General features: G+C 41.7%; 3 protein-coding genes and 2 long non-coding RNA genes across 7 annotated transcripts in view; 1 reads left to right on the forward strand and 4 right to left on the reverse strand.

Annotated features, from left to right (window-relative positions):
- gle1 (GLE1 RNA export mediator) overlaps positions 1-1,679 on the forward strand; it is a 14,537-nt gene extending 12,858 nt beyond the window's left edge. Inside the window, exons 13-15 of the mRNA XM_052068406.1 lie at positions 856-938; positions 1,024-1,087; positions 1,368-1,679. Of these exons, the coding sequence (XP_051924366.1) occupies positions 856-938; positions 1,024-1,087; positions 1,368-1,436 (216 nt within the window). The 3' untranslated portion in view covers positions 1,437-1,679. The remainder of the gene's footprint in view (positions 1-855; positions 939-1,023; positions 1,088-1,367) is intronic.
- A 4,690-nt stretch (positions 1,680-6,369) lies between these two features.
- zgc:162952 (PKc_LIMK_like_unk domain-containing protein) lies at positions 6,370-34,059 on the reverse strand. Of its 3 annotated transcripts, XM_052068319.1 has the most exons (10): positions 33,786-34,044; positions 32,749-32,817; positions 22,848-23,038; positions 21,332-21,453; positions 18,689-18,737; positions 17,013-17,162; positions 11,145-11,318; positions 10,798-10,881; positions 10,483-10,569; positions 6,370-7,959 (listed from the first exon to the last, which is right to left on the reverse strand). In XM_052068319.1, the coding sequence occupies exons 2-10, from the start codon at positions 32,777-32,779 to the stop codon at positions 7,855-7,857; spliced, it is 993 nt and encodes a 330-aa protein (XP_051924279.1). In that variant the 5' UTR covers positions 32,780-32,817; positions 33,786-34,044; the 3' UTR covers positions 6,370-7,854. The 3 variants fall into 3 exon arrangements, with proteins under 3 accessions (XP_051924279.1, XP_051924281.1, XP_051924280.1); XM_052068321.1 differs by lacking the exon at positions 11,145-11,318 and having other exon boundaries at positions 33,786-34,059; XM_052068320.1 differs by lacking the exon at positions 32,749-32,817 and having other exon boundaries at positions 33,786-34,039.
- Positions 34,060-41,389: 7,330 nt separating this feature from the next.
- b3galt8 (beta-1,3-galactosyltransferase 8) lies at positions 41,390-44,368 on the reverse strand. The gene has a single exon (XM_052068323.1). It carries the CDS (start codon positions 44,317-44,319, stop codon positions 43,333-43,335), a length of 987 nt encoding a protein of 328 aa, XP_051924283.1. The 5' UTR covers positions 44,320-44,368; the 3' UTR covers positions 41,390-43,332.
- Positions 44,369-61,087: 16,719 nt separating this feature from the next.
- LOC127602348 (uncharacterized) lies at positions 61,088-62,253 on the reverse strand. The gene is made up of 3 exons (XR_007962770.1): positions 62,054-62,253; positions 61,607-61,678; positions 61,088-61,227 (listed from the first exon to the last, which is right to left on the reverse strand). It is a non-coding gene; the product is annotated as an uncharacterized LOC127602348 (long non-coding RNA).
- A 1,936-nt stretch (positions 62,254-64,189) lies between these two features.
- LOC127602344 (uncharacterized) lies at positions 64,190-68,431 on the reverse strand. The gene is made up of 6 exons (XR_007962767.1): positions 68,351-68,431; positions 67,904-67,975; positions 67,448-67,525; positions 66,548-66,619; positions 66,064-66,169; positions 64,190-64,266 (listed from the first exon to the last, which is right to left on the reverse strand). It is a non-coding gene; the product is annotated as an uncharacterized LOC127602344 (long non-coding RNA).
- Positions 68,432-72,089: the final 3,658 nt, after the last annotated feature.

Consider the following 72,089-nt stretch of genomic DNA (forward strand, 5'->3'; position numbering starts at 1 on the left):
ATATAAATATTTAATCACATCCACATATTACATACAGAGCACACAACAAATTGATGAATAACTACTTTTAAAATCAGAAGTCAAGAACAATGAGTGTTATTGTGGATTACATGACAATTTGAAATTTTGGTTCAGACTTTAGCAAGCATCATGGAACTTGACATGCTTAATTTGCTTTGACGAGCCACATAAAATGATGTGGCGGGCCAGATCTGGCCCCCGGGCCTTGACTTTGACACCTGTGCTCTAAATCGTCCCGGAATGTGATTATGAGTGTGAATGGTTTGTGCTTGTGCCCTGCGATTGGCTGGCAACAAGTTCGGGACATCCCGAAGAATTCTCTGCTGTAGAAATTGCTGGTAGGCTTGCTAAGTGTGAGAACCTGTAGTGTGCGTGCATCAAACTGCACGCGCTTTGAGCTCAGGTCGTTCTACTAGTTTACCACTAGATGGAAACAAAGTCTACAGGTTGTACCTTATAGTAGAGTTGCCATCGCAACTTCTGGTCTCATTCCAAGTGGTCTCATCCCAGCATAAGAATAAAGTATTCAAAGTGTAGGGACGTCTGGGCATGAGGCTATAATCGTAGTTTGGAGTCGTTTAGTTTTAGTTGATGAATAACTTCAAAGTTTATTCATCAATAATCATTTTCTTAATCGGGACTTCAGTCTCAATCAAAGTAATCATTACCCCCCCCACCCCCCCCACACACACACAATAATTGTACAGCCCTACTATTGCACTTTGAGATGCCATATTATATGTGGAAAAGGGACCGCCATTTGTTGTTTTGACCCTAATCTCATTTATTCACAGTATAGAGCTGGAGCGCCTAATTTGTCTGTGATTCTTTCAGGTATGCGGCCACGCTTTGTTAAAAAGCTATCAGGGCCAGTTCTGGAAAGTCCTCCTGCTTCTGAAACAGCAATACTTGCCCAGGTACACACTTGCCATGGACTGGTAGTTTAGGGACACTTAAACATTTCCTCTAATAACCCAAGTCTGTCTGCCCACCTGTTACCAGAATCGAAGCCGTGACCAGCAGTGGACAGATGGGCTCAGTCTCCAGACTTAGAATATTCCTTGAGGTAAGAGATGTAATCTTCAAGTTTGCCTCTGTTTGGCTCGCTCTAAAGAGACCAACACTTAAAGGTTTTCTCCATCTATGGAATGCATGAGTAAGTGAAGAGATGCAATCCAGGACCATGATATCTGAAAAGAGATCTCATTTCATCCCAGAAAGAAAAACAAACCCGTCCTATTTATTTATTGATTGATTGAAGGAACGTTCTAAGAGTTTAACTGTTTTTTCTCCATTTTAATGAAGCCAGAAACTCTGAATGATGTTTTGTTGTTTCCTATCCATAGAATTTGTTTCAAGAAGGGCAGATCAGTCCACCCAGAGGCCAGCTCACATCCATATTCTGGAGGTCATGAGGTTGGAACAGAATGTGTTGACTTTGGAAGAAGCCGCCTGAAGCGACATTTGAAATATTGCTCAGCAACACAGTCACCTTCCAAGACCATGGAAAGAGGATGGAATTTGTCTGCTACCTCATACTGGACTTAGCCTTTTGCAATGTTTTGCCCTCCAAGACTCTGATAAATATGATGCTGGAAAGTATCGATTTGGTCTGTGTCAATTTTGATCATGACACCCAAGAGGGAAAAAAAAAGAAACTCCACAATGATAGGTACTTCAAAGCCATGAATGCAGATCTTACATTACCACAGACTGTTTTTATGAATGTAATCATAGTTTAAGATACGGTTGTTTTTTTTAAATGAAGTCAGTGGTGTGAAGGCTCCAATAAAGTTGTCATACTACTTTTCATTATTCAAATACTGAATCTTAGGGAACAAACAAACGAACAAACAAAAAGACAACCTCCACGTTTGCAGCAAATGAAACGTCTTGAGCACATTTACCCAAAAATCATAAAAATGCCATTTCATCATTAAGTGTCCCGCGCAACCTCGCCCCCGTGTCGGTGCATAGATCCTTTGGAGTAAAAGTCATGTGCAGCCGTTGTGTTCCTGAGGCCTCCAACCTTAGACGGAAGCGTGTCTGTCAGCGGATTGCGATTCTGCCCAATTAATCTCGCATCTTTTGAAGCTCCGTTCTTCTCTTCAAGCCAGTGTGGTAGCGATCCAGAGAGAAGAAAAAAGGATTCCTCCTTGTGGGACCATTTTGATCTCATATCGGCAAATATTTGATTTCCTTACTTTGTTTCACTTTCTGTGCTTTCTACAGGGTGTAAGTTGCTTTAACAAGTGGGCCATCATTTAGCTCAACGGTCAATATGCTGCACAGCCAAAGTGGTCGCAAGTTCACGATTGGAGTTTGATTCCCGTGGAAGCTCTAAAATTGATTTTTATTTTTATTTTTTTTCATTTTTGAACATTGAACTTCCATGAATTGGATTCAGCAATTTTGAAATACATTATGAGCCGTGGCTGCCTTTCCAGCACCTCCTATATTGTGTTGTTCTACTTCTTCCTTTCATAACTTTGCTGCTGTGAATCGGGAATTTCTCCGTTGCGAGACTAATAAAGGTTTTCTTATCTTATTATTGGCTTTTGCCACACAGCAAGATTCACATACAAGATCTTTAGCTAAGTAGTTGATGTGTTTATCTGTCTATCGCCATAGTTTTTTTGGCACACCAGCCACAGCTTGAGTTTTTTCCAAAGCTACCTAAATTGGTGAAGAAAAGATAACAGGGATGGCAAATTTCCGCGGATACGCTGAAATCCGACGTTTTATTTCTTAAATTGATCATTTTCGTGAAAAGAAAATTTTAGGGGGTGGTCAGGTACCTTATCGTCGAGTTTTCATGAGCTCTCCCGATCAGTCTTTCCATCTTCCGATTGTAAACAGCCCTGCGATTAGACATGTATGATGTCTTGTTGTGATTGGTCACCCCGTCCAGGCCACGCCCCTTTCCGATTTTTTCATCACTAGCCATTGCCATCCTGAGATAAGGTATCATCACTTTACTGCCAAAACACTTAGGAAAACTGTTATATTAAAAACAAAAACTGTAGCCAAGTGGCTTTTTACATCAGCAACTTCAGTTCACAATCACGACACCTTCACGTTGACCAATGTTCTCATTCTGAGTGTAGCCTACACAGACGTTCAACTTCAATTAAAATGGAAATAGAACAAAATTATGAAATACAGGTGTCCGTTTGAACAGAGTGACACAGTACTGACACTGTGCCAATACAGTTTGCCTAATGTGCCGCAATCCTTCATGAGGCCTCGTCTACCCATCACTACAAGCATTTCAAATTACCCAAATGCTGTTTGAAGTCTCAATGACAGCCTGTTTTTAACAAACTGTTTTCCATAAATACATTGTTTTGAAGCATTCCATTTAATTATTATAACTGCACTAATTTGTCTCGCCATTCTCCATCCAGACTTCATCCTCTTTTGATGACAGACAACAGAACTCGGAAATAGATGCAGTGATATTAACACAGATTAAGGTCTGGAGCAGAGGGCTTATCAAAACACATCCAAGGAGCCTTTTAATAGTGAAGCCAAAACTCGTTACCAAACTCACATTAACCGTGAAAGCAGCAGATGCAGAAAAGTATGCACAGATCACCTTTGATCATGGGGAGATGGTGTGTGCAAATGTGACCTAAGTATAAAACTCCATAATGACAACATGAGAAATGTTTTGGTTCTTAGTTAACAGTTTTGTCCGGAGTTCACGTAACATATGAAGAGTTATTCAGATAACTATAGGAGAAAGAACATGCTAACAAATTTACCAATCCATCAGTGTCAGTCCAAATCCCAATATCCAATGCAATCTTCATCCTTCAACGTGAAATTACATCATAATGCGTTAATTCGGTCCTTTGTATAAATTGCACTCCCAAATCCTAAATGTGTGTTCGTGGGTCGTTCTCATTTACCTCACAGGTGTGACATCAAGAGCCTGATTAGACATGATGATTACCGCACAGGTGTGCCTTCTGCTGCCCACAATTAAAGGTCACTCTAAAATATGCAGTTTTATCACACAACAGGTCAGCGCCTCAGATGTCACAAAATTCAAGGGCACGCGTCGTTGGCATGTGGACTGCAGAAATGTTGCCTATGAATTGGACATTCTCTATCCCCCGTCTTCAAAGACATTCATCTTGCTTTCCCAATAGTATCTTGATATGCCCCACCTATCAGGTTGATAGATCATCTCGCCAAAGGAGAGTTAGACGATTTCTGAAAAATATTTGCCAGAAAGAGGACTTTCGTGTAGAGTATGTCGGAAAAAAATTCCTGGTTGGGTGTCCAATGAAAAGTGTTTATATTTGTGGTCGATAAATGTAAGCTTATGTTACAATTAATTATTTTCATTTTATATTTGAGCATTATATTATTTTGTGTTACAATTACCTAGTTTATATTCCGTTTAATAATTGCTTAAACACGTTTATTTGTCTTATTGGCTGAAGGAAACCAGGAAGTGTTTTTGTTACCGGGAAAAAAAGTGTGTTCTCGTTCGTTCGGAGGTGCAGACGTTGGAAAAAGAACAAAACGCTGCCTTCCAAGGATTCCATCTCTCCTTTTGCCCATTCTTAAAGTAGAGCTATCCACTACAAAACTACGAACCCCTCAACTTACACAAGTATTCACAGCCTTTGTCCAATACTTTTTCGAAGCACCTTTTGTCAACAATTACAGCCTCAAAAATCTCCGAATACAATCTAACGTCAGTCCTTGCAGAACCTGTCAAGCTCCATCAGGTTGGATGGCGAGCGTCGGTGGACAGCTGTTTTCAGATCTCTCAAGAGATGTTCAGATTCGTGTTTGGGCTCTGTCAAAAGTATGGTACTGTAATTGATTTGCTCACTCATAAGGAACAACCTGCTTTCGTAAATTTCCCTTCATTAGGGACCGCTGGGAAAGTAATCATCACACTTGTTTGAGGTTGATATCCTTAATCAAAAGTGACAAGAAACACAACTTCTCGAGAAAAGCATCTCATGTCATTAAAAAAAAAAATCTAAATCCGACATGCACAATAATTCGGTGAGCGTAGTCTCTCAAGGAAGAGCCCCACTTCCAAAAATGTTCCCGTCAACATTAGCATGCACCCCATTTTGCTGTGAGAGGTTATGACTTTTTTAACGACAAAATAATCACATTGCCAGCCCACATATTCTGTTTAAAACCTTTCATCTGAAGCGCATCTTGACTTGGTCCGTTTATATAACCATTGTATTTTTGTTACTGTACTTCTCAACCCTGTCGTTGTTTTCTCACAACCTTTATTTGAAAATTTCCTGCTGCGCGTGACCTTTCAGTGAGCGCCACACAAGCCGTCATAAAACACGACCCCACACAGACTTCTGAACGTGCATAATTTATTCTCACTGAGCCGCGAGAAGCACTGGACCTTGACTAGACCCTGAAGAGTGCACGTTTCTCAAACACAAGCGTGCGCATGCGCCCCCTCACTTTGTTCCTTTTATTTTGAACTCTTTCAACCAGTCTGAAATTGATCAGATGTCTTCAAAGACATTCAAAGGCATCATTCGCCATTACAGGCCTTGGAAACGTCCACTCAGCAACTTGCCTCCCGCAGGCATTTGCATTGCTTTTTGCAGGAACACACAAATGTGTTCCATTTTAACATTTCACATCTCGGTTGGTCGCTGGTCAGTCATCTGATTAAAATTTGGTGACAGCATCAATCTGTTGTGACCAGAGGGTAGAGGCGAGGCATATCATAAGTACGGTATTACTAGTCACTTTGACATAGTGGTTCTTAATCTTTTTAGAGATACCATACCCAACCAGTTAATATGCACATTCACTGAACGCTTCGTAAGTGAAAAATAAATATATATGTTTTTACAAATTCAAGATATTAAAAAACGCATTTATTAAAAACAGAAAAAAAGTTAATTCAATTTCGAGAGAAGTTTTTTTTTAATTGTACGGCGTACTATCACAACAGTCATATGTTGACAACGAAGCGAACTAAATTTCCCACAGCACTGATTGGACAAACAATGTCATGTGATCATCAGCAGCCAGTGACGGTCAAGCGGGCATGTCATAACTTATTGTCATGTTGAGTCATGTGTGTCTTAACCTCCATGACAGAGGCTCCGTCGAACCCCTGAGACCGACTCAGCGAACCCCCGGGGTTCGATCGAACCCAGGTTAATAACCACTGCTTTTACACTCTGCTGAAGTCAAATTAAAAGTTGGACTGAAACTAATCATCCGATTGTTGTTTGGTAGCTGCAAAACATATTTAAGTGTCATTTGCATAAATCATTGAGTGTAAGTTAAAATATGGTTGTTTGTTTTTTTAATAGAAAGAAAAAACAATTACAATTTTATGTGTATGAAATGAGATTCGAACGTTAACATCTTTTTAATGTGATAATACAAACACATGGGGGAAAATGGTTTATTAGTTTGACCATTCGTCATGAAAACTGTATTAGCAACCACAGAAAAGCACAATGAATGCATATTAGATCAATATACAGTATATAAACATCCTAGCTATATATCTTGTAATCTTGAAATCTTTCTGTATAAAAATACCCCCCAAAACCACCATTTGCACTTTTGAATCAAAAATAATTTTGTAATCCTGAAACTCATCAAACATCGATGTACACTCCAGTACAGCGTGTTATTCATTTAGACATAAACTGTAGTTATGTCGAGGAATAAAAGAATGGCCAATGTTTTGTCTGTGTTATTTCGTTTGGACACCAAAGATAAAATCTTTCTGGCGCACCACTTTTGAACTTCTACATTTTCAAGAAAAAACATCAACACTTCTATTTTCGGGTGCCCCAATCCCATTTTTTTGTTGTTGTATTTTTGCAAGTCCCGATCCGATACCTAACTAAATGAAACCACATCTAAATTGTCTCAAGTATATTCATGATGATTATTTTTATGATTATTTGAATAAAGGTATCCCAAGATGGTACACTTTTGTGTTGCTGTAAACTAGCGGCAGTTCTAATCGAGTTAACAACTAAAATCTGTTATTCTTGACTTTTTATTACAATGTAAAAATCCGATCTTTGTCAGCTGATATCGACCCTCTGAAAATCACGTGATCGGGCGCGGATTACCGATCATGTCGATCATATCGGGGCAGCCCTGCATCTATTCAAATAGCGGATGCCTTTGTGGCTCTTTCATGACATTATATTTATTGTGGAGAAGACCACTTAAACCTTCTCCCAGTGTGGTCTCATCATCACAAAAGCCAGCCTGGAAGCCCTGCAAAGTTGATAAGTCCACAAAGTGAAATGTGCTATGCCTTCTGTTCCTGATTTGAAAGCCCTGCTCTTTGGATTCAAAGGCTGTTTTGAGTACATTCCTCATCGTTGTCCTGATTTCTGATGGCAGTCGATGTCAGCTGTCAAACTTCACCTTGACTGAATTAAAAAATGAGGAGCAAAGTGGATCAAACAGAAGAGGAATAAACTACATCGACAGACGTGACTGTCTTCAGAGTTGGTTACGAGCCAAACCCTTTGTCAAGAACTCAAAAAAAAAAGAAAACGGCATGTTACCTTTTGCTCTAATTGGACTTGGGGAAAAAAAAAACAAGACGAACAAACCAAAGTCGCTGTGTACAGTATACACTCCTCTCAATCTATTTCTATACATGCAAGTATCAGTAAGAAAGTAAAAGCATCCATGACCATTCATCATATTTCTTTCCGAAAACATATGACATATATTCGTCTCAGTTGAGCAGTCTGGTCGCAGGTCGATGAAATACGATTGCTTCTGAATCGGGTCGATGTTGTTCTTCCAGTGCCTCCGGTGATTCATCTCCTCGGCAGCTCAGGTCAAAGGTAGTTGCGATTTTGGCGGCTGTTCCAGACTCTCGGCGACTTCGCCTAACTCATCTAACAACTCTGTGAACGCTGGACGTCTGTAGGACTCGAGCTAAGGGATAAAGAAACACGATGAAGAGCATCAGTGGACTGCCAAATGAAAGCAACAGAACTCAGGACCTTCTCTGCATTTTACTAGAATAGTTTGAGCAGCGCGTTTTATGAGAGCATCTTAAGAGTGGTATTATGCCGCGATATATTTCCTCTAATGCACTGCATCATACGTTATAAAGCTCCACCGGTGAATGGAAAATATTCATCAAAAATGTTTTAGATGAACTAACTGTATGTCGGCTCTGAACAGCAGCCTGGATCCCAATTCTCTTGCAGACTTAGACTAACTGTAATACTCAGAATGACTGCGACGAAATCCTCAAATTTGGACAGCATGCTCGGCCCACATTTGACAGCAAAAAAGCAAAACAAGAAAAAGTCATCCCTTTCCCTCACCATAGCTGCTTCCAATTGCGACTAAGATATCATTTATTTGTCCCACACTGGGGAAATTTACAGCCTACAATAGCAAGAATATGGGTAGAAAGAAGAAAGAAGAAAAAACAAACACCGTTCAACAAATTGGGGTGGATTTCATAATCAGGTATTTGTCAGTATATGAACCCTGTAATCAAAGCAAAATGGCTGACTTCCCTTTTTTGTGCATTGGTATGAGCAGTATGCAACATTAATGCTGGCCCAATGGCCCGGGGATGCACTTGCGCTGTGTTGTGCAACCGCATGGCCTCTTCAGTCTGATGTTAATTTTGGTAACCTCTCTCTTTGCATATTTGGTTTTTATCTCCTGGTTTATCCTTAGGATCAAAAGGGGAGAATTGTATTGGGAATTTGACGATTGAGACAACTGTTTGTACCATTGTGAATGACCATGTTATTTGCAGATAAGCAACGTTGCTTGCTTGTGCGCTAGACTTCATTCTGTTATCTAAAAAGTGGAGCTGCCCAAAGTGCTGGCATGGCCTGACCTTAAACCCTCCAAAGAAGAGAAAAATTAGACCAGGGTTAGGGAACTCCGGTTCCTCAAGAGCCATATCCCGCCTGTTTTGGATCCCTTCCTATTCCAAACACACCTGATGTAATTGTTCATGATTGTTTCAGGCCTCGAGAGAGTTTGCTGATGAGCTGCTGATTTGAATCAGGTGTGTTGGAGTAGGGAGGGATCTAAAACAGGTGGGATATGGCTCTCGAGGAACTAGAGTTCCCTATCCCTGAATTAGACAAAAAAGAGAGCCCCGTACTGCTCGAGAGAGAAGACTCCGTGAGACATCTGTGAATGGTGCTTCTCCTTATTTTTTGTAGCTGATATAAATCACAATTTTTTAAAAAATACTTTTGTTGTTTTGATTTCCCTGGACAAGACAATATCATAAATACTAAATATGCGGGGCCAGTACCATTATTGACAGGGCCAACACAACTTAACTCATGGAAGCCTAACAGAGCCACCACTCAAAAATTGCAGCAATAAAGGCCAGCCTGAAGAGCCACCCATTGCCAGTTCCTTCAGTTACCTTCCCTGCCATACTCTTTGCTGCCCAGCTGTTGCGCTCAGTCCTCCAGTACACCTTGGCTTGATTTCTCTGACCGCCTTTGGTCCCTGCCGCCTTGACCTGCCTTGACGATAAACTAGGACTGAGTTCATTGTGGCTGCCTGTGGTTCCCGTGCTTGTCTTAAGCTAAGCTTAACAAGTTATGATAGACCAGGGTGGCCAACCAGTCAGAGACTAAGGGCCATTTTTTTTACTGTGTTGCTGCCTAGAGCCACATCTTACACATGGGCATCCCGGACTCGCGTGCGCGGGCAAACACACACACACACACACACACACACACACACACGCGCACGCACGCACGCGCCCAATCATGCACTCGCACACATATGCATGCACACCACTATGAGCAACAGCCGGAAGGGCCCAAACATGAACGAAAGCTAAAGACACAAACACGCAAATCTTTTTTTTCCCCAACCATTTCCTCCTCCCACCCCTTGCGGTCGACTTGGGACCAGTCTGCTGCCTCCTGGTCGATTGCGATCGACGTATTGGGCAACCCTGCCTTAAAATCTGAGGTAATTAGCTGACTAGCTTAGCGCTTAGCGACGTTGTTTGCGCATGAGTGGTGATGCAGTCATCTGATTGGTTGCCCTCTATTTCAATCAAGTATCGGGATTGATGATTGACGTAGTGTGTTCTGTGTATTTAGCGCCTTTGTTTGAATGGCAGCGCCACTGCCGAGGTGTTGTCGTGTAAAAGCCCGGGAGCCGCAATTAACCAGCCAAGGAGCCGCACGCGGCTCGCAAGCCACGGGTTGGCCACCTCTGTGATAGACGCATCCATCAATTTCGGTAAAACTGATTTTCTAACTTCCCAAGGAACACGAAAAGTTTTAGGTGGTTGTTGTCAGGGCCTCTAAAGCAGACACAACACCCACAAGTCAGTGGGTTTTCGGGGATATTGAGCTCACCTCACTTTAGTCATGTAAAGACTGCGAATCTCATGGCTGAAATTGCTGATGTAGGTCTGAGTAGTTTAGTTGCATGAACAAAACAGGTACCCACCATACAGCAACTCGCTGCCAGTTCCAAGAGATGTTGAGGACAGTCTGCCACCATCTCCTGGAATGCATTCGTATCCAACCCATAGTCCTAAAATATATATAATAACAACTGGACATTAATTTCATTTCATAAGGTTTTGACACTCGACGTAACATTTTGATGATCTAAGAATGTATCAATCATGTAGCTGCCAGCCACCAAGATGCTACTCGAAGATAAAAAAAATACAATAAAATAAATGAATACATAAATAAATAATCTTTTAGCGTGTTTCTGTGCCTTTCTCTATACAAATACTAACAACTGTTACTCAACCTGTGTTCTGGGCAGTATTTCAGGGTCAGCAGGGATCCTGGCCAGGATTTCGCAAAGTACAATTCCAAAGGAGAAAACATCCACCTAAGCGAGGTAGCACACTTGTGTTAGATTGAGGAATGTGCATAACAGTGTGGTGATGAGGAAAGAAATACGGTATTACATTCAAACATTATTTTCACCCCCTCTGGATAAAACACGAGTATCTTATTTATCTCATTATTACCGAATTAAGGGATATTTATCCTAGAATAAAGTATTTTCCAAAGGATACCAATAAATATCTACCGGTATTTTAGTATTTTGTTTACGAGTTTGCCCAAGTTAAAACAGATTTTATCTCAGACCTTGCGGTCATACGGCTCCCCTCGGAGCATCTCCGGGGCCATCCAAAATGCAGAGCCCACCAATGAAAGCTTCCTGTCAGGGTCTTTGACTGGCAGTTCCACCACCTCTCTCGCAAGACCAAAGTCTGTCACCAGGGCCTCCCGACCTCGGGATGTCATTCGAATCAGACAATTCTGCAGAGAAACAGTGATATAATATACAACCAGCAGAGGGCAGAGTAAGGCAGCTTTTCACGTTCACAATGACCTTACCCTCACGTGTTCAATTACCGGTAATCTTTCATGCGCATCTCTTCAGCTTTTACCTTTTTCATCAATCGCTTGTCTCTGATGTCACCGTGTTTCTTATGCACTAAATAATTCACCTACACCATCTGGGGACTGCCTCGAAAAAGAACAAAGGCCGTCTACTGTAGTGTTGCAGGTGAACTGAGGCCACTGTCAACTAACTTGAGGCTACAAGCAGCTCGCAAATCACAGGGCACAGACAAACAACCTTTCACACTCACATTGGAACCTGTTGACAATTTAGTCTTGTCAATGAAGTTAACATCAAGATACATGGTTTTGGTACTTGGGAGGAACTGTAGCGTTTCCGGAGAAAATCGATTGTGCGGGAGAACATGCACACTCCACACAGGAAGCACAGAGACCAACCACAAGTCGTGATCTGCGATAAACTGAATAAAATTACATTTAGTGGAACTCTGCTTGGACTGAACACTAGCCCAATGCTTGGCACCTTTGTCCCACAAGTAAAAAGGCTGTTGGTTCAAAAAACTTTCTGTGTGGAGTTTTCATAGGCTCCCCATGTTGTGCATTTGCCTTCATATCTATGACGGTTGGCGGCCCGGTGATCCAGTGGTTAGCACGTCAACTTCACAGTGCAGAGGTCGTGGGTTCGATCCCGGCTCCTGCCTCCCTGTGTGGAGTTTGCATGTTCTCCATGGGCCTGCGTGGGTTTTCTCCGGGTACTCCGGTTTCCTCCCACATTCCAAAGACATACATGGCAGGCTGTTTGAACACTCCAAATTGTCCCTAGGTGTGAGTGTGAGCGCGGATGGTTGTTCGTTTCTGTGTGCCCTGCGATTGGCTGGCAACCTGTTCGGGGTGTCCCCCGCCTACTGCCCGAGGACAGCTGGTATAGGCTCCAGCACCCCCGCGACCCTAGTGAGGATTAAAGTGGTTCAGAAAATGAATGAATGAATGAATCTTTGACGGTTTGCATCTTTCAGACTTGATGATTTCATAATGATAATTTCATCACCTTTAAATATGATTCTATTTTTCAGGGGGTTGCAACAACACTTCTCGCTGGGTATGGAACATTTAAAGTGTAGGGAACCACTGTTTCAGAGGATTAGTGCCTGACCGATGTAGAGCCGGACTGCAATATACACAGTCTGGGCACGGACTTATTAATGAATGGACGATCAATTGGCCCCTTGCATCTGAAGCCATCTTATGTTGTCACTGGTACCGACAACTTTTTCACTGGAAAAACGGTTAGGCCAGTGTGTATGGACTAATGACAGCCTCTCATAGAACGAACTTCACTCTTTGCATCGGCCATTCAAAGAGGATAGGTTGACATTTCACAGTGAATTTTGTTCCATTGGGCTTTTCTTTCATTTTATTGTTGATGGTTCTGATAACATGATGCTCATGAATCTTTAAGTAGCTTTCAGAGATATACCTAATAAGAGAAGACCCCAAACTGGTTGCCAGCCAATCGCAGGGCACACATAGACGGACAGCAATCCGCGCTCAGACTTACACTGTGAGACCATTTAGAATAGGGGTGCCCAAATTTTGGGACTGAAGATCGACTTTTCAATCAACCAACCTCCCGCGATTGACCCGTTACCATGCAGGCGCATGCACATACACACACATGGCATGACGAGCAACAGCCTGACACGGAGGCATGCAACGCACTTTGGCAGCCTGTTAACTATCATAGCTCACACATACCGTTTTAAAGTGCTTTCCTCTGCCCTCTAGATTCCTATTCTTTGCCCGTGCCCTCGGACAACTGTACACGAAACAAACTCTGAATGAGAATAATGATAATGATAAAGATATAGCGCAACATCTCTGATTAAAAGCTGCAATTGTAGACTGCTGAGCGCTCACAACTTCTGGTGACGCAGGTCATGCGCCACCGTAGGTTACAGATTTACCTGCTTTATTTCAATTTTCCGAACTGCTTTATCCTCACGAGGGTCGCGGGGGGGGGGGGGGGGGGGGCTGGAGCCTATTCCAGCTGTCTTCGGGCAGTAGGCGGGGCACACCCGCCTACTGCCAGCCAATCGCAGGGCACACGGAGACGAACAACCATCCACGCCCACACTCACACCTAGGGACAGTTTGGAGTGTTCAATCAGCCTGCCATGCATGTCTTTGGAATGTGGGAGGAAAACGGAGTACCCGGAGAAAACCCACGCAGTCCCGTGGAGAACATGCAAACTCCACAAAGGGAGGCCACAGCTGGAATCGAACCCGGTACCTCTGCACTGTGAAGTCGACGTGCTAATCACTGAACTACCAGGCCGCCCTTATTTCATTTAATATTTAAAATATTTTGGGGGAAAATGAGACTGATAGGATGATTAGGGGGGTGCAGTCTACATTAATATAAAAATATATTACTAACATGCACAAAGACAGACAAATGGTTGTTTGTTTTTTTTCTCCTCTCACCAGTCTGCGATCTACTAATGAGCACCCTTGAGAGCACTGGTGTCAAAATCAAGGCCCGGGGCCAGATCTGGCCCGCCACATCAATTTATGTGGCCCGCAAAAGCCAATCAACTCGGTCAACTTCCATGACGCATGCTAAAATCTTTATCAAATTTTAAATTGTCATATGTAATAAATCGTGTTGAGCTTTTGCAAGCATTTTCTTGTTTTACATAATTACAGAAACTTGAACAACAGTGGAACAAACTACTCTCCTCGACTTTTGATTTCAAAATTAGTATGTAATAATACGAAGATGTGATTAAACATTTGGACAGTTTCAGAGTCATAATAACCCTACGAGGGAAACTGTGACGACAATGGCCCACAAAAATGAGTTTGACACCCCTAATTTAGAGTGTTACATTAAACTCCCATGCATGTTTTTGGAATGTGGGAGGAAACCGGAGTAACCGGAGAAAACCCACACAGGCACAGGGAGAACATGCAAACTCCACACAGGAAGGCGGATGTCGGAATGGAATCCTGCACCTCTCCGCACTGTGAGGCAGACACGCGAACCAGTCGGCCACCGGGCCACACTTATTTCAACAATAAATACTCAAATTTACTTAAAATGTTGCTTTTGTAACGTTGATGTGTCAACATAAAAAAATTAATGGGATGTGTTTTTACAGTATTTTATTCGTTTTTAACCTCATCATCTGTATGCCATTATTGCAGAGGTCTTTTTGACCATGTAGCCATTTTAAACCCGCTCTTGGAAAAAAAACCATCAATAACAGACTTTCCTTCTAAATTTAGCCCAACCTTTTTGCGAAGGAAGCAACAATATGGGAAACCAAAGTGGAAAACATTTCTTTGACGATTTAGAGGTAGGAAAGCACACATAAACCCTAATTTAAGAGTCTCAACTTCAATCTTGGAAAGTTATGATGACGGAATGTAATTTGCACTTTTTTGGGTAAATCTTTGGCATTATGATCTTAACATATATTCATTCTTTAGTAACTGGAACAGAAAAGATTTAAAGTGCATCTGAAAAAAAAAATTACATTAAATCCTTAATTTAACTATAAATATTTTTTGACTGACCATGTCAAACCATACGATACTGAAAAATAAAATTACATAAAATCAATAACTAATAATGCATTCTAACTAATTACCAACGTTATCCCAGAGCACAATATTTAAAAGAAAAAAACAGCAAAACAAGAATATGTAAAATGATTTGTTGTTTTTTTTGTTGTTTTTTTTAATCAAAGATGATGTCTGGATTAATGGCTACAATGAGCACGTTTTGCAATGCACAGCTTTTCAAAGCGAGATTTGAAGCAGGACAGAGCAACTCTAGGCTCCTGCTCATTGTGTTGCTGGGACCTGTATTTAAATTTACTGAAGTAGCAGTCACAAAGCGGCATGATTGTTGGCAATATTTGGCACGTTTTCGCTGTTAAAAAAACTCTACCAGCTTATCAGCGTGATTGGGTTGTAATGTCTTTAAGTGGTGCTTTAATTTATTGAGTTTCATGCTGTCTGCAACCAACATTTTTAGACACAGTAAGCTCACAGATCTTTCCTCGTCTGCCACCATAGTCACAGTGAAGCCAAGTGCTACGTACCCCTCGTCATATTTCCTCCCTTGGAAAGCTCCCTGCGCAAACTGCCAATGAGAGCGCCACTGCCCCTTAATGTAGTGGAGGTGCAACTGCATGTTATTAGGACAGTAAAAAAATAAAAAAGCATTTTTCCTGCGGTCAAACGCGCCCCCTTGACGGAGCCTATTTGAGAAACACTGCTGTAACCACACGTCGGCTTCACGGTGCAGAGGTACCGGGTTCGATTCCAGCTCCGGCCTCCCTGTGTGGAGTTTGCATGTTCTCCCCGGGCCTGCGTGGGTTTTCTCCGGGTGCTCCGGTTTCCTCCCACATTCCAAAAATATGCATGGCAGGCTGATTGAACACTCCAAATTGTCCCTTGGTGTGAGTGTGAGCGTGGATGGTTGTTTGTCTATGTGTGCCCTGCGATTGGCTGGCAACCGATTCAGGGTGTCCCCCGCCTACTGCCCGGAGACGGCTGGGATGGGCTCCAGCACCCCCCGCGACCCTAGTGAGGATCAAGCGGTACGGAAGATGAATGAATGAATGAATGCTGTAACCACACGGTTCCAAATCCGGACAAGTGTTAGCTTTCTCTCAGGAGCAGAAGCTAGCTTTTTAGCTAGCAGTTACAACACAAACTGTAAGTTGAAAAAACTGAGAGTCTATGGACAGTGGGCGTTTATCGGCTGGCCCGGACACTCAGCTTTTCTGCGTCTGAGGCTGAATCTCTTTTTGATTGACAGCAAAATGAGCCAATCACTGATCTTACGGTGAAGGTTATGATTCGTATTACTGTTTATTGTGTATGTTAAATCGCTCCATGTACAGCACTTTGTATGCAGCGATGGCTGTTTGAAAGTGCTCTATAAATACTGTTGACTTGACTTGAAGGTATCCTTTTCATTTTCATTCTTGCCATGAATGATATTCACATTCTCTGCATGTAACCCCTCTGACTAGAGTTGCTTGAGTAGTAGCATTCCAACAGAGCCATGTTATGGCATCTCGCCCATCTCTGCTGTGTTCCAATAGCCCATTTTTCATCAAGGTGCTCTGGTTCCCCGCACCTGACACAGATCTTCTTTGGCCGGGCGACGTCTGAGCCGGCATGTTATTCATTTTATTGTCTCTCATCATTGTATGAGGTAGGCATTAGCGTAAAGGATCTTGCCCAAGAACCCACACTGGATAGTGTTATGTGCTCATTTATTTTTTTGCCCCAAGCCAACCGTCTCCCGTACGCCAAACTGATGCCTTACCAACTGAGCCATCCAGCCACTATTACTTTAAAATTTGATAGAGTCCTCCTGTGTGTACTAACCTTGAAGTGAATTTGCCCAGTGTGGTATTGACACACCATGCTTGATGTTGTTGTATTATGTTTTGTGTAAGAGGACTACAGGATTCAAAGGTGTGGTTTGCAGGCCCTTGTTGTTGTTGTTCTTTGCAATAATGTGACATATTTCAGAGGTTAAATTGTGACACATTACCAGCTACTTAATACCCAATCAGGATAAAAGTGAAGGTTGTCGGTGGTGGAGACGAAATAAGTTTGTCTTACTTTTGAGTTGAGATCTCTGTGGTAAATATTCTTATAGTGCAGGTAGATCATTCCTCTGCTAATATCACAAGCAAGGTCGACCTTCTCTTTCCAGCACAGGGGAACATCTTTCCTAGCCAGGAGCTCCTCAAGGCAGCCACCATTCACATGCTAATAGAGGCGAGAAATGCAGTTACATGAGTACACTGAACAAAACCAAGACTGAAGTTTGTAACGCTTGACGTGTTCCCATTATTTTTGGGAGTGTACTGTACCACAATTGTTTTTGCTCTCATTTTGCATGAGAGAATTCAAAGGTCTGTGTACACAAAAGGCTAATTTACAGTATCTCACTTGTACTTTTTTATGTGTACCTTTATTTATATTATTTATAATTTTATCTGTGTTTTTATTGTTCTTGTTTTGATTGTAGAGCCCTTGAGTGTTTTGAAAGGCGCTTATAAATTAAATGTTTGCATCTGTTTGAGACATATTAATAGGGTAATTCTTTAATAATAAAGGGGAAGTCAACTCATTTTCTCAGCGGGTGCTCGTTTTGCCACTTGCTGTCGACTGAAAATGCCATCACAGTTGCTCAGGTCGACAGCACCTGTACACTATATATTTAGGTCTAACCTGCATCCTCCCTCACCTGAAGAACAAACCAGTTGGCGTTCAGTTAATGCACAGGCACAAATAATAGTCAAGACCCGTTCCTCCTCAAAAAGGCTTGAGGCTCTCCTCTCGCCCGTTGAGGTGAACAATAACATACAGGAAGCAAGCCTGGATCCACTGGATCCAGGCTTGGATCAGAGGATCCAGTTTTGATGCCCACACTTGCTCTGTGCCGACACCCTACCATATATACATACTGTATATATACTGTCTATATCAGGGGTGCCCAAACTTTTTGGACCGAAGATCTACTTTTCGATCAACTAACCTCCCGGGATCTACCCTTACCGGCATGCGCGCGCACACGCACACACACGCACACATGAACGCCATGGTGAGAAACAGCCTGAAACTGAGGCATGCGATGCACTTTTGCAGCCTGTTAACTATTGTAGCTCACACGTACAGTTTTAAAGTGCTTCCCTGGGCCCTCCGAGATTCCTATTCTTTGCCCGTGCCCTCGGTGAATTGTACACAAAGCAAACTCTGAATGAGAATAATGACGATAAAAGATAGAGCGCAACAGCTCTGATTACAAGCTGCAATTGCAGACTGCAGAGCGCAAACAACTTCCGGTGACGAACTCACGCGCCACCGTAAATTCAAGATTTACCTGCTTTATTTCTTTTTTTTTTTTTTTTGTGAAAGTGAGACTGATAGGATGATTAGGGTGCAGCGTACATTAACACAAAAAATATATATTACTAACATGTACAAAAACACACAAATGGATATTTTTTTTTGGTTCTCCTCGGATCTACCTGGGACCTGTCTTAGATCTACCGGTAGATCAGGATCTACCTAATGGGCGCCCCGGTCTCTCTCTCTCTCTCTCTCTCTCTCTCTCTCTATATATATATATATAGTTTTTGCTCCAGGCTTCTTTTCTGGAGCTGACCAGAACCACCTTGTGCAGGTCTATCTTTGGTTACAATCCAAGTGGCTTTTCCTGGCCACTCGGCTCTTGCAATCAAACTCCACCCACAAACCAAACAAGAAAGCAAATAAAAGGTTTGACTCACCTCTAAAATTGGATAGAGTTTGTCTTCTTTAACACATATTCCCAGATATCTAGAACAAAAGTCAATATGCATGTCATTGATTTTCTCTGCTTATAAAGCGTCTTGAATTAGTAGTAATAAGCAGGGGTGAAACCAAGGATTTGGGGCCCACTCATTCCATGATGCAAATTCAAAATACAGTGGAACCTTGAGTTACCTTTTTACTTACATTTCAAGTTACATACGAAAATGTCGGTAGAAAAAGATGGAGAGAAAGAGAGGGAGGCAGAGAGAGAGAGAGTGAGCGAGAGCGAGAGAGAGAAAGGAGAAAGAAACACTTAATTAAAAAAGAAAAAGTGGACATCATTACCCCTGTGCATTAAACAGTCTTTCTGAAAGACTGACTTGCAGCTCGGTGCCCTCAGTCTGTGACTAAAAGTGCTGCCATCGATCACCTCTCAGGGCATTAAAAGAGTGGGCAGAGCTGACCTTGATAAATGTGATCTGAGAACGCATCCTTTCTTGGTCACCTATAGAACTGTGGCAACCACAGAGCCCCACAGATCTGAATCAGCATGTTCTCATCAGCTGCACCCGTATCCCTCTCCCCAGCAGACTACTGGAAAAAAAACGGGCACTGGTAGATACTATGTGATAGACAGTCCAAAGCAAAGCTGGGCCGATGTTAAATGACTTTCGCCGCCTTTAAAATATCAAGATGGCTTTGGCCTTTGCGGGACTCTTCCAATCCAGCCTTTCATCAAGCTGCAGACTAATCAATGAATTAGAAAGGACATACACTTAAGTCAGATTTTCTCCATGTCATTGTGGAAAAAATAGTCTTATTCAATGGAGGAGCTATAAAAAGTGTTTTTTTTTCAGTGTTTTATTTCTTTTTGATATGATATTGCATGATAGTTATTTTTAACCTCACGCCATTCTCTTTCTGGCAGCGCACATCCTGTGCCTGCCAAACGTTCTTGTTCTAATGGCGAGCATACTGTGCCTGCCAACCGTCCCTGGTCTGGCAGCACATGTCCTGCGGCCGCTACTGGCTGATTTTGGGACGTCTGGCATGGATGGGGTAATTTCATGATTCTGTTTTTGTCAAGATTATTTTTGGTTTTGTGTCATAGTTTTGTTACCTCATGCTTTTGTCTTCCTCGTTTGGTTTTGTTTCTCTCTGCTCTTGTCATCCGAGTCCCTTGTGTCAACCAATCAGCTCCCTCAACCCTTTGTGTCTTGTTCAGCTGTTCCTTGTTGTCCCGTCCGTTTACTTGTATTTAGTTCCCCGGGTTCTGTCAGTCTTGGTCGGATCATTGTATTAGTGTCACATTGTTTTGTGCTCCAGTATTAGGTGTTTGTTTGTTAGTTTAGTTTCTTGTGGTTTTCAGTACTTCATTTGTGATTTTGAATTCGTTTTTCCAGTGTACGCCTGCAAGTATTTTTTTGTGAATACATTTTGTTCTGTACTCCCTGGTTCTCCTGCCTCCCTGCTGTTTTGGCTCCACTACCATCACGCAACATGACAAAATAAATAATCTGAAGATGAGTGTTTTTGGCGGTACTCGGCTCGAATATAATAGGCAAGTACAGTAAGTTATGAACTTCAAGACATTCATCCATTTATTTTCAAACACCGCTTTTCCTGAACAGTGTCAAAGGGAGGTGCTGGAGCCGATCTCAGCTGACTTCGGGCAGAAGGTAGACTACACCTTGAAATGATCGCCAGTCAGTCGTAGGGCTATTTCAAGACAGGCTTGAAAAAAAAATCCACATAACGTAGAGGTTTTATTCAAAGCTAATATTGTTGTCGTCGAAGACTAGACTGTCTTGAACAAACTGAAAACAAACACGAGTGCGTGTCAATTAATGGGGACAAATTAAACAGGTTGAGCAGACAATTGCCAGCCTGCCAACACGCCTATATTTTTTTTCTGCACTGACACCAAATAACCCCACCCCCCAAGAAAACACACCTGACAGTCGAGACTTCTTATAGTCAGGGGATAGAGAACATTTCTCACAAGTCACACAGCTTGTCTACAAGTGCAGACACCCGGTGAGGTTTAGTTTTGCTTCGTCAGATCAAGTGACAAGTAAGAAGTTACTTATTTTGAGGACTCTGAACAAAAACAATGGGGGCATATGTTCTATGACTGACAAAATATTTTGGGATAAATGAACACGAAAACTAAGCAGGGCACACATGGACGAACAAGTATTCACACTCATAATCATACCTCGGGACAATATAAAGTGTTCTATTAACCTGCTATGTATGTTTTTGTAGTGTGGGAGGAAACCGGAGTACCCAGAGAAAACCCACACAGCCACAGGGAGAACATGCAAACTCCACACAGGAAGGCCGGAGCCGTAATCGAACCCTGCACCTCTTTACTGTAAGGCGGACGTGCTAACCAGTCGACCACCGTGCCGCTGTATAAATTGTGATTAGGTGTACTTCAGGGCAATGGATGGTCGAGTAGAACGATATAAATTCCCCTGAAGTTTATCTCTGACTAGGTTTCTATGATGAAAACCAAGAAAACCTGAGTACTGTATACAAAACCCTATTACATGATTTGCACCTCTGCTAAAGCACTACATAGTATTGGTGGTGAATGTGCCAAAGTGAGATGGAAAACATGGGACTACTGTTACCTGACAATATTTGGATGAGAGAGTTTCTGAAGAAGGCTGATTTCCCGTACAATGCTGTCTTGGTCCACGTCGTTTTTGTATATCTTCACAACCATCACTTTGCGGCTAGTAGTGTGTATTACCTGAAAATAATTATAGCTTCTGCAGTACAGTACTGATGGTGCAAGGCCCGAAATAAGCAGTCTTGCATGGCATTGCGGGTCAAAATGTGGATTTTACACCTCATATAAACAACGTTGAAAAGTGAAACTGCGAGTAGGCACAAGGCGCTTATGTTACAGGAAGTCGGCGTGGCTCTGCATTTGTGTCCTGTGGTCCTGCATGCCCACAAACTGTTTCCCTGCTGACTGCACCCTTTTCTTTTTGCCAAGATGACAACTACAGTATATGCCGTTTTGCTTCTAAATTTTGCTCAGTGTAGGCCCTACGAGTGTTGTACAGTAATCCCTCAACACTTCACACTTCATATTTTGGGGCTTTAGTGCTTTGTGGGCTTGTCCCAAATTCTGTGTGTGTGTGTGTGTGTGTGCGTGCGTGCGTGTGTGTGTGTGTGTTAAAAAAATACTGCTATTATTGCAGAAAGTCGCTTTGGTTCATGTTGATGTGAAAAGAGTGAAGTTTTCCCTGCATGCAGATTAAAGAGATGAGGTGACTCAGAGGCTCTGTACATATCTGTACAGTACTGTACATGCCACAGTCACTCATACAAGGTTAGTGATTGGTTCCCGGTGCAATGTCGACCAATGAGAGCACAAGTGGATTTATTGAACTGATTGGCGACGCATCATTGCAGCCTCACTCAGTACCTAGCCTTCTTCTGTCTCTCAAGTCTCGTCCATGCTATTGACTGTATCTTTGTGTTGTGTGCGTGATAACTTTTATTGTTGTTGTTTAAGCAATACATTTTTTGGATTAGTTCAGGTAATCGCTGCTGTTGAAGCAAGATGTATGTGTGGGAGCATATCAGCCTGCTCGTCCCTCCACGGAGGGGGAACCATCAAGAGGGACACATTATTTCAACGGCGCCAAGGTGTTGGTTCACAGCCTTGACCGGGTCGGGGAGCCTTATTTTGAAGGTTTCTCAACATCATTGATCACCAAAAATGCTCCTCAAAGAAAACGTTATTTCGAGCCTTGTAATGGTACAGGTTTGTCGACAATAGCTGCACTTGTTGAAAAATGAATGAAAAATTGGCTCTTTTGAGTTACCTATGACAAGTAAGCATTTAGAGTGCATGCTTTTCTATGTTTTTCTTCTATCACTGTCCGATCCTTCTGGTTCATTTCAGCATTTAAATCATTTAACCACAGAAATAAGCTTTCTTGGTCTCAATAGCCATTACATAATATCTCAGCTATGGATGGTATTGTCCACCCACAGTTTCTAAAGCATGTGGGCCAATCATGGAATGGTAAAAATGTCCTAATTAATGACTGGAACAAAGCATGTTTTGAGGGTGGCTCACATGTAGGCTGGTACACAGCAAAAAGTGGGCAAGGACACTTGAATGCATACCTTATAGACCTTTGAGAAAAATCCACTCCCAATTAGCTCAGTGGTGAAGTTTTCCCAGAACTCCAGTTTGCGCACGGCGGTGCGGAGTTTCTGCCAACGGTCCACATGATAGTACTTGTCTGAAGACTCCCCATACAGGGTGGGACTGGTGGGCTCAGATACGTCAACATCACACATGCTGGAGATGCTCGCTGAGAGAGACAAAACATTTTTGGCTTAAAAAAATGTGACTATGCTCTCATGATCTGTGTGTGTGTGTGTGTGTGTGTCTCTCTCTCTCTCTCTCTCTCTCTCTCTCTCTCTCTCTCTCTCTCTCTGTGTGTAGAAAAAACACTTCCACTTTGAGATTTTAACTATTTTTTTATTCTTCTACCCACTTATTGTTTTATTCACTCTCAAGTTAAAAGTGATCTGGTGCAAGTGGCCTAAACAAAGATTTTATTGTTAAATATTCATGTTAAAGGTGCCACACAATCTCTCGAGACGAACTATAGGCAGCGGCAGTGTCAAGCGAGACCCTCGTCTTTTTATTCTGCAAACATCCATCTAAATTGCAGGGAAATGCAAAACAGCCTTTAGCTTCTTTACGTCTGCAACAAATTGTATACTTTTTGAAGGTTTTTCTTGAATAGTGTGCCAGTCCAGACACAATAAGAACATGCAGGTGTTAAAGATTAAGAACTGGCTCACAATTTCTATTCTAGTTCATAGCAAAGATGTTTATTGGGGTTGAGGTCAAGGCTCTGTCAAATGTGTCAAGATGTACTAAGGGGTCCAGCTCCAGATTACTGTATTTATATTGAATATTCAGATAATATATTTTGTTTATGGATAGACCGTGTTGGTCAGGCTTCGAAAAAAGATAAAACCTCGTGGGTGCCATAGAAAAGGGCAAATTGCGCATTTCAATAACTCAGAGCACACTTAGATGAAAGAGAGGCTCATAAAAGGGACCGTCGTCCCACACAGTGGACTCCAGAGATGAGGAAAATCCCATTACGCTATTCAGCCTGAAACAAAGACAGTGAATAATGGGTGGGCAAAAAATAGAGGCCTAATGGATAACAGGATCAGTTAGTGGACACAAACCATCCTCGATGTTGATGTAATCTCATTTTAGCTCAGGGCTGAATTGAATCGATAAATCTTGATGTAAATGTGCATCTCTCACCTCTCAGTTATCAAATCACAGAAGCAGTTTTTAAATTTAAGTCAAGCTCTATCAATATAAAAACATGATATTACACCATTTGATTTCCTCGTTGTGGGATTAATCAAGGCTGTCTTATCATATCTTTTCATTTAAAGCCAAGCTTCCAAAAACAATGCTAGAACAACATGGTGAATAAATTTGATGTACTTTTATTGAAAACAAACAAACAAAAACACATATATTCTGAGCCAGAGAGTAAAACTGGAAACGCATGGTGGGAGACAAACGCAATGTATTCCATAATGTTGTCAATAAGTTTCAAAAAAATCAATCAGTCAATCCATTTTCTGATCTGCTTATCCTCACAAGTGTGCTGGAGCCTATCCTAGCTGTCTTAGGGCAGTAGATGGGGTACACGCTGAACTGGTGGCCAGCCAATCGCAGGTTTGCGATAATAAGGTCAACAATTGTTTGACTGATTTGGTTTCCTTTTATGTACACACAGGCTGGTGACAACATTGTAGGTAAACGTAACACGGACACAACCTAATTACATCTAATTCGTAAATACAATTTAACATCATCTGCTAAATTTGCCACCAGGAATAAAATATTCAATATTTTTTTCCTATTTTGTGTCCGTCTCTCTATCTGTCTGTTCGTCTGACCGTCCATTCGTCCGTCGATTTTTTTGTTTGTTGTCATTTAAATTTTAAAACGGATTTGGTATTGGGGTGCAGTGATCCCTCACTTATCGCGGTGAATGGGGACCGAGACCACCGAGAATATTTGAACACGCTCTCAGTGTGATGCTTTGCAGTTGTATACAGCAGCAAATTACAACCCAAATGAACAAAAGTTCTGTATAAAATGCAATATGAAATGACTTCACTAAGCACTTCTCGGTTGATCTGATGACTGACATACACACCGCATTTTCACAACTGATAATAATAATAATAATAATAATGCATTTTATTTAAAAGCGCCTTTCATGCCACCCAAGGACACTGTACAAACAATAAGATCACATATGCAGACTCTTAAGAGTCACATGTTTGTTGATTGCAGATGTGTTTCTGGATGATTTAAAAAAAAAGCCAGTGTTGACTTTTTTTAATACATTGGAGTCGGGAAAATGACGACAGATACAGTCGGTCAACCCACAAAAGTAATGGAAGATGATAAGGCCTGTTGCAGTCTTGAATGTACTGCCATAGTTGCTTTTTTGTTGTTGTTTTTTTTAACAACATTGTAAGTAGCGTATGATACCGTAAGCAATTGTCTTTTTTAAGAAAAGAGTCATTTTGGCCTCCTAATTAAATTGTTCTGAGCGACATTTACAGTTCTGGAATGGTATTCTGAACTGGTTCTGTCCCATGCGTTGGTGTGACAACACTGAAAAGAGTTGACCTTTTTTTCCCCCCACTTCTTCTTTACAAGAGCCTTTGCGGTGATGCCGGTGGAAAGCACACACTGACACGCTAACACAATTGGCAGGAGGTTTCCTCATCAAGCCGTGTCAACTCAGCCCCTCTTTTCATGCTGCTTTTGTTCATTCGGCCTAAAACAATTGTCACACTTTTAGCTACAGCACTGCCAGTGAGGCACTTACAAGTGAAGCATTATCAGATTGGGTTGCGAGTTGTTCTACTCTTATTGTCTTTTATCTTTTCTTCATTTCCTTCCAAAACACATTTGACTTTTACAAAGAGTAATGAGATATGCTCCCAATTGTATGCAAATAAAGTGGTCTATCGAACTGAAAGTAAATGCACATACGTAGCCTTATGTTTTAATCTGTGACACTAAAGCCTAACATTCAATGGATCACATGCTGCAGTGTTGAATGACAAGGATTAATGTTAGTGCTGTTTGTCGTTGCTGCAAAACTCCACACGTAATAGTTAAACTACAACAAATTTTCCAGTAGCACATTTAATAATCGAAATAGTCAACAGTGCATTTACCGTATTTTCCGCACTATAAGGCGCACCTTCAATGAATGGCCTAGTTGAAATCTGGTTTCAAATATACATACTTGTCAACTTTTTGGAGCGCCAACCTGTACAAACTACCCCCAAAAATCCTTATAAAGAGCAAAAAATCCTTTTAACATACCGAAGCATTTTATATGTCAAAATAACGGCAGAAAAAACCCCACGAAATTTTCAATGATATTTATTGTAGATCTCCATAATACAATGTCTGGTTAATGTCTAATGACCATTCTACTTAGTGGCATGACTGTGTTCAGAGTTGTATTCCTGCACCAATTCCAAAATATTGAAAACACAGAAAAAAATAGCCATTCAGCACTCAGGTTTCAACTAGGAACCACGTTTTCAACTAGGAACCACGTGATTTACTGGAAAGTTACCGGAAATGAAAGCATTCGAGTAGACTAGCAGCATTCTGGGCAAAAGCAAATAGAACTACCCATTAGGAGGAGTGGGGGGCGGGGGGGCGGCGGAAATGTTCAGAATCTGTACGATTTGTGCGATACGACCATATACGTAAGATTCACCACAAAATCCGTATGAACTATGGCTAAACCATATGAGTTGACAGGTATGAATATAGGGTGCACAGCATTATAAGGTGCATCGAATAGAAGCTACAATAGTGGCTGCATCTGCATTTTACATCCACTAGATGGAGCTATGCTAAAGGCAATACAATACGCGTTTATATTGCGCTTTCACAACTGCTACAGCTGTAACAAAGTGTTTTACAGATCATTTAAAATACTACGTCCAAGACATCAGATTATTGATCATGTATAAAGTGCAGCGTATTATAAAGAGTACTGTCAGTTTTTGAGACAATTTAATGCTTTTAGGTGTCCCTTAAAGTGCGGAAAATAGTATACTTTCTATTGCTTTTCTCAAGATAATATAATTGATTTCTTCAATTCTATCTAGATTTCTTTTTTTTTGCAAACAAAGAACTTTTTCACAGGTAAGTAAAAATAAAAATAACAATAAAACTATTCAAGACTGATGGTTTTACACTGATGATCAAGACAGATTTTTTGTCTTTGTGTGTTACACTTCTACTCTAGCTGAATTTTTATGACACTCTCATGTAGGCTTGTATGAGCCAGCTCATAAGACACAGTGATCATAAACTGTGGAAAAATAAATATAGCACATTTGTGACGTCATGACATCATAGCGCAGCTTTCTGGAGATTGTGAAGGCAGGATTTTTGGTTTACCGCTCGTCTTGCGTTTCAGGCACCATAATCATCACTTTCATTAACGACATCTGACCGCTGCTTTTTTTTTTTAACAGTGTGGATGTTGAACCAGCTTGATGATGGTAATATGACACTTGTGCACACAGCAGAGAAAATGATCACAACCAACTGAGAATCTCAGATGAGAAGGAACATCAACACAACTACGGGAGCTGACCATCACCATGCTGACGTCCAGCTTGTTGATGTGGAATGCTGCTCACAGTCAAAGTCAGTTCACACCCTAGCCATATTTTTCACCCCTGGACTTTAGTTTTCAACCAAAGTCCTTTCCCTCAGGAATGTTCAAAATGTTTTGACACAGGTGTGACTTTGGCAGAATTTATGTTCTGTAGCTCGATGTGTGTTTGTGCACATGCATCTGATTATACCTAAAGACCATAAAGATTAAAATTTATTCCTCTGTTTTTTTAGATCCTTTGATTGATTTAAAGTGTCCCTGAGGGCCTTGGAAGATGTTGACAAAATATACTATTACCATGAAGCCAGAAAAAAAATATCCCCTCATGCATTTTGATTCTGTGCATTAGATCCACAACACCATACTGGTACAGACAGAAAGACACAGACACAACCAAGTAGGGGTATGATTTGCGATACTGTATCGTCACTGGCGTCTAAGGTATGTGAGGAAAAGGGGCAACTACACCACACCACACCACAATTTATTTGCCTCTAAAAGCTTTCTGGTCATGACATTTTTGGTTACAACTTAATGTGTCACAGCTGAGCACTTAATCAGGCCTGAGTCAAGCCCACATTATTGAAATGACTTTGTGCATGTTGTGTAGTGATTCGTTGCCCCTCAACCCTAATTTCATCCGCAGACATTTGAAATTTCAGTTACTTTGGCTGCATTGAATGGTGCCATAATGAATCGGTGAATATCAGTCAGGGATGCCAGGGCTCAAGTACAGCGAGCTGAAAATCTCGCTGGCGCCAGACAAACACTAGTCACAGCCAAAACAAAGATAGCCCATTGCTTTAGTTCAGTGGTTCTTCACCTTGTTAGAGGCAACGAACCCAACCAGTTCATATGCACATTCACCAAACCCTTCATTAGTGAAAAAAGTGATTTTTTTTTACAAATTCAAGACATTAAAAAAACACATTTGTTAAAAACTGAAAAAGTAAATATAAGTTCAAGAGAGAAGGGTTTTTTTCCCCTTAATTGTACAACGTACAATCACAACAGTCACATGTTGACAACGAAGCAAACGAAATTTCCCACAGCGCTGATTGGACAAGCAATGTCATGTGATCATCTGCAGCCAATAATGACCAAGTGGGAGTGTCATAACTAAGTGACATGTTGAGTTGGGTGTGTCTTCACCTCTCCATGGCAGAGGCTCCATCGAACCCCTCAGACCGATTCACCGAACCCCTAGGGTTTGATCGAACCTAGGTTAAGAAGCACGGCTGTAGTTATTGATCATTATTCTTCACTAAGCTTAAAGGATGCATCCCAACTTTTTCATTAGATAGATGGATAGATAGATAGAGAGTGGGAGAGAGAGAGAGAGATAGTGATGGTGTAAATTAATCACATTCAAACTTGTTAAATTGATTGTCAGCACACAAAGTTCATTTTCCATGTCTTTGTTCAAAGTTCAGCTCGTAACATGAACTAGCTGAGTTCATAATCAATGATTTTTTTTCCAACTTAGTTCATCGTTCGAAATAGTAAAAGTAGTTCTTTTTGTTTGTTTTCCTCCTATATGTTTCTGCGCAGAGCTATCCTCTGGCATACCGGCATTTCCCCGGAATTCTGTTTGAGTCCTTTTTGGTCTTTTTTCCATTGCGTGCATCAAATTTTGATCGGTGCTGCTGGTGTGGCCAGTGTTGACAAATAATGCTTTTTTTATGCCCAATTAAGGCGTCCGCGGTGCGTTTAGCTGGGTTTATTGGAGAGAAAATCTGTCAATCTTGAACAAAAATGAACTGCATTTCAAAAACCATTCATTGGCCCCGGAAACGGTTTACGAAGAAAAAATATGTTACGTTCAGTTCAAAATATGGAAGAGTTCGTGAACTCGTTTAGGTAACAGCCCAACTGCCACCTTTTGAAGTGACACCCAATTAAAGTTAAGCTATTCGAGTAGACTTTTCCTGACTTAGTTTGTCTTTTTGCTTTTTAGGAGAAGTCTGAAGATTTTGCACGGATACTGGTTGATATTTGGAACTGTGCATTGTTTCCTCTATTTTGACCGTGGCCTCAGGTCAAATTGAACACAAACAGCCCCAAAACATGATAATGCTACCCCTATGCTTCGCGATACGATCGGTTTGCCGTTTATTTGACTGTATGAGCAGTGTTGTGTTTGTGTCAAACAAAAACCCAATGGAATTATGGCAAAAAAGTTCAACCTTAATTTCATCTGACCAGAACACATTTTTCCATGTGCGGTCAGAATATTTCAACTGTGTTTTTGCAAACTGTAGCCAAGCTCGGATGGTTTTCTTTGCAATATCACGTTTACATCATTCTACTCTACCCCGTAGCCGTGACATATTTATGAAGAAGACGGGTGATTGTGGTGAGGTGAACTAAAAAGCCAGTGCTTCCCAGAATTTTTTTTTCAGCTCCTTCAGTGTTGATGTCAGCCTTTTGGCAGCCTCCCTGTCCAGTTTACTTCTTGTCTTTCTCCCTTTCTCCAACTTATACCTGGGAACAACATTTGTTTTGGGTTCATCAGAGGCCTTTTAAAATGTGGCCTGATTCACATTTGACATGAATCTAAATGTGATTGATTAATTCTGAACTTCCCTGGTTATGAAACCATATAATTTCTTCATCTCTCCATAATATACTGTATATGGTGGTACTTTGAGATACGAGTTTATTTCAATCACGCTCGAAAGTCGAAACACATGGATCTCAAATCATCTTTTCCTGTTGAAATGAATGGAAATGTTTCCCCCCAAAACTAGAAATGTTGTCATTTGTATTTCATCCATTCATCCAGCCATTTTCTGACCCGTTTATACTCACAAGGGTCACGGCGAGTGCTGGAGCCTATCCCAGCTGTCTTCAGGCAACAGGCGGGGGACACCTTGAACCGGTTTGCCAGCCAATCGCAGGGCACACAGAGACGAACAACCATCCGCGCTCATACTCACACCTAGGGACAATTTTGAGTGTTCCATTAACCTGCCACGCATTTTTTTTGGAATGTGGGAGGACTGTAGTACCCGGAGAAAACCCACGCAGGCACGGGGAGAACATACAAACTTCACACAGGAAGGCCGGAGCCGGAATCGAACCCTGTGCCTCTGCACTGTCAGGCCGACGCGCTATCCATTGACTTACTTGACTTCCCCCTGTAACGGTGGTTTGCTGTTCTGCAGTTTTGTGCCGTCCTTGAATTGTAATTTTTATGCACGAGATCTCTTTAGACTGAGTATTCGGGTGATATATATCATTTTTTCTGCACTCTTTCCATTCTTTATTGCTAAGTAGTTCCATAACACTTCAACAGCAGACACATGGCAAGCCATAGCATACGATATGTTATAACTACTCCATTTAACGTGGTGACTCAAATTGTCATCCTCATACTGCGCCTGAGGCCACAACTATGTGAAGATCCATGGCAGCCCCGAGCGAGAATCACTGACTTTGAATTCAACCCTGACTAATGTAATATTGACCAGGTCATGCAAACGGTGAACAACAAACCATAACAATCACAGCTGGGTGGTCACTTATGCGCAAGAGTTTCCTCCTACTCTCCCACAAAATCTCTATATCAGTGTTTTGCTTTAAAGCACTGTGGAAGCACAACTTAATACCAGATAATGAATGGAGCGTGATAAAAGTTCAAGGGTAATGCAATTACCACGAGGACTCAAATTGTAGGGTCAGGTGAACGCTGCAAGATGCCCGGTAATTTAGGCAACAAACCAACAAGGAGTATAAGTCTAAACATGGGATGAGTCAAACATTTGCAATTTGTCAAACTAGAGCAATTAAAATGGGCAAGTTAATTAAAGCATTGCAAGTAAGTGCAGTGATTACGTATGATGCATTTCATTCATCTCAATCATTTTGACTGTATGTTAGACTGTCAAGGGCTAACCAGTGGTGAGCGCGTCGACTTCACAGTGTAGAGGTGCAGGGTTCGATTCCTGCTCCGGCTTTACCGTGTGGAGTTTGCATGTTCTCCCTATGTCTATGTGGCTTTTCTCTGGGTACTCCGGTTTCCTCCCACATTCCAAAAACATGCATGGCAGGTTAATGGAAAATTCTAAATTGTCCCTCACTGTGAGTGTGAGCGCGGATGTTTGTCTGTCTATGTGTGCCCAGTGATTGGTTAGCAACCAGTTCAGGGTTCAGATAACCATATAAAGTGTTTTTTTCTGAATAAATAGAGAAAAGGTAATAGTAAATTGCTAATCGTTTCATGAAATAGTACGGAAAAATACTTCAGTATGTTGTATGACAGCAGCCCCCATCCCTCTTGACAGCTCCCCCACACAACACTTTTGCTGTTGCGCACGAGTCAAGTGTTTGGTGGGCAGAAGGAACACATTTTGGGCTTAACCCAGCGGTGACAAACTATTGAACATTCCCATCAACTTGATTTGTTTTTTCCAAGAGTTGAAAGTTGTGACGCCTCACTATTTAAATATTTCATAACATTGACCCATTTAAATGTGATAATGATCAGTTTCATCTTTCCCAATGTATGTATAACAAGATTACACTCAAGATCTATCTATCTATCTATCTATCTATCTATCTATCTATCTATCTATCTATCTATCTATCTATCTATCTATCTATCTATCTATCTATCTATCTATCTATCTATCTATCTATCTACTGTATCTATCTATCTATCTATCTATCTATCTATCTATCTATCTATCTATCTATCTATCTATCTATCTATCCATCTAACAAAACATATATTGAGATACGTATCGAATTGACTTTTATTGGAGAGATAAATAGAAGGACATGGCACGTCCCTTCAAATGTATGGAACGTGACAACAAAAAAGTGATAACACTAAACCCTCTTGAAATGAGTCGCACCATATCGACTCGAATCGTAATCCCACTGAGTTGAACCAAATCGAATCGTTTCACTTTAAAATCGAACCATCCAGAAATCGTTTCGCGCTCCGCATGTCAAAAACCGCATTGAATTGTCTTTTGTGGAGAGATGCACACTCCTACTATTTAGGCTATAATATTCAATGTAACGGCCCACAAAATCTGCGCACCCCCTGAAAAAAATATGTATTTTGCATATTTAAAGGTTTTTCAATAAATTATTGCAATTACTTCCCCTATGTAACTAATTCCATTTATGAAGGAGTTAACCAGTAACGAATTCAATTAGTTTTTGGGGAATGAGAGAAATAAGTACAGTAACTGAAACTGCTTTTTCTTTTTAAGTAATTGCACACACATTTTAGTAAAATCCTTAGAAAAAATGGTTTTGTCTGAAGAAGACTATTTTAATCTCATAATACTTACTCAATTGATTTAGTAAGCTATTCATATGCATCTTGTGGGAGCTGGAACAAACCCAGAGGTCTGCAGACACTGAGGAGGAACCACATACATGCGACAGCAAATAAGCAAAGCACAGTCACAGGACTCCACAAAACATGTACGGTAAATAAGCAAGCACCACTGAAAACAACACATCATAAATGAGCGGCCATTGGCATGAGGGCGTAGGTGTGAAATCCAGGTCCAGAAAGTAAAAACCTTGCCAGTTTGGCTTTTGCTACAAGTGCTTCTTCTCCTGAAGCGTCAGGTAAGCAAGCTCTCAAGGTTGAGTCGAAGCACCCGTGGCGAAAGACACTGTGGCATATATTTTCACTTTCTGGATTTGTTGTTTTTATACCTCTGCATGGGTGTTTTTAGGGTCATTTCATAATTTGCTTTGATGCTGCCCAGAAGACTAAATATACAGGGGGGGGGGGCAGTTCTTCTGTTGAATGAATATCAACCAATGGATGTCACATTTGCAGTTGCTTTGTGGAATGATTGTGCATAGTAAAATATTGTATTTATTTATTGAACAGAGGTGGATGCTTTCTTGTTGTTTCTGGTCAACTTCAGATCTCAGAACTTCCCTTTTGTAGGAAGTCCATCAACTCTGTTCAATGCATCACTATCTTCCCCAGTTACAGTATGTGCATACTTTTTCAAAACAGTTAGTGGACTTTCTCTTAAGATGCTGAGGTTTAAAAAAACAACAACAACAATCAGGAAAACACAAGCGTTTGGTTTTGCAAATGCGGGACAACAAACATTTCACTTGTGATGCATTTGAGGGTTGTAGTCAATGTTGGGAACCACTTCGCTCTTCCTCAACATAATGTACGATGTGTTGGGGGAAAACTTTCTTGGCTGCATATTTATAAAGCTGTACTAAGATCATGTTTAATATTTTGTTATGTGCCATGCCTATGTCCATCCGCATGCATTGAATAACAATCTACTCTAAGTTAACCACTGAGAACGCTTTAGGGTAAACACGTGAAAACATATAATTTACTTACCTGAATGATTATCTGTTGTAAAAGGAATGTTGAGTTCATGTGGCGGGTTGCTGCATCATATATCCTTTCACGTTTGCTGTCACAACAGGAAGTGTGGCTAGATTCTCTCTCTCTCTCTCTCTGTTTCTCTCGCAGGTTTCAAGTGCTGGATTCAGTTTCCCCCGCAGCTGCTGTGAAAGCAGTCTCACTAGTGGGATGCATGTTTCATGGGTTGTCTTAGGAACCAGCTCCACCAGCCGTGCGTCGGTGGATGGAACTCCACCCACGGGGGGGATAGCTGGATGTCTTGATTGCTGCTTGAAGAGTTTCGCGTTGGAAGGATGCAGATTTTCACTGGCATTTGGCAGCAGGGATTTATTAATACCTCCGAACATACATTTTGTGATGACTATTGGTACTGCATTACGAACTCTCCTTGATGCTGCACGTGTTGATGAGATGTGTTCAGACACAAGACAGCACTGAGTGGGGGATGTGTGTTTGTTCGTGTGCGCGTGTGCGTGCGCGTGAAAGTGTGTGTGTGTGTGTGTGTGTGTGTATGTGTGTGTGTACGCGTATTTAGTGTGCAACAATGATGAGCTCAGGCCCAAAGCATAGACTCCTCCTCAAACTGTGTGGGAAATGAATAGATTCAAACACAAAGCATAAACAAAACAGGCAAACAATAAACTGGTTTACAAAACTGTTAGGCGTTGCATATTTTAGATCGCCAATGATTACCGTAGTTTACATGCATTTAATAATAGAAGGACTCTTTAATGGGTGAACATATCTGGGGACACGGGTTGACCTTAACTAAAATATAAACAATAATAACAATAATAATAACAATACATTTTATTTGAAATCGTCACATTTACATTTCATAGTCGCTCTTGTTTTGTCATAGAACTTTGTAAATATTTTCATTATTCCTTTTTGTCAATCTTGATCGTTGGTTTCGCATTATTAGACTTTTGATATTTTGTTCTCTAGTACAGTGGTACCTCTATTTACGAAAATAATTGGTTCTGGAAGAAATTTATTCACTAGAAAATTTTGTAAGTGGCGACACGTTTTCCATTTGTTTCAACCCCCCCCCCCCCATTCAGACATAAATGTTTCCTTAAGCATCAAAATATGTAACAAATACATGTTACAATTAGATTATACACAATAAATGAGAGTTGTGCATAATGTAAAAAACAAAGAATAGAAAAAAGAATAAAAATAATGATCATTTAACTTTTAACTGCGTTGTCAGAATTTTATGCCCTCATGTTCTTTCTCAGAAGTGGTTTTTGCCTGGTGTTTCGTAATGAACTGATCCGAGGACGTTTGCTTTTGTAGGCTTTTAACAATCCTTTGAAAATGTCCAAGACAAACATCAGCATCGTGAGCAATCGCCCGACTGGTGAACGCATTTTCTGCGTGATTCACATTTATGTAAAAAGATCGGAACACCTCATGGCCCGAAGGGCGAATGACCAGGACGCTGCAGAGACACAGATCAATCTATCTACACACATGGACACATCCGGTAGAGGTCCCTCTTAGCCAATGGGATGTCAGGATGATGTTTGGTAATAGCCAATGGCAGAGCAGCTCTAAGTATATTGCGTTCAGAAAATTCGCAGCTGGGAGTAGCGGGCCATACTGTATTTTTACCTTTCATATCTTGAAATTTCTTTCGTAAAAAGAGGCAATACTTTCCTGTTGAGACGTTTTGGAACTTGAACATTCCGTATGAAGAGACGTTCGAAAGTAGAGATACCACTGTGTTTTGCAAGCGCTTTTTATTTTATGCATTGTTTCTTCCTGGCTCATTGTAACCAACGATTTCAGTTTGTACTTTGTCGGTGAGCTTTTTTGTAATACATATTTTTTGTTATCACACTTTGTCTGAGACTGCATTTCTGGAATCCAAAACATGATTCGCTTCGGTTGAGAACCTGACAAGTATGATAAATCACTACTAGATGGCAGGAGTGGCTTTGATCACATCTTGGTCCGCACATCGTGTGAGTGTGAATGTACTGTATGTATACCACTCCTTCTCAAATAGTGGGACATCTCCATATTTTCTCTCTCTCTCTCTGTTTATCTATAATTCAGGGGTGTCAAACTCATTTCACATTGTGGGCCACATACGGCCTCGGTCAAGTGGGCCGGACCATTAAAAATTACACCAAACTCTGCTATAAATAACCAAAACAATATGTCTTTCTTTTGTTTTGGTCTAAAAAAATCACAAGAACATGAGGAAAATTTGGAAATTTAATGAACATATCTTTCACAAAACATTTCATGAAGTACCTTAAGATTTCCTTAGATCAGGGGTGCCCAAACTTTTTGGACCACCACCATCGACTTTTCAATCAACCAACCTCCCGGGATCACCCCTTACCGCGCACGCGCACACACGCGCAGGCATGCATGATGAGAAACAGCCTGACACGGATGCGATGCATTTTTGCAGCCTGTTAACTATCTAACTAGCTCACACGTATCGTTTTAAAGTGCTACCTTGGACCCTATTCTTTGCCTGTGCCATCGGTGAATTGTACACGGAGCAAACTCTCAATGAGACTAATGAGAATAAAAGATTAAGCCCAACAGCTCTGATAACAAGCTGCAATTGCAGACTGGTGATCGCTAACAACTTCCGGTGACGTAATCACTCGCCACCGTAGGTAAATGATTTATCTGCTTTATTTATTTTATTTTGTGAAAATGAGACTGATAGGACGATTAGGATGCAGCGTACATTAACACAAAAAATATATTACAAACATGTACAAAGACACACACATTGGATCATTGGTCTACACCCCTCGAATACACGCGGGACCTGTCCTAGATCTACTGGTCGATCAGGATCGACGTAATGGGCACTCGTGCCTTAGACAAATGTGCAATTTACTTTTATCATTTACAGTGATCCCTCGCTACTTCGCGGTTCGTTTATCGCGGGTTCAGTGCATCACAGATTTTTTCAAACATGTTAAAATCCCCTCCGTGAGTCGTCACCTTACCGTGGTGGAGGGGTTTGATTGTCCCAATGATCCTAGAAGCTAAGTTGTCTGGGGCTTTATGCCCCTGGCAGGGTCACCCATGGCAAACAGGTTCTAGGTGAGGGGCCAGACAAAGCACGGCTCAAAAGACCCCAATGATGATAAAAATAAATGGATCTAGGTTTCCCTTGCCCGGACGCGGGTCACCGGGGCCCCCCTCTGGAGCCAGGCCTGGAGGTGGGGCTCGTTGGCAGGCGCCTGGTGGCCGGGCTTACACCCATGGGGCCCGGCCGGGCACAGCCCGAAGCGGCAACGTGGGTCCCCCTTCCCATGGGCTCACCACCCGTGAGAGGGGCCAAAGGGGTCGGGTGCATTGTGAGCTGGGCGGCAGCCAAAGGCGGGGACCCTGGCGGTCCGATCCTCGGCTGCAGAAGCTAGCTCTTGGGACATGGAATGTCACCTCTCTGGCAGGGAAGGAGCCCGAGCTGGTGTGTGAGGCAGAGAATTTCCGACTGGATATAGTCGGACTTGCCTCCACACACAGCCTGGTTTCTGGTACCAGTTCTCTCGAGAGGGGTTGGACTGAGTAGGCTCCGATGGTGGGGGAAGATGCCGGTCCGTCCTGGCAGACCCAAACGTATAGTGAGGGTTTGTTGGGAGCGTCTGGCGGAATCCCCTGTCAGAAGGAGTTTCAACTCCCACCTCCGACAGAGCTTTTCCGATGTTCCGGGGGAGACGGGGGACATTGAGTCCGAGTGGACCATGTTCCGTGCCTCTATTGTTGAGGCGGCCAATCTGAGTTGTGGCCGTAAGGTGGTTGGTGCCTGTCGTGGCGGCAATCCCCGTACTCGCTGGTGGACACCAGCAGTAAGGGATGCCGTCAAGCTGAAGAAGGAGTCCTATCGAGCCTTTATGGCCTGTGGGACCCCAGAGGCAGCTGACGGGTATCGACTGGCCAAGCGGACCGCGGCTTCGGTGGTCGCCGAGGCAAAAACCCGAGCGTGGGAAGAGTTCGGTGAGGCCATGGAAGCCGACTTCCGGACGGCTTCGAGGAAATTCTGGTCCACCATCCGACGTCTCAGGAGGGGGAAGCAGTGCACCACTAACACTGTGTACAGTGGGGATGGGGCGCTGCTGACTTCGACTCGGGACGTTGTGAACCGGTGGGCAGAGTACTTCGAAGACCTCCTCAACTCCACCAACACGCCTTCCTTGGAGGAAGCAGAGCCTGGGGAGTCTGAGGTGGGCTCTCCTATCTCTGTGGTTGAAGTCACCGATGTGGTTAAAAAGCTCCTCGGTGGCAAGGCCCCAGGGGTGGATGAGATCCGCCCGGAGTTCCTCAAGGCTCTGGATGTTGTGGGGCTGTCCTGGTTGACACGCCTTTGCAACATCGCGTGGTCAACAGGGAGAGTGCCTCTGGATTGGCAGACCAGGGTGGTAGTCACTCTTTTTAAAAAGGGGGACCGGAGGGTGTGTTCCAACTACAGAGGGATCACACTCCTCAGCCTCCCTGGTAAGGTCTATTCAGGGGTGCTGGAGAGGAGGGTCCGTCAGGAAGTCGAGCCTCAGATTGAGGAGGAGCAGTGTGGTTTTCGTCCCGGCCGTGGAACAGTGGACCAGCTCTACACCCTTAGCAGGGTCCTTGAGGGTATGTGGGAATTCGCCCAACCAGTCTACATGTGTTTTGTGGACTTGGAGAAGGCGTTTGACCGTGTCCCTCGGGGAGTTCTGTAGGGGGTGCTTCGTGGGTATGGGGTACCGAACCCCCTGATACGGGCTGTTCGGTCACTATACCACCGATGTCAGAGTTTGGTTCGTATTGCCGGCAGTAAGTCGGAATCGTTTCCAGTGGGGGTAGGACTCCGCCAAGGCTGCCCATTGTCGCCGATTCTGTTCATAACCTTTATGGACAGAATTTCTAGGCCCAGCCGAAGCGTTGAGGGGGTCCGTTTTGGGGGCCTCAGTATTACATCCCTGCTTTTTGCAGATGATGTGGTGCTTTTGGCTCCTTCAAACGGGGCTCTCCAACTCTCACTGGAGCGTTTCGCAGCCGAGTGTGAAGCGGTTGGGATGAAAATCAGCACCTCCAAATCTGAAACCATGGTCCTCAGTCGGAAAAGGGTGGAGTGCCCCCTCCTGGTCGGGGAGGAGATATTGCCCCAAGTGGAGGAGTTCAAGTATCTTGGGGTCTTGTTCACGAGTTGGGGTAGGAGGGAGCGGGAGATTGGCAGGCGGATCGGTGCAGCGTCTGCTGTGATGCGGACGTTGTATCGGTCTGTCGTGGTGAAGAAGGAGCTGAGCCAAAGGGCGAAGCTCTCAATTTACCGGTCGATCTACGTCCCAACCCTCACCTATGGTCACGAGCTATGGGTCGTGACCGAAAGAACGAGATCCCGGATACAAGCGGCTGGAAATGAGTTTTCTCCGCAGGGTGTCCGGGCTCTCCCTTAGAGATAAGGTGAGAAGCTCAGTCATCCGGGAGGGGCTCAGAGTCGAGCCGCTTCTCCTCCACATCGAGAGGAGCCAGATGAGGTGGCTTGGGCATCTGATTCGGATGCCTCCTGAGCGCCTCCCCGGTGAGGTGTTCCGGTCATGTCCCACCGGGAGGAGACCCCGAGGAAGACCCAGGACACGCTGGAGAGACTATGTCACCCAGCTTGCCTGGGAACGACTCGGGATCCCCCGTGGAGAGCTGGAAGAAGTAGCTAGGGAGAGGGAAGTCTGGGCTTCCCTGCTAAAGCTGTTGCCCCCGCGACCCGGCCCCGGATAAGCGGTAGATGATGGATGGATGGATGGATGGATGTTAAAAAAATATATATATACATGGAGTACAGTACTGTATATGTTGCTCTATGTGACTCGCTGTTGTTTTGCAGCTTTTCGCGGACCATTTGCGGACTTTAAAAAAAAAGATTTAACCTGTTTATGTTAATTGGACGCTACTTCCCGAATTTTGGTTTATTGCGGGTGGTTTTGGTCCCTATTAATCGCGATAAACGAGGGATTACTGTACATATATGCATTGCAACTGATCCCACTGATTGTAAAGGGCACAAAACAAGTAATTGGTAATGAAAAATATTGTAATGCACTTTAAAATTAAGCAATATTTATGAAGAAAGGAATTTTTAAACCATTTACACGTGTGCATATAACATCTAAATTTAATCCCCGCCTACACCTTACAAACTACGGAGAGTGCTCTTAAATGTGTAAAGAATAAAGTATTCACATGTCCTTCATACGTCTGCTGTGTTGGGTTTGTCTCAATGACAGACGGAGGCTGCTGTTGTCTTCTTCTCTGATCAAAACAGTGTGTCCCGTAGCGGATTTCCCATGAATTGCACCTTGTTAAAAATATTTATTCTGTGTCTTTTATGCATTTTTCACTTTTGAATTATCCTGCGGTCCTGATCGAACCTCCTTGGGGCCGGTTTTGGCCCGTGGGTCGTATATTTGACACCCACTGATCTACATCATACAGTGGCTGACCATATAGCTTTACAAAGTCTCACATATTTGCAAACTTAATCCATTTAACTGTTAAATACAGCAGGAACATGGTGGTAGATGTCTGCCACTGTTTTACTCAGTGCCAAAAAGTTTTACTTATAAGTTTAAAGTGGTTACAACCCTTGATTGTCTGATATTTGCCATTTATTGCTTTATTTGTTTGTATTTATAAATTATTTCTTTATGTATTTTTCTGCAGTTCAGTTTGCTGCTCTTATTTTTAGCGATGTATATGTTTCAATGCACTGCATGTTTGCACTGTGGTTGAGAGAGGAGAATAGTCTGTGCTGTATGTTGCACATCGAGCATATTTGACAATAAAGCTTGACTTGACTTAATGAGGATCCAGCTCCACATTGTGGCTAAGGTTAGAATCCAATCCAATTTGCATTTAGTCAGGTGCGCTGCATTGTAATTGAAAACATGCTCCTCTGATTATGCTCAAATATAATTATGGTGTTGCGACGCCATGTGGTGTGTATACAGATTAAATTGTTAAATTAACTTAGATGTTTTTCGCTAAGTATGTTTGCAAAGGCTGATTGATGGCTGTTGATGTTTTCATCATCCATCCATCCGTTTTCTGATCCGCTTAGCCTCACATGGGTCGCGGGGCATTCCTATGCCAGCTGTCTTCGGGCAGCTGGCGGGGGACACCCTGAACTGCTAACCAGCCAACCGCAGGGCTCTTTTCATTATGTCAACAAGTACGCTGTTTTTGAGTCGCGCTTTTAAAGTCCATTAGCAGCTACAGTATTTGCTGTATGGTGTATTAGAGTATCCAAGATTTTCCAGAATAGATAATCATTGCAGCAATCAACAAATATCTTTTTTTTTTCTCCATTAATAAGGAAATCTTATTCACTCCCAGCCCTCCCCGTTACAATTAATATTTGGAATCTATAGCTGTTGTTGACAGTGTATTAAAAAGCAAACTTCCGAGTTACATTCTTGTGTTCAAGTGTGACGTCAAGTGGTTTATGCAACTGCATTTTGGTACGCTTGGAATTTTTGGAATATGAATGTGAAGTGCATACACATCACAGTCTCGACATTCTACATTGGTATTCATTCCTATCACACATTACCCCTGAGGACCAAGTTATAAATTATTTTTTATTATTGTGACAGAAACAGCATGAATTCAATACAGGCTAAAATTGTCAAGTCACACCAATCGATCAGCAGCTACAACAGCAGAAATAAAATTGACATGGTATTGCACATACAAAACATTAGCACTGCAATGAAAACACAGCAAACATACTCCAAAACTACTCATTTCCAGTCATTCATGAATCCATTTCCTATAATCGCTTATCCTGACAAGGGTCACAGCAAGTGAGTTGCAATCTATCTCAGCTGACTTTGCGCGATATATGGACGACTTATTCCACTCAAGTGAGTGAACAAGTTCATCACCTAATCTATTTCTACATACAGCATCTTGCCAAAATAAGGTACTTTTGTACATATCACAGGCAGTAGCAAGAAAAAGAGGCAGAATTTAAAGGCATCAGACAGTTTTCTTGTTTCTTGAGCTCATGACAGCAGCAGTTGAACAAGGACACGAGTCTCCCGGTCCATACTGCCACCACATGGCCACAGAGTGAAACAACAGCAATTCAGTCATATAAAAGGCACAGCGATATAGCACGCAGCAAAGGGGGTGGGGGGGGGGGGCGTAAAGTTTACATAGTTTTGATACAGTGATTAGTCTTTTTTTAATACCTGATAGAGTAGTACAATGTCACACAATATTAAGTCAGAGAGACTTCGTCCAAACGTTAACTTAGTGTAAAGAACAAAAACCCAGCAGGCACTGTGGCAAGATAAAAGAGGCACAGAAATATAACAGCAGTCTTTCATTCCTGATGAATTTTCTAGCACTTTGGATAAAGTCACTTATCACTTATATATAAGATAAAAATAAATCACTGAAATAAGCCATGAATTTCATTCCTCAAACATTGCAGCACCTGCAATATAATTAATGCAGTGTTGTGTGTGTGTCGTTCCTTGCCCTTCAAAGCATACAAATGAAAATGTCTCCATACGATTTTCAAAAATATTATTCACAAAACCAAAACATTTATCAGCAGGATATTTTGTTTACGATCCATCCATCCATTTTCTGATGCATTTTATCCTCACAAGCGTCACGGGCATACTGGAGTTGGCGGGTTACACCCTGAACAAGCTGCCAGCCAATCCCAGGGCACACAGTCGAATAACCATTCACACTGACAATCACACCTTGGGACAATTTAGAGTGTTCCATTACAGTGCCATAAATATTTTAAGAATGAGGGAGGAAACCGGAGTACCCGGAGAAAACCCATGCAGGCACAGGGAGAACATGCAAACTCCACACAGGAAGGCGGGAGCCAGAATCGAACCCTGCACCTCTGCACTTTGAGACGGATGTGACCCCTTAGTTTATAATTATTAGCATATTATTTGTTGTAGTGTTGTCATTGTCAGTTATAAAGCTCACTTAGAAAAAAAAATCAATGAAAAATGTTGTCAGGCAGTCCTCACGCCACCAAAATGACTATTTTTCGGGAAATTATAAATATCTCACTAATTTATTGCACTGCATTGGATGACGTCAACATGAGCCAGTGCCATTTCACAAAAGCAAATTAATGTTGAGTCATCAGGTGTTTTATAACAAAATGGATGACAGGTGAGTGTCCACAGGTGAGTGTCTAAGAATGTTAATAGATTTGTTATCAAGCTATATTCAACACTTTAAACAGGCTAATAATGCATAAAACTAACAGACAAAATCAGGCCCAGATCAATTGAAGCCATTAGTGTAAAAAACAGTACATCTATACAATAATAGACCATCATGCGAAACATGTGGTTTCCACCTGGCAGCAAAGATATGGTTCTAAAGTGAGGCAGACAGTGTGTTTTTAAAATAGGCAATAAAAATAGGTCATATTACCGTCTCTGCATACGCTTTTAAACTCTTGGTTGTTTCAAACTCTGACAAGAGATCCACCTCTGAAGCACTTAATTCAAATTCAAATTCAGCAGCTTTTATAGCCTTGTGAGAAATCCTTCCAAGCTTGCCGCAACTGAGAAGGCTGAAAGCCATTGATGAGAACAAGTCTGGCAAAAGTGCACCTGTCATAGTCCAGATTCCGGATTTCAAAGAGGCTCCTCCCGAATACAAGCCATCTTCTCGAGGGGACAGGCTGTACACCAAGCACGTGCAGACACAATCCCACGTAGGCGTCCTCTATCGGGATCCTTCGGACGAACCTGGAAGCCCATGACACCTTGGCGGCCATGTCTATTGAGAAGACGTACCCAGCACCTGACACATATGAAGGGAAGCTGTCCTCAGGGTACAGCTGCTTTGACAGGTGCCACTTGCTGTTGCGGTCCCTCCTTGGCTTGCCATCGGTTATCACCGATCCTGCAATGTAATTATTCCTGGGAGCGCTGCTCAGTAATCTGACAAGAAAGAATACATTCACAAATATGTCTGCATCCACCTTCATGGCATAGGTGGTGTTGGGGCAGTAGGTCGCCAGCCAGTTCATGATCATCATGCTTTTTATTGTGAGATTCTCATAACTGTCCAAGAAGTTCATCTGGATGACATCTGAATAGTTATTGCTCTCCTCCTCCAGCTTGTCCTGGATGCTTTTCACCTGTCCTTCCTTAGGCACCCCCATGTAAAACAGTGTAATGGTGGACTGACCTGCAGCACCCCACGTTTCTCTTATGGCATCCCTTGCCGACGAATCCAGAGGTGCCACTGGCACCATAAACACCAGGAAGGGACTTCTCTTCTTACAAGCGTCAGGCTGATTGAAAATATAAGAGTACGTTTCGGGGGAGAGTAGCCTGTACTCTTCTGCGGAAAGGGGGCTTGGCTTCGTAACTTCCTTGACAGTTGCATTTCGAAGAGCAGACAGAACTATCGCGACCAAAATGGTCAGAGTGAGGAGCTTCACCAAGGAACGGAAGAAACACACCCACATAGCCCACAAAACCCCGTCTCGCATACTATTAAACTGTTTGTTGGCGTTTGACGAATCCGGAAATGAATTTGAACGTCACTGTAACAAGGAGGAGCGAAATCAGTAAAAATGGCTACGTCTCAATTCAACGTTTGTAGTTCCGCTGCTACAGACTTGTCCATTCTCACAACCTCTAGTTTACCTTTCCTTCCCCTTTGTTGGATTATGTCTTTAGGTCAGGGGGAGACGAATAGGTGCTTCCGTCCCAACACTGGAAAGGATAGCACTATTTCAAATGAATTTGACTCCACTTTTCCGAAGTAACGTACTTGTGCAACGACAAGACCTTACCAGCAAAATATTAACCCAACAATAAAAATAATACATACGTATTCCAAATTTTGTTTTTGTGAATGATTTTTTGTTACCCAATCAGCTCCCTCTTCCACTTAGTATCTTGTCCAGGTTTTCCTTTTTGTCTTGCATGTTTTCCTTGCTTTATTTCATCTTTGTTGGTACTTTGTCAGTGTCAGGTCTAATAACCCACGCGTACATGTGCACACCTCTCTCCACTTTCAAGTCCCGTCGAAAAACACACCTGTTCAGGCCTGCCTACAACACATGCTTCTTCCATTTCCTATGTTTTTGTAATTTTATGTCTTGTTTTTATATAATATTTCTCTTATCATTTTTACATGAATGTTTGCATGCATATTTGCACTGAGGATTGAGAGGAAGAAATTTAATCTATGCTACATGTCATACGTAAGCATATTTGACAATAAAGATGACCTTGACCTTGACATTGTATTTTCTTATTGTCCGTGCAGTGTCATTGGGTGGCATGAAAGGCGCTTTAAAATGCATTATTGTTATTATTATTATTATTATTATTATTATTATTATTATTATTATTATAGCATGTGTTCGTTCACCCCCCTTGTGTGACCCAATCAGCTCCCTCTCACTTGTCGGGTGTTCCTTGTTGTCTTGTCAGTTTGTTGTTAGTCCCTTGCTTTATTTTGTCTTTGTCATGTCAAACTGTTGTTTATCTTTTGTTCCTATGCATTCAGATTTTTACACAGATTTAGAATTTCCACCGAGTTGCCTCACAAGCTGAGTGGTGCTGTGCCCCCTTTCTAACCTTGTGGCTGTTTGTTCCTCCTTATTGTTTTATTACTATGCAGTTGATGTGTCTCTTTTATGCTTTGTATCTTTATTCTGTCATGTCGGCTTGATGTCTCAGTATACAAACTTAGATTACTCACTGACAGGTTGCCAGTACGTCAAGCTGTGCCTGCTTTTCTGTGTCTTCTGCATCCAGCACTGCTCTCTGTCGTTACTTTATATTTTCATAGATAAATACGTACTTTTCAACTTGCTTGCCATGTCTGCTTCTGCGTCCTAAATCCGCTTCCACGTAACATGTCATCACATTAACAGTGTTCGTGGTAACAGGAAACACTCAACAACACATTTTCAAAATACCGTATAAGGACATCTAAATTTTATTTCAGAATTCGTATATTCCTTTTTGCAATTTATGTTTAATTGTCATTTTTTGAATCATGATCAATGACCTCCCCCCATTATACAGTAACTCCAATTGTTTTGAGTGAGCAAGATTGTGTGGCTTGACTTATGACTTGCTTAACCTACAGTAAGTAATGACTTAACTCGCTTGAAATTGAGGGGGGGGGTGACTCCCCCACAGGTTGATGCTTAATTATGGACATTAAAATTTACCTTTTGAATGTTAAGTCTTGCCATCATGTACGTGGTTTTCCTCTCCATTGTTATTATTGACAGGTAGATGGCAGCAAAAACTCATGAATGTTATTTATCATCGGCACTGCCGGATTTTGAAGGAGTCTGGTGCAGCCACAAAAGAAAGACCTTTGAATTTCCATATTTATCCATGTTTTTACGTTAGTTAGTAAATTACTAACCCATGTGACGCATTGTGTATTTCAATCCACTTGATTTGAAGCCGCTTATCATACTGCACTAGACTGTTCTTTCATGTGGCTCAAGCTGGAGATGCATCCTCATGAGTTTAGCATGCCTAGCACACTTGAGTTAGCGTGCAGGATTTAACGGGAAGAGACCACAGTCCTTTGCATGCTCACGCACTGGCAATGCCTTTTCCCCAATGACAATGAGCATCTTGCATAAAACTAATCAAAATAAAGTCATGCAACATCGTGGAAAGGCATCACTATAGCACCGTTTTATAAAGCACTATATAAATCAAGATGTATTGTAATATTAAATATAAGAATGATAAATATATTTGTGAAAATGGGGACAAGTTGTGATTTTGTAAATATTTCCAGGAGTATGTCATGTGACATATGGGCAGCCAAACTATCTCTGCCAAAATGAAACTATAACACTTTCCGAACTACATCTTCGTCCAAAGGATGAGCTGGATGGCTCCAATGAATGCAGATGATGAGATTGGGAGGCCAGCCCCAATGAATGAAATGCTGAGTGAGGTAGCAACTGACCTGAAAGCTAAGATCATGGCGAGAATGAAAGCTGGGCAACCTAGAAACCGATTACATCGGCTATGTGAAGTACCACCTGAAAGTCTCATGGAAAGTGTGAATGCAGCATTGAGGGCGATCCCTACCGTAACGATCGCGGAAACCAATGAGCTGATATACGCTTCAGCATCAGTGATCCTTGAGATGCTTGGCTATAAGAGCAACAATGGAAGCCATGAAATACGTTACCCACCATGGAAAAGACGGTTGGAGGCTAAGATCAAGGCGGCTCGGAAAGATGTGAGTCAATTGACGGAGGCCAAGAGAGGTGTGATGAAAAGGCCGATACCCGAGATTTACATCCAGATGACCATACCTGGAGCACTCGAAACTGCCAAACAAAGGCTCCAAGCCTCATACCGCCGCCTAAAGCGGTACACGAAAGAGAATGAGGCCAGATTAATAAACAGGCTGTTCGCAACACAACCTGCGAAAGTGTACGCTCAGTGGCAGGGTCCTAACAACCGAGCAGCACAAATGAACCAGCTGCTGAGGGATGGGATTCACCCAGGATGGCTAACCGAAAGGCGAACAATCCTGATCATGAAGGATCCCTCAAAGGGTGCAGTCCCATCCAACTATCGGCCAATAACCTGTCTCTCCACAACATGGAAGCTCATGTCAGGCATCATTGCGCCTAAGATAAGTGGACACATGGATCAATACATGAGCGAAGCACAGAAGGGCATTGGTAGATATACCAGAGGAGCCAAACATCAGCTCCTGGTTGACAGAACAGTCGCACAGGACTGCAGGTCCCGATGTACCAACCTGTGCACAGCCTGGATTGACTACAAGAAAGCCTATGACTTGATGCCACATACATGGATCACTAAATGCTTGGAGTTGTATAAGGTGAACAGGACCCTAAGAGCCTTCGTTGCCACTTGAAGCCAATGGCAAGCCACTTACCCAAGTGTCCATCAAATGTGGCATCTCCCAAGGTGATGCACTCTCCCCACTGCTGTTCTGCATAGGACTGAACCCTCTAAGACAAGTAATCACCAAGATAGGCTATGGATACCGCCTCAGAAATGGAGCTACAATAAGTCACCTCCTCTACATGGATGACATAAAGCCGTATGCTAAGAGCGAAAGGGACATAGATTCCCCGATCCACACAACCAGGATCTACAGCAGCAACATCGGGATGTCATTCGGGCTTGAGAAATGTAGTCGGATGGTGACTAAGAGAGGAAAGGTAGTCCACACTGAAGGGGTCTCACTCCCTGAAGGAACAATTGCAGATATTGAGGACAGCTACAAGTATCTCTGTATACCACAAGCCAATGGCAACCTCAAACTGGCAACAAGGAAAGCGGCTACGGCCAAATACCTCCAGCGAGTGAGGCAAGTCCTAAGAAGCCAGCTCAATGGCAAGAATAAGACCCGGGCAATAAACAGCTATGCCCTGCCAGTGATCAGATACCCTGCAGGAATAATAAGGTGGCCAAAGGAAGAGATTCAGACCACGGACGTTAAGACCCGAAAGCTCCTAACCATGCATGGAGGGTTCCATCCCAAATCCAGCACCCTGAGACTGTACGCAAGCCGAAAGGAAGGAGAGCTACTGTCCAGGATGAAACATCCAAGCTCCATGAATACATCAAGGAGAAGGCACCAATGGATGACGTACTCAGAGAATGTCTCAGACAATGGGGAACAGAAGATGAGGCGCTGGAAGAGGGACCATCATGGGAGGACAAGCCCCTACACGGGATGTACTGCCGGACCATAACTGAAGTGGCCGATCTCAAGAAGTCCTATCAGTGGCTAGAGATGGCTGGCCTGAAGGACAGCACAGAGGCACTCATCCTGGCTGCTCAGGAGCAGGCCCTGAGCACCAGAGCCATTGAGGCCCAGATATACCACACCAGACAAGACCCAAGGTGTAGGTTGTGCAAAGAGGCACCTGAGACGATCCAACACATAACTGCAGGGTGTAAGATGCTGGTTTTCCCTGCCAGCATCTTTCATCTGCCAGATGCTGGCAGGGAAAACCAGCATCTTACACCCTACAGAAACACCACCGAAGGTGGTGGAGAATGACATAGCGAAGATCCTGTCGGACTTCCAGATCCAGACTGACAAGATGGTAATGGCGAACCAACCAGATATCGTGATCATAGATAAAGGGCAGAGGAATGCCGGTGGAGTGGATGTAGCGGTCCCAAGTGATAGAAACATCAGAAAGAAGGAACACGAGAAACTTGAGAAATACCAAGGGCTCAGAGAGGAGCTGGAGAGAGCCTGGAAGGTAAAGGTGACAGTCGTGCCTGTGGTGGTCGGAGCACTCGGGGCAGTGACCCCCAAACTAGATGAGTGGTTGCAACAGATCCCGGGAACAACATCGGACATCTCAGTCCAGAAATGTGCAGTGCTGGGAACTGCAAGGATACTGCGCAGAACCCTCAAGCTTCCTGGCCTCTGGTAGAGGACCCGAGCTGAATGAGGGACGGACACCACCCGAGGGAGGGGTGAGACGAGGAATTAAATTTTTTCTATAAAATGCAGGAAATGCTTCATTTCATTTTGTGTGTGTAGGGCAGCCCGGTAGTCCAGTGGTTAGCACGTCGGCTTCACCGTGCAGAGGTACCGGGTTCGATTCCAGCTCCGGCCTCCCTGTGTGGAGTTTGCATGTTCTCCCCGGGCCTGTGTGAGTTTTCTCCGGGTGCTCCGGTTTCCTCCCACATTCCAAAAATATGCATGGCAGGCTGATTGAACACTCTAAATTGTTCCTAGGTGTGAGTGTGAGTGCGAATGGTTGTTCGTCTATGTGTGACCTGCGATTGGCTGGCAACGGATTCAGGGTGTCCCCCGCCTACTGCCCGAAGACAGCTGGTATAGGCTCCAGCACCCCCCGCGACCCTAGTGAGGATCAAGCGGTTAGGAAGATGAATGAATGAATGAATATATATATATATATATATATATATTGCGCGTCGTCCCGCACGCGGTCTGTCCTTCCGTTTGTCCCTTTTCAAAACGTACCTACTTCACCGTGCCGCCACCACGCCGCTCAGGCAGTGGCTCACTACGACCGCGCGGGCATCTTAGCGAAAAAATGTTGTCTACCCACAAGCATTGCAATGAAATTGTTAGTTATTTAGTAGAGCTAAACATCTCTTTATTTTCGCGATAAGCAATGAAGATGAACAAAAAGTTGAACCAAGCAACAACACTTTTGTGGGCCGAAGGCCCACGTTACCAGCCTTCCGCAGGAACTAGCTGATGAGCCGCCCGGAGGGCGGCGAACCAGCTCGTATATATATATAGGCGGCCCGGTAGTCCAGTGGTTAGCACGTCGGCTTCACAGTGCAGAAGTTGTGTGGAGTTTGCATGTTCTCCCCGTGCGTGGGTCTTCTCCGGGTGCTGTGCTTTCCTCCCACATTCCAAAAACATGCGTGGCAGGCTGATTGAACACTCTAAATTGTCCCTAGGTGTGAGTGTGAGCGTGGATGGTTGTTTGTCTCTGTGTGCCCTGCGATTGGCTGGCAACTGATCCAGGATGTCCCCCGCCTACTGCCCGAAGACGGCTGGGATAGGCTCCAGCACCCCCCGCGACCCTAGTGAGGATTAAGCGGTTCAGAAAATGGATGGATGGATGCATATATAAATAGAGAGAGAGAGAGAGAAAGATAGATAGATAGATAGATAGATAGATAGATAGATAGATAGATAGATAGATAGATAGATAGATAGATAGATAGATAGATAGATAGATAGATAGATAGATAGATAGATAGATAGATAGATAGATAGATAGATAGATAGATAGATAGATAGATAGATAGAGAGGGTGGCCCGGGGAACCAGTAGTTCACGTGTCGACCTCACAGTGCAGAGGTCGTGGGTTCGAATCCGGCCCTCGCCTTCCTATGTGGAGTTTGTATGATCTCCCTGTGCCTGTGTGGGTTATCTCCGGGTACACCGGTTTAAACCCTCCCACATTTGAAAACATGCACAGTAGGTTGATTGAACGCTTTAAATTGTCCCGAGTTATGATTGTGAGCGCGAATGGTTGTTTGTCTGTTTGTGCCCAGCGATTGGCTGGCACAACCAATTCAGGGTGTACCCCGACTTCTGCCTGAAGACTGTTGGGATGGGCTCCAGCACGCCCGCGGTCCTCGTGAGGATAAGAGGATCAGAAAATGGATACGTGGATGGATTTACTAGCGGCTAATTTTGCATTCAACATTTAGGAACACGATTTAACCCATGATTCATACAAATGCTCATGGCTGGAAAACTTGTGGATCTGAGGAAAAAATAATAGATTCTCAAAAAAGACAGAGTGATGCTTTTCATGTGGTGTTTTACAAGTGCAGAAAACATTCTGCCTGTCTGTGCTCACTTCCAGAGTTCACATTTCCCTGCTGGTGTTGTAACACACTCTTTCTTATAATGCTTTTCATTATTTCTTGCAAAGACAGACACACAGTTTCAAAGAGTACACAGTCCACGGCTGGGGGCAATGGAACAAACAAGACACGACAGGAGCTCAAATCTTTTCCACGCCGAGAAGAAGTTAAACAACCTGCTATCATTAGCAATAACATAATAAAGTCTTGAAGTCTTTGCAGATCTCCTATATATTACTTTTTCAATAATCATTGCACAAACGTGGAGTGTGTCAAAAATAAATTCTATTTATTCAGGTTTTCCTCATATTTCAAATTAAATTAAAAAACTCACAGATCGATTTTATGCTTGCGGCAAGAATAAATTGCCTAAAGCAATCAATAAGAAACAACCACAGAGGAATTCATTTTTTTCACCTTGAAAAGCAAAAGTGTACATATTGAAAATGACAACTGTTATGCTTTTAAAATTAACAGAAATCTCACATGGACCCTCTACTAAATCTTTCGTCTACCTACCAATGTGCCCACTCACTCTCACTTGAGCTTCGGCACTTCCAAATTCAACACTGTGTATGTACATAGACTGAATATATTTCTTTCCTCCGGCGACAACGTGCCCACGGGAACCACATTGGCTACAAGTGTTACTGTATAGTAAAAATAAAGTAATTACAAGCAACAGCGTGCATATCAATATGACTTCCCAATCAGCGATTAGTTCTGTGGAAAACTGGATTTTTAAAAATCGCTCGGGGTACCCGGCACCCAAATGGTACTTGGCAAGCATATAACAATCTGTATAACTCAAGATGAATATGTACTATTGTTTATTTAAATGTATAGAATGTGTCAATTAATCTGGTTATCAGAAGTGAACCCCCAAGCTCCCAGAAGTTTTAAAATGATCACTTGTGCTAACAAAGATAGCTTTGTGAATGGGGTAATGCTGATGCTGCATTCCGCTGACTATTTTTTTGGTGAAAGATGATGGTTTAAAATCAGTGGAAATTGCGAGCGCGATAAATTGTGCGGCATTGGAAAATGAATTAACTATAGTGAATATGACTGTATTACCTTTGGCTGGAGGATGGCCAGTTTTGAAATCCAGATGCTTTGTGGGACCAAGGGCAGCTGTGAATGGGTAATGGGCAGAGGAAATCACAGCTGAGCTGACTTGATGCTTTGTTTTATGCACATACCGAGTGTCTCCATTGCTGGCAACCAGACACGTTCACACGGGATGTCTTAGATTCTTTTGATCCCAGGGTGGCAGGTCAGAAGGTAAGTGTGAGCCCACTACAGAATCTGTGAGTAACCAGAATCCGGGACAAAAAGATTTCTCTGAGAGTCACCACTGGGTGGTCCCTTGTGTTTTCTTGACAAATGACTCAGTCTCCATTTCCATGGAGGCCATGCAACAAGGTGGTGGAAGGATGGGCTTGAGGTCCCTCTGGGTTTATTGATGGAAACTGTTGGGGCAGGGTGTCAATCTTGGTGGGGTTTTTTGACCCGGGGATGTTAGATATGATTAAATGAAAACGTCCCAAGAAGAGAGCCTAGCTCGTCTTGGGTTTAGACTATTGGCAGTTTTGAGGTACTCAAGGTTCTTGTGGTTTGTCTCCACCACAAACGGTTGTTCTGGTACCCCCAGTAGTTGGCGGCATTCTTCTAAGGACATTTTCACTACCAAGACCAAATGATACCTGCAGCCAGAGATTCTGAGACATACTTCTCTATTGCCTTCCTCTCCTTTAATAAAATTTTGTAGACTCTTCCTATAGAGAGAGTGAACCCTTGCAGGAGATGGATGTCACAATCCTACGGCTGGTGGGGAGGAAAAGGTCATGGCGCGATCCTGACAGGAAACTTGCCCAAAGCCGTTCATCTGGTTCCATGACATCAGTCTGCAAAAAGTTCTTGTGATAAAAAAACAAAAAAAACAAAAAACAGTCCATGCAGTACGCTTAGGAGTGGTCCAATCAATAGCAGTGTTATGTAGTTTTATCCGGGGCAACCCAACTACCAAGGGTGATTGAGGGCAGTCAAAAATGAAGAAATTGATTTCCTCACAGCAGTTACCTCAGAGTTGGAGAATTATTCAAATCTGACAGGGTTGTTGACTACACTCTTCTCAGTCGTGTGTCAAATTTAGAAAAACATTTAATTTTGCTTTACGGGGACATTAATGAAATACCCAAGAAGCTTCTTTTGTAGATTAACCAACTCACTTTACTTAGATGATATTTGTATCATATATTAACAGCTGTTTTCATTTGACAAAGGTGTGTGAATCTCGTGGAAGTTTTGATGTCAAAAGTTTGATGGGTAGTAGTTATTGTACCTTGATATCAGAAAAATTACAGACATTTTGAAATTCACCGTGACTGTCCTGGAGTTTTCTCTCTCGCTTTTACTTTTTCAATGATCTAATGCAGGGGTGTCAAACTCATTTTGGTCGCGGGCCACATTGTCGTCACAGTTTCCCTCAGAGGGCCATTATGACTGTGAAACCGTAGAAATGTTGAATCACTTCCTCGTATTATTCCATGTACTGTAAAGTAAAGTACACAATTATTAGATTTCAAAATCAAAAGTGAAGGAGAGTAGTTTGTTCCCCTGTTGTTCAAGTTTCTGAAATCATGCTTGTAATCGCGAACAATGCCTATTTATTACATATGGCAACTTGAAATTTTGGTTCACATTTAACAAGCGTCATGGAAGTTTACCTGGGTGATTTGCTTTCGCGGGCCACATAAAATGATGCTGCGGGCCAGATATGTCCCCTGGGCCTTGAGTTTGACACCAGTGTTCTAATGTCTTATGATGTCCCTTTTCACTGTGTATATATAGGTGCATATACTTTATCTGGTATGAATGTATTTCCAAGATTCTTGATTCAAAAATCTTTGAGGTATGATGGAACCCTTGAATTCAAACCATCCATCCATTTTCAACACCACCTGAACAGGGTCATAGAGGGTGCTGGAGCTTATCCCAGTTTACGAGTGAACGGGGAACTACACCCTGAACTGATTGCCAGTTAGTTACAGGGCATATATAGAGATGAACAACCATTCAATCGCACATCCACATCGTCACTTGGTCGGAACTGATCCCACACTGCCTGCACACAAGTCAAGTGAGTGTACCGCTGCACCATCAGCGACTCACAATTCAAAACTAGAATTTAGACATACAGTTAAAATCGCATAAGGTTCAACCCTGAATTTAGGAAGGCGTGCTACAATTTTACAGACATAAACTCAGACACGTGTAGGCACAAATATTGCACATACAAGAAAAGCTTTTAGTCTTGGAGATATGTGTCACCTATTTCAAAAATTGAGATATTTGTCCCTTGAGCCAGGACTAACCTTTGGGAAATGCCACAAGTGGTTCTTTAAGGAATGTTTCCTAATTCTTGAATAGAAATCAGGCTTTAAGTGGAAGAAGATGAATGATACAGTTTGAACGCAGGATTCCCTTTCAATTCCTCACCTATACTATATCTGTGCAGACTTTTTCTGCAGGATTATACCTCTGCTTTACAATCCCTGTCTGATGTACAATTTCTACAATGTAGATGACCTAATACAACTTCTTTTTTGACAACCAGCATTGTGTAGTCCAGATATTGTGGATTTCAGGTCCTTCCACAAAGGCTTTGATTCTTTATTGTTAAAGACTGGCTGACTTGTTGAACTTGAAATTATAAGTCAGTGGTGAAAGTGAATTATTATCTCCAGTACTGTATTTGTAAATGTGAAAATGTCTCAGGGGGTTGGAGCAGTCACTCAACCAGACTTTTTGCTATCGAATGGCCATCTGTTCAGTGGTCAATTGTCAATATTTTGTATTTTGGATTGCTTTTTAAAGGAAACACATGTCACCACGGATACATCAAGGTGCGGAACTCAAAGTGCTTTATGCTGGAGCGCCAGTCACTTATTCTCACACATTGTCATCAGCACGGGGTCATGCTTCTTCAAACACAGGGAGCACCTGTCATTGTTCCCATGGCATTTCCCGGTGAAGTACCAAATAGGCCAAGCAGAAATAAGGTTTTGGCAATTCTTGACCCTGAAACCACCAACTGAGATTAATGGGATATGAATGTATCTGATTGTACAATGATTTTGACTGTGAAATGAGAGCATGAAGTGGAAACTTCTGTGTGATTATGACTTAATTTATTTCAATTAAACCGACAAGATCAGACTAATTTTTCAATCTGGAATGGGATGGATCTTTATTGTCATCAGAATCAGAATCAGAATCAGAATCATCTTTATTGGCCAAGTATGTAGAACACACAAGGAATTTGTCTCCGGTATAACACGCTGCACTAGTATCATCGTAAACAACAAAATCATTGAACCATTTTAGAGTAACCAGTAGTTTTGTAGTACCATTTTGTGGTGCAAGAAGAGTGACTATGTCAGTGACTGTTTAAGGAGTTAATGGCTAGAGGGAAGAAGCTGTTTAAGTGTCTACTGGATTTGGTGCGCATGGATCTGTAGCGTCTGCCTGAGGGGAGTGGCTGGAAAAGGTGGTGGGCAGGGTGCGGGGGATCCAGGAGGATTTTCCGTGCCCTTGTCTTGATTCTTGCAGTGTGCAAGTCCTCAAGAGTGGGTAGGGCACACGAACAGAAGTACTGAGCAACGAAATTGACTTAACAGTCCATTCAAAGAACATGAAAAACAGTAACAAAGAGAGGGAGGAAGAATGGGAAAGGTTGTCTACTCACCACTATGTCCACTTCAAGGCTAGCAACTTCAGTTCAATTGGGCCATCACTGGGAGGAGAAGACGGTGAAGTTGGGTCGTTATTGTGTGTGTGTGTCCCACCAGGTATGCATAACGTCTCATTGCCGTGCAGAGCTCAGAGAAGTAAGGTGAGGCGAGGCCATTTAAAGATTTGAAAACAAATAAAAGGATCTTAAAAAGGAGCCAGTGAAGGGGTGCCAAAGTAGGAATTAAGTGCTCCCTCCAGCTTCACCAGCTGACCGCTGCATTTGGCGCAGTGCCGTCTGCTCCCTTCCGTGAAGGGAGCATCTGTGGGGTCAGCCGGCCTATCTGTGAGAAACAGAAGCAACGTCTTCTCACCACTTCCATGCTCAATTGCAGCCGAACCTGCGACATATCATTGAAAAAACAACAACAATGATTGTAGATCATGAACCAGTAGAGACCCAGTTAGAACAGCACCAAGCACTGTGAATAGAACATAAAGTTGAAGTAGCATCGCCACACATACTGGCGCACTGTCTGCCATCTTCTTCTGGCTCAGAGAGGCTCTCTTACCTGCCTGGTTAGGAGGGACACGCACACAGAGGAATTGGAGTCCTGGTGGCAGCCACCACTCATGTGGTTATTTTCAATATTTGGAACAATCTCGGCATGTAACAGTCGTACAAGTTTGTGTTCACTCAGTTATTCTGTAACATTTGGCAGTTCTGCACTTTGCCACATAAACGCCGGCCTGTTAGCGGTTTTGCATTTCATTGGGTGTTTTTGATGGGTAGTATACATATTTTATGTCAAAAACAGCAATGCAAAACTGTTTTTTGAAATCTATCAATTTAGTTAGATTTGATAAATAATGGTAAATAGCTACCCCACTTTCTTTTGGAATTTTGCTCTCTGGATTAAAAAAAAAAGTATTCTTGACAGTTATTTTTCAAAATGTACGAATTGCTTCTCAGAACAAAAATGTTCAGAATCTTTTTTTTCCACTTTCAATTACAGAATTTTCAAATTATTGTGTCAATTATGCACATTAAAACAGCATTTATTTGTCAACGTATTAAGTCAACAGTATTTATAGAGCACTTTCAAACAGCCATCGCTGCATACAAAGTGCTGTACATGGAGTGATTTAACATATACAATAAACAGTAAGACGAATCAGTAATAAGTAATAAGTAATAAGGCGGTAGAAAGCACCAAGCAATAAAACCAATAGCAAATCTAAGTCATGCTGAGTCAAACGCCAAAGAATACAAGTGAGTTTTGAGGAGGGCTTTAAAGATGGGCAGCGAGGAGGCTTGCCGAATGTTCAGTGGGAGGTCATTCCAGAGAGATGGACCAGCAACAGAAAAGGCTCGATCCCCTCTGAGCCTCAGTTTAGTTCTTGGTACGTCTAGCAAAGACTGGTCCACAGACCTGAGGCGCCGGGCAGGGGTGTAGGGGCGTATGAGCTCAGAGAGGTAAGGTGGCGCGAGATTATTCAGAGATTTGAAAACAAAGAGGAGGATCTTAAAAATAATTCTAAAATGAATGGGGAGCCAGTGAAGGGATGCCAAAGTAGGAGTTATATGCTCCCTCTTACGAGTACCAGTCTTGTACTCACACACGAGTGTGTGATTATGCACAACTCTCTGCTACAGTAGATAAATTAATTATTTCAATGAATGTGTGTGTGTGTGTGTGTGTGTGTGCGTGTGTGTGCGTGTGTGTGTGTGTGCGTGTGCGTGTGCGTGTGTGTGTGTGTGTGTGAGAAAACAGGCGACCTTTATTGAAATTCCTGTACGTGTGAAAATACTCAATTTGTAAATATTTTATCATTGTAAAAATGTATGTGCAATTTCAGTGATTGTGTGTGTGCGTGTCTGTGTCTGTGTCTGTGTGTGTGTGTGTGTGTGTGTGTGTGTGTGTGTGTGTGTGTGTGTGTGTGTGTGTGTGTGGACAGGAGAAGTGAACCAATCTCATTTTTCGTCAATGGATGCTACAGCTTCTTGTTGACTTTGAAACTTAGCTTGTAGCCGACGTGTGCACATTTTGAGCATGACGTCTCTGGTTAAAGGAAACTTTGATTCTCTCCTCTTTTCTCTCAAACTGCTTCAAACAACAAAGCATGTGACGGAAAAGTGGTTAGGACTGCACGACTGTCCGTGTTTTATGTTATGTGTTGTGTTTATTATTTTACTTTGTTAACTGTTTTGTCAAGCGCTTTGTTACAGCTGCTGCTGTTGTGAAAGCGCTATATAAATCAGCATGTATTGTATTGTACTGTATTGTATTGTATTGTATTTCGATCTAGTGTAGTTGTCGTACTTAGTGAACTCTTGCGCATTTACTTTGTTTTTACTTTCTTTGAGTTTTAATATCATTTTATGCAGCAAAATTTGGTGAGAAAAAACAACTGGTGCCGCCATGTTTGATGACTCAGTGACGCAAGTCTATGACGTTAATACGCACTGGCCCAATTCTGCAATTTTCATGTGCAGTTGTAACCTGCACTCTGAAACACTACATTCATTTCTGCTACGTGCACACTTCAACAAGAACCAAAGTTTGTAGTGCACGTATTGGGATTGGGCCTCTTATTTTTGGGGACTTTAACTTTATCTCCAACACACCAGATTCAAATGATCAGCTCATCAGCAAGGTTTGCTGAAGCCTGTTCATCATCCTGATATTTTTTTCTTTGAATCATTTCTGTTGGAGGAGGGAGACATCTAAAACAGGCTGCATAGGGGCTCTCGAGGACAGGACTTGGGTACCCCTGTCATTGAAATCGAACAAGGAAACTTAGGAAACAAGCGTGGCTACCGGGATATATTCTTCTCATTGTACATACTGCAATTCACAGCATCACTTGACTACATCAATTATTAATTATTTTCTTTAATTTGATTTTAATTTTAGTTACCGTGTTAAAATATAGGAGGAGGAGAATAGCGCTGACGCATCTCTCTCAAAAACTTTTGCAGGGTTAACACTAACACTATGTGACCAACTCTGTGAAACAACACCTATTCTGGACAACTCTGAAAATGTTAAACTTACACTTACCGTAGTTTGTTAAAATCAACTCCCCAAAATTTAACCCTGAAATGTGAACACTTCACGCACGCACACACACACACACACACACACACATACGTGTTTTGGTGCATTTTCAGGACGTCCGTTTGTTCACCCGACATATGGGTACATGCCTTTCCCGTGGTCCTACAGGCTCCAAAAAAATATGGTAACCATGAAAAAAAATCAGGAAGACAGCCATCTACTCAGATTTTGGCTAGGACGTAATTTTTTTTTGATTTATGACAAAACTACTACATATGAGGACATTGACAGGTTTTTGTGTATTATGGAGACAGTCACCTCAAACACACTACCATTTCATGTTTTTGTGAATTTTGAGGCCCCTGGATACACATCATTTTCAAGTATATATGACTTATGAAGACCAGCTAAGAGTAAAGTGTGTATTTTTAAATTGACTCATGTTACATACCAACAGTATATGTTAGGCACATGTGTCCAATTGTCATGCTCGGGCATGGGGAGAACTCTACAAAGGAAGGATGCCCAGATTCAAACATTCAAATATCAATTGCTGAACTGTGAGGCGAATGTGCCAAACAGTCGTTATACCCGTCATCCCTCAAATATTCACATTAATAATACAAGATAGTAAAATAAGCTGTGAAGAAGAAGAGACGGTTAAATATGTGGTCAGTCTACTTTCTTATTTTTTAATTGCTGACAATATGAAATTATGAACACAGAAAACATGCCACCTCCTCTCCATGACACAAGGCACTGCAATAGATGAGGGTTGTTTGAACTGAAGAAGATTATGTCAAAATGTGAATACTGCGATGAAGAATTTTTAATGAATCTGGCCATATATTGTGCCATGTGTGTAGCAACTTCTTTAGCTACCGTTAGACAAAAGCAACTTTTCAAAAAGTATTGAAATTCTTGAAATAGGATGAATTCAAATGTTTTAGGGTTTTTCCAAAATATCACCTCAAACCTAATAAGCCTATCTTTTGTGAGAAGTTTGTATATCGTACGTACGTTTATATACAGCAGGAGTGTCCAAGGTCGGTCCTCAAGGGCCGCTGTCTTTTTGTTTTCCAGCTCTCCCAGGATGTTCTAATGCTGCATCAGAGCTGACTGATGAACTGATCATCTGAAACAGGTGTGATGCAGCCGGGAGAGCTGGAAAACAGGCACGACAGTGGCCCTCCAGGCCCAGATCGGGACATGCCTGATATACAGTATAATTTACATGTTCATACATCTTCAAGGATTTTCCAAATTGCTCTTGAAGATCATGAAACAACAAACGTGAAACACAGTATCCAACAACAAATATGAAATCCATAATTGACCATCCCACCCTAAATGCACCATTGCTATTGCTTTAGTTAACTTGAACTGAAATGTACCCAGACGTGCTCGCATTTCAATGGACTAGCCATTCATTTCCCTTTTTAATGCAGTTATATCCTGTTGTGGATGTAGTTTTTGATGGACACCCAGCCTCTGTCGTTCAGAGCTGCTGGCTCTGCGTGGAGACAGGACTCACAGCTCGTTTTACCTGAAACTTTATGGCTTGTTATGAAATCAAACATATGTCGCTCAACAGCCTTCACTTCATAATCTGTCCACGTGCGTCTCTTATTCCCACCTGTAAAAGAAGGCATTATTTATTAAAAATGGAAAAATAAAATAATCAAAATAAGATATTCCAGGAAATAATGAGAATTTTGAAAATTTGAGAATTTTGAGAATTTATCTCTCATTCCATTCATGGTCTCCAGAGGGTTCAGTCAGGTCATTTGGTGTCTGGAACATAACATTACGGTGTCAAAATATTCAGCATTCTTCATTCTGACCAGTTAAGAAATGAATAAACATTAATTATCATTGAACATTGCTCAGGGGAGAGTTTGGGATGAATATACCACACTATAGAAAGTTAACACTGTTCAGTTCTGTGGAACAGCAATATGGGGACATTCGAACACAGGCTCTCCAGAGTTAGGTTAAGACAAAAGTCATGTCACCTGAAACACACTCAGGTTTTTCAGGTCTGAAGAAATATGAGGACATGACGACTGAAATCATGGAGAGTCCATGTTTCTGATTTATAACTTCTCCTGTGTTTGTCAAAGAAAGCTGAAAACTCAAACCTAGTATATAATGATAAGACGTAGTAACCTGTTGTAAGGAAGAAGTGGATCTTCCACTCCTTTCTTGATCTTCAAAAGGTTTCATCAGGATCGGAACACTTGGTGTCTGCAACATAGCAACAGTGCAGTGTCAGAAATATTCAAATTTATTCATCCTGATTAGTTAATAAATGAATAAACATTGTTATTCATTGAACATCGCTCACAGGAGGGTTTGGGATTAATATAAGACACTATAGAAAGTTAACACTGTTCAGCTCTGTGTAACAGCAATATGGGGACATTCGAACACAGGCTCTCCAGAGTTATGTCCAGACAAAAATCATATCACCTGAAACACACTCCGGTTTTTCAGGTCTAAAGAAATATGAGGACATGACGACTGAAATCATGGAGAGTCCATGTTTCTGATTTATAACTTCTTCTGTGTTTGTCAAAGAAAGCTGAAAACTCAAACCTAGTATATCATGACAAGAAGTAGTAACCTGTTGTAAGGATGAAGTGTATCTATCATTCCATTCATGGTCTCCAGAGGGTTCAGTCAGGTCACTAGGTGTCTGCAACATAACATTACGGTGTCAAAATATTCAGCATTCTTCATTTTGACCAGTTAAGAAATGAATAAATATTAATTATCATTGAACATTGCTCATGGGAGAGTTTGGGATGAATATACCACACTATAGAAAGTTAACACTGTTCAGTTCTGTGGAACAGCAATATGGGGACATTCGAACACAGGCTCTCCAGAGTTAGGTTAAGACAAAAGTCATGTCACCTGAAACACACTCAGGTTTTTCAGGTCTGAAGAAATATGAGGACATGACGACTGAAATCATGGAGAGTCTATGTTTCTGACTTATAACTTCTCCTGTGTTTGTCAAAGAAAGCTGAAAACTCAAACCTAGTATATCATGATAAGAAGTAGTAACCTGTTGTAAGAATGAAGTGGATCTCTCACTCCATTCATGGTCTCCAGAGGGTTCAGTCAGGTCACTTGGTGTCTGCAACATAACATTACGGTGTCAACATATTCAGCATTCTTCATTCTGACCAGTTAAGAAATGAATAAATATTAATTATCATTGAACATTGCTCACGGGAGAGTTTGGGATGAATATACCACACTATAGAAAGTTAACACTGTTCAGTTCTGTGGAACAGCAATATGGGGACATTCGAACACAGGCTCTCCAGAGTTAGGTTAAGACAAAAGTCATGTCACCTGAAACACACTCAGGTTTTTCAGGTCTGAAGAAATATGAGGACATGACGACTGAAATCATGGAGAGTCTATGTTTCTGACTTATAACTTCTCCTGTGTTTGTCAAAGAAAGCTGAAAACTCAAACCGAGTATATCATGATAAGAAGTAGTAACCTGTTGTAAGGATGAAGTGGATCTCTCACTCCATTCTTGGTTTCCAGAGGGTTCAGTCAGGTACCTGTCACTTGATGTCTGCAACATAACATTACGGTGTCAAAAGTTTCAGCATTCTTCATTCTGACCAGTTAAGAAATGAATAAACATTATTTCTCATTGAACATTGCCCACAGGAGAGTTTGAGAATAATGTACCACACTATAGTAAGTTAACACTGTTCAGCTCTGAGTAACAGCAATATGGGGACATTCGAACACAGGCTCTCCAGAGTTAGGTTAAGACAAAAGTCATGACACCTGAAACACACTCAGGTTTTTCAGGTCTAAAGAAATATGAGGACATGACGACTGAAATCATGGAGAGTCCATGTTTCTGATTTATAACTTCTCCTGTGTTTGTCAAAGAAAGCTGAAAACTCAAACCTAGTATATCATGACAAGAAGTAGTAACCTGTTGTAAGGATGAAGTGTATCTATCATTCCACTCATGGTCTCCAGAGGGTTCAGTCAGGTCACTTGGTGTCTGCAACATAACATTACGGTGTCAAAATATTCAGCATTCTTCATTTTGACCAGTTAAGAAATGAATAAATATTAATTATCATTGAACATTGCTCACGGGAGAGTTTGGGATGAATATACCACACTATAGAAAGTTAACACTGTTCAGTTCTGTGGAACAGCAATATGGGGACATTCGAACACAGGCTCTCCAGAGTTAGGTTAAGACAAAAGTCATGTCACCTGAAACACACTCAGGTTTTTCAGGTCTGAAGAAATATGAGGACATGACGACTGAAATCATGGAGAGTCCATGTTTCTGATTTATAACTTCTCCTGTGTTTGTCAAAGAAAGCTGAAAACTCAAACCTAGTATATCATGACAAGAAGTAGTAACCTGTTGTAAGGATGAAGTGTATCTATCATTCCACTCATGGTCTCCAGAGGGTTCAGTCAGGTCACTTGGTGTCTGCAACATAACATTACGGTGTCAAAATATTCAGCATTCTTCATTTTGACCAGTTAAGAAATGAATAAATATTAATTATCATTGAACATTGCTCACGGGAGAGTTTGGGATGAATATACCACACTATAGAAAGTTAACACTGTTCAGTTCTGTGGAACAGCAATATGGGGACATTCGAACACAGGCTCTCCAGAGTTAGGTTAAGACAAAAGTCATGTCACCTGAAACACACTCAGGTTTTTCAGGTCTGAAGAAATATGAGGACATGACGACTGAAATCATGGAGAGTCTATGTTTCTGACTTATAACTTCTCCTGTGTTTGTCAAAGAAAGCTGAAAACTCAAACCTAGTATATCATGATAAGAAGTAGTAACCTGTTGTAAGAATGAAGTGGATCTCTCACTCCATTCATGGTCTCCAGAGGGTTCAGTCAGGTCACTTTGTGTCTGCAACATAACATTACGGTGTCAAAATATTCAGCATTCTTCATTCTGACCAGTTAAGAAATGAATAAATATTAATTATCATTGAACATTGCTCACGGGAGAGTTTGGGATGAATATACCACACTATAGAAAGTTAACACTGTTCAGTTCTGTGGAACAGCAATATGGGGACATTCGAACACAGGCTCTCCAGAGTTAGGTTAAGACAAAAGTCATGTCACCTGAAACACACTCGGGTTTTTCAGGTCTAAAGAAATTTGAGGACATGACGACTGAAATCATGGAGAGTCCATGTTTCTGATTTATAACTTCTCCTGTGTTTGTCAAAGAACATTGAAAATTCAAACCTAGTATATCATGATAAGAAGTAGTAACCTGTTGTAAGGATGAAGTGGATCTCTCACTCCATTCATGGTCTCCAGAGGGTTCAGTCAGGTCACTTGGTGTCTGCAACATAACATTACGGTGTCAAAATATTCAGCATTCTTCATTCTGACCAGTTAAGAAATGAATAAATATTAATTATCATTGAACATTGCTCACGGGAGAGTTTGGGATGAATGTACCACACTATAGAAAGTTAACACTGTTCAGTTCTGTGGAACAGCAATATGGGGACATTCGAACACAGGCTCTCCAGAGTTAGGTTAAGGCAAAAGTCATGTCACCTGAAACACACTCGGGTTTTTCAGGTCTAAAGAAATTTGAGGACATGACGACTGAAATCATGGAGAGTCCATGTTTCTGATTTATAACTTCTCCTGTGTTTGTCAAAGAAAGCTGAAAACTCAAACCTAGTATATCATGACAAGAAGTAGTAACCTGTTGTAAGAATGAAGTGGATCTCTCACTCCATTCTTGGTTTCCAGAGGGTTCAGTCAGGTCACTTGGTGTCTGCAACATAACAACATTACGGTGTCAAAAGTTTCAGCATTCTTCATTCTGACCAGTTAAGAAATGAATACATATTAATTATCATTGAACATTGCTCACGGGGGAGTTTGGGATGAATATACCACACTATAGAAAGTTAACACTGTTCAGTTCTGTGGAACAGCAATATGGGGACATTCGAACACAGGCTCTCCAGAGTTAGGTTAAGACAAAAGTCATGTCACCTGAAACACACTCAGGTTTTTCAGGTCTGAAGAAATATGAGGACATGACGACTGAAATCATGGAGAGTCTATGTTTCTGATTTAGAACTTCTCCTGTGTTTGTCAAAGAAAGCTGAAAACTCAAACCTAGTATATCATGATAAGAAGTAGTAACCTGTTGAAAGGATGAAGTGGATCTCTCACTCCATTCATGGTCTCCAGAGGGTTCAGTCAGGTCACTTGGTGTCTGCAACATAACATTACGGTGTCAAAATATTCAGCATTCTTCATTCTGACCAGTTAAGAAATGAATAAATATTAATTATCATTGAACATTGCTCACAGGAGAGTTTGGGAATAATGTACCACACTATAGAAAGTTAACACTGTTCTTCTCTGTGGAACAGCAATATGGGGACATTTAGACACAGCCTCTCCAGAGTTAGGTTAAGACAAAAGTCATGTCACCTGAAACACACTCAGGTTTTTCAGGTCTAAAGAAATATGAGGACATGACGACTGAAATCATGGAGAGTCCATGTTTCTGATTTATAACTTCTCCTGTGTTTGTCGAAGAAAGCTGAAAACTCAAACCTAGTATATCATGATAAGAAGTAGTAACCTGTTGTAAGGATGAAGTGGATCTCTCACTCCATTCTTGGTTTCCAGAGGGTTCAGTCAGGTACCTGTCACTTGATGTCTGCAACATAACATTACGGTGTCAAAAGTTTCAGCATTCTTCATTCTGACCAGTTAAGAAATGAATAAACATTATTTCTCATTGAACATTGCCCACAGGAGAGTTTGAGAATAATGTACCACACTATAGTAAGTTAACACTGTTCAGCTCTGAGTAACAGCAATATGGGGACATTCGAACACAGGCTCTCCAGAGATAGGTTAAGACAAAAGTCATGACACCTGAAACACACTCAGGTTTTTCAGGTCTAAAGAAATATGAGGACATGACGACTGAAATCATGGAGAGTCCATGTTTCTGATTTATAACTTCTCCTGTGTTTGTCAAAGAAAGCTGAAAACTCAAACCTAGTATATCATGATAAGAAGTAGTAACCTGTTGTAAGGATGAAGTGGATCTCTCACTCCATTCTTGGTTTCCAGAGGGTTCAGTCAGGTACCTGTCACTTGATGTCTGCAACATAACAACATTACGGTGTCAAAAGTTTCAGCATTCTTCATTCTGACCAGTTAAGAAATGAATACATATTAATTATCATTGAACATTGCTCACGGGGGAGTTTGGGATGAATATACCACACTATAGAAAGTTAACACTGTTCAGTTCTGTGGAACAGCAATATGGGGACATTCGAACACAGGCTCTCCAGAGTTAGGTTAAGACAAAAGTCATGTCACCTGAAACACACTCAGGTTTTTCAGGTCTGAAGAAATATGAGGACATGACGACTGAAATCATGGAGAGTCTATGTTTCTGATTTAGAACTTCTCCTGTGTTTGTCAAAGAAAGCTGAAAACTCAAACCTAGTATATCATGATAAGAAGTAGTAACCTGTTGAAAGGATGAAGTGGATCTCTCACTCCATTCATGGTCTCCAGAGGGTTCAGTCAGGTCACTTGGTGTCTGCAACATAACATTACGGTGTCAAAATATTCAGCATTCTTCATTCTGACCAGTTAAGAAATGAATAAATATTAATTATCATTGAACATTGCTCACAGGAGAGTTTGGGAATAATGTACCACACTATAGAAAGTTAACACTGTTCTTCTCTGTGGAACAGCAATATGGGGACATTTAGACACAGCCTCTCCAGAGTTAGGTTAAGACAAAAGTCATGTCACCTGAAACACACTCAGGTTTTTCAGGTCTAAAGAAATATGAGGACATGACGACTGAAATCATGGAGAGTCCATGTTTCTGATTTATAACTTCTCCTGTGTTTGTCGAAGAAAGCTGAAAACTCAAACCTAGTATATCATGATAAGAAGTAGTAACCTGTTGTAAGGATGAAGTGGATCTCTCACTCCATTCTTGGTTTCCAGAGGGTTCAGTCAGGTACCTGTCACTTGATGTCTGCAACATAACATTACGGTGTCAAAAGTTTCAGCATTCTTCATTCTGACCAGTTAAGAAATGAATAAACATTATTTCTCATTGAACATTGCCCACAGGAGAGTTTGAGAATAATGTACCACACTATAGTAAGTTAACACTGTTCAGCTCTGAGTAACAGCAATATGGGGACATTCGAACACAGGCTCTCCAGAGATAGGTTAAGACAAAAGTCATGACACCTGAAACACACTCAGGTTTTTCAGGTCTAAAGAAATATGAGGACATGACGACTGAAATCATGGAGAGTCCATGTTTCTGATTTATAACTTCTCCTGTGTTTGTCAAAGAAAGCTGAAAACTCAAACCTAGTATATCATGATAAGAAGTAGTAACCTGTTGTAAGGATGAAGTGGATCTCTCACTCCATTCTTGGTTTCCAGAGGGTTCAGTCAGGTACCTGTCACTTGATGTCTGCAACATAACAACATTACGGTGTCAAAAGTTTCAGCATTCTTCATTCTGACCAGTTAAGAAATGAATACATATTAATTATCATTGAACATTGCTCACGGGGGAGTTTGGGATGAATATACCACACTATAGAAAGTTAACACTGTTCAGTTCTGTGGAACAGCAATATGGGGACATTCGAACACAGGCTCTCCAGAGTTAGGTTAAGACAAAAGTCATGTCACCTGAAACACACTCAGGTTTTTCAGGTCTGAAGAAATATGAGGACATGACGACTGAAATCATGGAGAGTCTATGTTTCTGATTTAGAACTTCTCCTGTGTTTGTCAAAGAAAGCTAAAAACTCAAACCTAGTATATCATGATAAGAAGTAGTAACCTGTTGAAAGGATGAAGTGGATCTCTCACTCCATTCATGGTCTCCAGAGGGTTCAGTCAGGTCACTTGGTGTCTGCAACATAACATTACGGTGTCAAAATATTCAGCATTCTTCATTCTGACCAGTTAAGAAATGAATAAATATTAATTATCATTGAACATTGCTCACAGGAGAGTTTGGGAATAATGTACCACACTATAGAAAGTTAACACTGTTCTTCTCTGTGGAACAGCAATATGGGGACATTTAGACACAGCCTCTCCAGAGTTAGGTTAAGACAAAAGTCATGTCACCTGAAACACACTCAGGTTTTTCAGGTCTAAAGAAATATGAGGACATGACGACTGAAATCATGGAGAGTCCATGTTTCTGATTTATAACTTCTCCTGTGTTTGTCGAAGAAAGCTGAAAACTCAAACCTAGTATATCATGATAAGAAGTAGTAACCTGTTGTAAGGATGAAGTGGATCTCTCACTCCATTCTTGGTTTCCAGAGGGTTCAGTCAGGTACCTGTCACTTGATGTCTGCAACATAACATTACGGTGTCAAAAGTTTCAGCATTCTTCATTCTGACCAGTTAAGAAATGAATAAACATTATTTCTCATTGAACATTGCCCACAGGAGAGTTTGAGAATAATGTACCACACTATAGTAAGTTAACACTGTTCAGCTCTGAGTAACAGCAATATGGGGACATTCGAACACAGGCTCTCCAGAGATAGGTTAAGACAAAAGTCATGACACCTGAAACACACTCAGGTTTTTCAGGTCTAAAGAAATATGAGGACATGACGACTGAAATCATGGAGAGTCCATGTTTCTGATTTATAACTTCTCCTGTGTTTGTCAAAGAAAGCTGAAAACTCAAACCTAGTATATCATGACAAGAAGTAGTAACCTGTTGTAAGGATGAAGTGTATCTATCATTCCACTCATGGTCTCCAGAGGGTTCAGTCAGGTCACTTGGTGTCTGCAACATAACATTAGGGTGTCAAAATATTCAGCATTCTTCATTTTGACCAGTTAAGAAATGAATAAATATTAATTATCATTGAACATTGCTCACGGGAGAGTTTGGGATGAATATACCACACTATAGAAAGTTAACACTGTTCAGTTCTGTGGAACAGCAATATGGGGACATTCGAACACAGGCTCTCCAGAGTTAGGTTAAGACAAAAGTCATGTCACCTGAAACACACTCAGGTTTTTCAGGTCTCAAGAAATATGAGGACATTACGACTGAAATCATGGAGAGTCTATGTTTCTGACTTACAACTTCTCCTGTGTTTGTCAAAGAAAGCTGAAAACTCAAACCTAGTATATCATGATAAGAAGTAGTAACCTGTTGTAAGAATGAAGTGGATATCTCACTCCATTCATGGTCTCCAGAGGGTTCAGTCAGTTCACTTGGTGTCTGCAACATAACATTACGGTGTCAAAATATTCAGCATTCTTCATTCTGACCATTTAAGAAATGAATAAACATTAATTATCATTGAACATTGCTCACGGGAGAGTTTGGGATGAATATACCACACTATAGAAAGTTAACACTGTTCAGTTCTGTGGTACAGCAATATGGGGACATTCGAACGCAGGCTCACCAGATGTTAGGTTAAGGCAAAAGTCATGTCACCTGAAACACACTCGGGTTTTTCAGGTCTAGAGAAATATGAGGACATGACGACTGAAATCATGGAGAGTCCATGTTTCTGATTTATAACTTCTCCTGTGTTTGTCAAAGAAACCTGAAAACTCAAACCTAGTATATCATGATAAGAACTAGTAACCTGTTGTAAGGATGAAATGGATCTCTCACTCCCTTCTTGGTCTCCAGAAGGTTCAGTCAAGATCCCGTCACTTGGTGTCTGCAACATAACACCATTACGGTGCCATTACGGGACATTCGAACACGGGCTCTCCAGTGTTAGGTCCAGACAAAAGTCATTTCACCTGATCACACTCAGGTTTTTCAGCAACATTACAGTATCAGAAATATTCTAAAAAGTATTCTACAGTAACTGGGAAATATGAGGGCATGACTGAAATCATGAAAATCAACATAGCAACCATAGAGTGTCAGAAATATGTCGTAGTTACATGACTTTTGAATAAATTAAACTTCATACACAGCACAAGCCGGCTCTTTATGGTAGTTACCACTGTACAGCTCTTATAGCTAACAATTTCAGGACAACAGACATGACTGAGTTCAAATAATAAAGACAATACCCGAAACATACTCTTTCAGACTAAAACAATGTAATGACTGAAAAATAATTCCGGTGACCATTCGTTGTTTTCAACTAAGTAGAGACTTTTGATGGGCAGTACAAATTGCTGATAAAAATGTGGATTTGTCAAACAGCTACCACAGCCTTCTTCAATCAGGTGAAATAAGCATTATGAAGGAAGTTTAAAGGCATCTAATTTTCCTCTACTATTACGGATGGTATGCGTTTTTATGAATTGTGATATTTGGTGAAGCACAATATTTTAACAGAAGCCGAATAATTTCTATTTCTATTTTTTCATTCCAAGATATTCCTAGTTCTACATGGCAATACAATATTCTCAATAATTGAATGATAATGGCTGCTAAACATTTTCTTCAAAAGTACTTCAATTATTTTTGCTCCAATATGATCATGGCATAAAAAATATGCTGTTTATTGTGACATTTTTGGGGTAAATACAATGTATGAATAAAATCTGTCACTGTGACAGGCTTTGGTTGCAGCTCTTGTCATGTGCTTGCGGTAGCCATAAGAATTAGATAGCAGGTAGATTGATAGCATACCTTTATAATAATTGATCCACTGGGCTTTCAAACAAGGCTTGTTGACTCCAGATAAAAGGAGCAGCCTCAGATTCAGGGCTCAGTCTGGTTCTTCTTTGTGACATTATCACCACCAGTAAACATCTACAATGGAATAGTGAGAAGAAGTCAGCCAGACAAGCAAGCACAATATTATGGCAGCACTTATTTTGGCTCAAAAAGTACTGAGCCAAAGGAATATTATTTTCTTCCTCAAAAATACAAAAATTCATTTCATCAAACATTTGCTGGTCAGACTAATAGATTCAGGCAAACCATTTGTCAGGCAGATAACAATGTAAAATTAAAATAGAGTAACACAATATTGTCTTGACCAAATGTACCAACAAAGCTGAATTCTGCTATAATTTCATTGCAAACGTTTGTTTGTTTTTTTCATTGAAACGGTGTACAATTGAATCAGCACAAGAATAAACAGTGTAAATACACCGGGCTTAGCGTAAATGCTAGAAGTGCCTGGCCCACTTTCATTAGGCTACCTGTACTAACTAATTTAAATTAACTGCAATCGAATAAAACAAATACTGCACTGAAATAAACATATGGTACCAAAACCAAGTTCCACAGACTGTGTTGTTAAAGATTTAGAAAAGTTTTCCAGAACCTTGCCTGCAGGACATGTCCACATTACTTTTACTGGAAGCTTATTAGCATGCTAACGATCGAGCTAGCTAGCTAGCTAGCTGTCTTATTGAATGATATTACCTTTGGTGGGCACTGTTAAACACGGTTATATTGAACAACTTCTATGTTACGGTAAGATAAATGAAAAGGAATTGCTTACCCGATGGTCATCCACGCGTGGTCGTGTTTGAGAGTAGGATTGTCTGGCTGCTTCACATGTTGGATTTTGTGTGACTGCTAATTGATGTGACTTATCAGGACGAGGGCGGGGAAAATGTGTGAGTCAGTCCGAAAAAGATGACATTTGAGGTCCTGCACAATGACGTCACTGAAAGTGTGTTAAAAGTGTGTTAAGTACCGAAGTTGGCCACTAGTTTTCCAAATGAAAAGTGAGTCGAAAGTTAAACACACTTAAACACACAATTTCTGAAAATTGTGCTCTTTCAGGACATCACTTATTTTTGGTGTGGGAGTATCCTCCTGAGCTCTAGAGTAGTGTAGACTGCGTGGAAATATGAGGACGCGAAAAATGTCCTCATTTTTCCACAGGTCCTCATTGTGAAGGTGTGTTATCATAAAATTGTCCTGAGATGTCATGAATACAAACGCACACACACACACACACACACACACACACACACACACACACACACACACACACACACACACACACACACACACACACACACACACGCACGCACACACACAATCACTGAAA

The sequence above is a fragment of the Hippocampus zosterae genome, chromosome 6 (assembly GCF_025434085.1).
Source record: "Hippocampus zosterae strain Florida chromosome 6, ASM2543408v3, whole genome shotgun sequence".
Lineage (NCBI taxonomy): Eukaryota > Metazoa > Chordata > Actinopteri > Syngnathiformes > Syngnathidae > Hippocampus > Hippocampus zosterae.

Bases quoted from the DNA above. Each gene is read 5' to 3' on its own strand.
- zgc:162952 (XM_052068319.1), bottom strand. From the start codon at position 32,779: ATGCATATGAATAGCTTACTAAATCAATTGA. The intron at 10,570-10,797 runs GTTGAGTAACAG...TATATATTTTAG, and splicing joins AAATACTGCCCAGAACACAG to GACTATGGGTTGGATACGAA. The intron at 7,960-10,482 runs GTGGGTACCTGT...TTTATCCCTTAG, and splicing joins TGGCAGCGAGTTGCTGTATG to CTCGAGTCCTACAGACGTCC.
- b3galt8 (XM_052068323.1), bottom strand. From the start codon at position 44,319: ATGCGAGACGGGGTTTTGTGGGCTATGTGGGTGTGTTTCTTCCGTTCC.